The sequence below is a fragment of the Talpa europaea genome (assembly GCF_964194135.1).
Source record: "Talpa europaea genome assembly, chromosome: 2".
Classification (NCBI taxonomy): Eukaryota; Metazoa; Chordata; class Mammalia; order Eulipotyphla; family Talpidae; genus Talpa; species Talpa europaea.
The window spans coordinates 140,649,558-140,712,358 of NC_140068.1; the positions used below are offsets into that span (position 1 = coordinate 140,649,558).

Sequence of the window (62,801 nt, forward strand, 5' to 3'; positions counted from 1 at the left end):
CCCTGTGAAAATAACTAAACAACCGATGTGGCTATGAGCCTGTCCAGAGGCAGGTAGTGAACTCGGTTAAAACTTAAGGTGCCTTTTGTCCACAGCACTTAAGAGCTTGTTAACTTCACAAACCTTGGTAGCTCTTTAACATTTTCTTCAAATCCAAGTAAAGCTCAGAAACATTGCACACAGTCTGAAGCTCCAAAGACACAGCCTCTGGTACATTCAGCTCCACAGCCGAACTCCTGGAACCAGCAGAGGACGGAGACATCTTCAGTGAACATTCCATGAAGCTCAATGTACTCCTATCCCTTCACCCCTGTACTCATACAGCACTTACCTACCCAAGGTGTCTCTCATGTCCTACAGAGAAACAAAGGCACAAGGTGAGTGTGGAGCAGCATATTTTATGGAGCTTGACATGTGGACTAAACTCTAACCATTCCCCTCAAAGAAGAGACGACCCAGCTACAGACAATGACAGCTACCAGGTAGAGTGATGCCCTCTGTCCCCTAGGATACCAGCATGGCATCTAGTTCTTCACACACTGAGTCTAATAACTTTCTTACTGCCACCCATGCCTCTAATCACATCAGCCTGTGGGCTGCTTGGGGAAGAAGGACAGAAGCTTCCTATGTCCCTCTGGAGATTTGCTTTCAGGGACCTAAAACCCTTCCAAGCAGCCCATGTTAGAGGCTTATCACAAATGTCCTCAGCGGTGAGCAGAGGCAGAGCCGCTGAAAGACCTACTCAGGTGGTGGCAGCAGGTGTCACCTGGTGACGGAGCTGTCACGCTACATCCTCACAGTGTGACATCCAGTTCTATGGAGGGAATGAGAAGAAACAGCTCTAGGATCTATGTGAAGGGGGTGGATCCTTCATGCAGCCTGAGCAAAGCCCCATAAGAGCTCCTGGAGCAAGGACTACAAACAAATCAGGGAGAGTGTCTCATACATTGTGGCTGACCCATTTCATCACCCACAAGTCAAATGGAGGAATCTTCCAGGAAAAAGTCTGCAGTCAGGGTGCTGTGCACATGGGACAGAGATAGATGGTAGCTCACGGAATCCGAGGGTACATATTGGCCAAGGAATCTAGCTCATGTATGCAAAGTGAATATATTTTATGACTCGCATAAAGGCACCCTATAGATTACAGGAGGCCATCCTACAAATAATGATGTGTATTTAAAAGAAACACTACATTAAATCCTTACAGTAATTCCCCACCTCCCAGTGTAAGTGGAAGACCTTGCCATCTTCCCCTGCTTCTCTCCACGGTCCCCTTAACACTCGAGCACAGACACCTCTTCTGCGTCCTCCCAGGGCACAGCCTCACCTGCAGCAAATCTTGGGCTGATTGCTGACATTTCTTCTCTAGTTCCTGGATGTAGCTTTTTAGTTCCTGGCTCTGCTTTTCCAGACTCGCCTCATGGTCCTTCAGACTCCTGAGAGTCTGCTCTTTTTTTTCTTCCAGTCTCCACAGAAACCACATCTCCTCTCCATGGAGGAAGTTGTAGAGTTTATCAAATTCAAACTGGATTTTCTTTCTCTCATGCACTATCTTCTCCTAGAATCAAGAAAGGACGCCCAAAAGGTGCAAACAAACCAAAACTCATTTATGCATGAAATGAGATACAAAATGAGGTACATAAGCACAATGGGAAACTCTTCCACCTTACAAATATGTGGAAGCTGATACAATGTGGATGAGCCTTGAAGACATTATGGCAAGAAACGTAAGTCAGAATGAAAGGACAACAATTTTATGATTGTTTTTCTATAGGCACATAGTCAATTTAAAAAGAAAGTAGAGGGCCTCCCCTGTGGCGCAGCGGTTGAGCGCTGGGTTGCGAAGCTGCCTGCGGCCTCTGCGGCGCCAGTTCGATCCCCGGCTGCTCCCCGGCCACCTGAGGAGGGTCCCACAGGGCGCGTAGACCTCTCCTGCGTGGGACCTCTCCTGCCGCCCTCTGCTCCCCTCAGCAGTGTACTTCGGTCCTTCTGCCTGCTCTGCTCCCCGCTCTGGCTCTGGTGAATTCCCTCACCCTCCCACGCTTCTGACTGTACCCAGTGCATGTATAAACAAAACAAACAAACAAATAAAATAAATAAAACATGCCTCTATAAAATAAAAATAAATAAATAAATAAATAAATAAATAAATAAATAAATAAATAAAAAGAAAGTAGAAGGCCAGGGACACGGTGGGAGAGGGAAAACAGGGACATTGTTTAGGGAGATAGAGATTCAGGTTGGAAGGATGAACTTGTTCTGCAGATGGAGAGTAGAGTTGAGGACACCCCAATATCAAGATGATGCCAATAATATGAACACAGAGGATGCTGAAAATGGTAAACTTGATATGTATATTTTTAAGATCACAGACACTTGTAGAAAGTAAATTTTTGAGATGCTGTGATATATTTTTGCCTCTATATGAGTTATCTGAGGAGGAGGAACGTGCATGTTCCTGCTGCAGAGTGAGGCCCAGGGGGCAGGACTCAGATGTGGGAGAGGCTGTCACAGTTCTCTATAGTCAACTCAGTAATTTCCTTCTTCAGCCAAAGCATAAGAAAAAGAAGTACAGGCAGCTCGATTAATTATGGAAGTAAAGCCAAACACTAGTAAATCCAGTTTATGTATTTGGATGTAAGAAGGTATATCTGTCTCTGATGGAACTTTGTGAAGCAAAAGTTTGTGATGAACATCACTGAGACTAGACATTAACAGCAAGTAGGGGAGTCCACGATTGTCAACAAGGGAGGTCTGGGTGGCAGAATTTGATCAGAGTTACCAGAAATACTAATTAGCCAAGTTGTGTCCCTTTAATTGTTTTGTCTAAGATGACAGAACCAAATAATTATTCATTTGCGAGATAAAGAATTGCAATTTCTGGGCCTCCCTGGTGGCGCAGTGGTTTGAGCACAGTGTTTTGAAGCTATCCGGAGGCTCTGCAGCAGGGGTTTGATTCCCAGTCCGCCAGGAAGATTTCCACATGGCGCAGCAGACCTCTCCTGTCACACCCACTGCTCCCCTCAGCAGTGTATTTCAATTGGTCTACCTGTTCTATTCCCTGCTCTGTCTCTGGTGAATCCTCTCATCCCCCACACCTCTGGCCTGTACCCCAGATCTTGTATAAAAATAAATAAATCTTTAAAAAAAAAAAGAATTGCAATTTCCACTGGTGATTTCTCAGTTCATTCATTGTTGTATGGCTGTGACATTGTGGTCAAGGATCATTGATTAGGATAAAGTGGAACTTTTGAGTAGAAGGCGAGGACAGCCGGACTCTGGCATTGGTGTGGTTTCCCTGTATGTTTCTAACAATGGAAGTTCTCCCTACTACCTAAGATCCCAGAAACAAAGGAAGTATGACTGTATTTGAGATTTCAAGCTTAACAGTCACATACAAAGGAACAGGAGGAAGGCTGGAAGAGACTCCAGAAACTGGCAGAATGACTAAATAGTACAATTAACTGTAAAGTGATGGTTTACATCAGTAAGTCCATAAAGGCGTGGGCTCTGATCCTGCCTAATCTATAGAAGCAGACTTAGCAACCCACAGTCTGCAGTGGTCTGTGTATGTTTCTGCTGCAGCTGCATCCTTAGCACGAGCCTCATGAAATGAGTAACCTGGAGTGACCCTATTCTCAGTGCTCACAAAGAATAACTTTTGAAACTAGAAAGTGGAATGTCAGACCCTGCACTGGGATAAGCGTGCCAAGGTGATATGGTTAAACTTCAAGCCAGGAAGTGATTTAGAATTTGAATTATTTAAACTTTGAGATATTTACAACTTGAAACCTAGTCTAGGACAGTTACATGTAAGAAAGCTCAAAATACTGCTTTTACAGATTGAGGTTTTGGACATCCTAGACAATCATGGTTGTAAGGGTAAAAATAGGTAGATAAATTCTCATAGACACTAGGGCCATAAAATAAAAGATGTTTCTTCTTGGGTTTTAGCTATTTGAACTGGTCTAGTGAGAGCAAACTAGAAGGACTTTGCCCAACCATCACTTTATCAATGAACTTGGATGCAAAATAGCTTGAAATGAATGAACTCAATTTCTTACCTTCCATTGCCTTATTTGCTCTTTTGTGGCTAACTTCAGACTCTGACATTGGTTTTCTTGTTCCCTCATGTCTGTCAGAACTATCTGGAGAATTTCCTGTTAAAAATAGCATGGAAAATTATAGTTAATTTTACAAACCTTCTTTAGGAACCTCAATGGATTCCTATCCTCCAGGACTATTAATAAGGAAGACTTTAAATACTGTTGACAGTCACACTTTCAGAGAAGTGCCATGAAGGAGGTCTGTGCAGTAACATATTTGATCCCCTAATAACCTTGAGAAGTTGGGAGGTTTTTTACCAACATTTCTGTGCTGTAGAATCTGAGGCTTAGGAAGGGGTTGAGTAACATGCAGCCGGGGACATCGCCATGATGCCAAGCTCATCTGCTGACCCAGAGTCAGCTGACCCAAAACCACAACACTGCCAGGGAAATGCTGCACGTGGCACATGATAATAACATACACAAGACTACTTTCTCTAAATTTCTGTATATGGTGAGTTGTGTGTCCTTGCAGACTCTCTTCCTACTGGCTGGGACCCTAGACTGGACCCAAGTCAAAGGCACTCCAGACACTCTTATTTTGCTGATTTGCTTACCCTTTTGACTGCAGGATCCCTGAAAGGTGGTGTGCTCTGTCCCTGTTTTCAGATTCTGTCAGAGGGCCCTGCACATTGTAGTATTTCAAATTATACACACAAGTGAAGATACGAGAGGCTGGTGTGGTTGAGCACACTGCAATCTACGGCAGGGGTCATCACAGCAAGGGTGAACAAGGATGAGACTCTGACAATCCACTGAATGTAAGGAGGACATTCAGGATTTTATTCAGTGGGGACCTGTCTTATACTGAAGAAAAATGTGATGAGTGTTTTAAGACCATAAAGTAGTATTTCAGGCAAAGTAATCTCAGATCTGAGAGTTCAATAAGAGAATGGGTACTGATGTAGGCCTCTCATCCACTACTCACCCTGAAACCTGGGGCTGCCTCCTCCACAAGTTCTATGCTGTGGCCTCTGTGCTGGGGGGAGTGCTCACAGCGCCAACAGATGAGCCTCCCATCGTCCTCACAGAACAGGCGGAGCTGCTCCCCGTGTTCTTCACACAGCCTCTCACGCTCCAGCTCCTTCATGCTTTCAATGAGGTTTTCCAGTTGTTTGTTGGGCCGGAGACTCTCTCTTTGGAATGGTTTTCGACACAGGGGACAGGTAAACTTTTCCTGGTATGATTCAATAGGATTTTTTTCCCTAAACGTGTCCTCTATGCACTGGCGGCAGAAACTGTGCCCACAGTCGATGCTCACGGCCTCTGTCATTAGCTGTAGGCAGATGGAGCACATGGCTTCCTCCATCATCTTCTTGGTAACAGGGGCTGAGGCCATGGCTTTTTCTGTAGAGCTCCAATATTGTGGCCAGAGGCAGATATGAAGTAGATGGAATTTCCTACAGTGATGGAAATAAAAGAATGTGGATCTTTATGCCTCCATAGTTCTTGAAATCTTCTGTCTAGAAAGGAAATGGATTGGAGTTTGGTTGCTGTTTGTGGTCACTAAAACAGAAAATGAAATTACAATTCAGTTTCATACCCACTAGCTGTGCTTCAGTGGCTTATTACCTGCCTGTGAATGTGGCTACTTTGCACCTTAGAGATAGAAAACATCCATCTTTATAGAAGACCTTCTTGCACCTGGTGTTAAGAAGAAGAAAAGCAACACAGGCTTCTCACAGAGGTCGCAACAAGAAGTGAAGCTATCCGCAGCCTCTGCAGCATGAGTTTGATCCCCGGCTGGCCATGGAGCAATCCACGTGGTGCAACAGACCTCTCCTATCTCGCCCACTGCTCTCCTCAGCAGTGTACTTCAGTCTATCTGCCTGTTCTGTTCCCTGATCTGTCTCTGGCGAATCCTCTCACCCCCCCATACCTCTGGCCTCTACCCCAGTTCTTGTATGCATAAATAAATCTTTAAAAACGATTTAGAAAACTCTGTGAGGGAGAGTGAAACACTTTCCCAACCTGTAAACATCAAGTATACTTAGTATCTGAATTTCTTTGTACCTGACAGTTAATACTTAGGAATTGGGTGGAAATCACATTTGACACAATTTATCCCACATTCCCAATTCTCCCAACCTTGATTCCCACCCCCAAGGAACAAAACCAGATAAACAGTGTCCATGGAGACCCTAGCAGGGTGATAGTGAAAATCAGCAACAGGGGCCTCCCTGGTGGCACAAGGTGTTAAGATGCAACCTATGAATCTGCAGCCACTGCAGCACGAGTTCAATCCCTGGCCAGGGAGCTACCCACATGACACAGCAGACCTCTCCTGTCTTGCCAGACGCTCCCCTCAGCAGTGTATTTCAGTCAATCTGCCTTTGCCATTCCCCACTCTGTTTCTGGTGAATCCTCTTGCCCGCCACACCTCTGGCCTGTACCCCAGTTCTTGTATGCATAAATAAATCTTTTTTAAAAATCAGCAACAAAACAGGAAGAAATAGGTATTCCTTCTGCCATCCTCTTTGACTTGAGAGACAGAGATTTGGAAAGAACTGGGAAGAGGAGTTGGTCCTGGAGCAGAGTCTGTGGAGAACCCCCCCCCACCCCAGACCACTGTCTATTCTCCTGGCCACGACTTGTCTCCCAGGAGATTTAGGGTGACTGGATCGAGGGATTTTTGTAGAACCCAGGAAGCAGTGGGTAAGGCCTGGCCCCCTAGGTCTGGGTGTTCACTCCCTAGCATCACAGTGAGCATCTGGCACCCAGAGACAGGAGGGGAGTGACCAGGAGCAAGAGTCAGTCCTTCCCACGAGGCCGCTTCTGGAACCAAGTCCTATTCTCCCTTTCCCATTCCTGGTGGCTGTGGCCAGAGGGGATCATTGGAAAGAACTTAAAGAACTTTCCTTTGAAGTGACAATTTTCTGAATTAAGAATTGGGATTCAACTAAAATTGATGATTCGATTATTTCTCTTCAATAATTAGGACAGGAGCCTCCCTGGTGGCACAGGTGTTAAAGAGAGCCCTATCAAGCTATCACTGGCTACTGCGGCACAAGTTCAATCCCCAGCCAGGAAGCAATCCACATGGCACAGCAGACCTCTCCTGTCTCTCCCACTGCTCCCCTCAGCAGTGTATTTCAGTAAATCTGCCTGTTCAACAGTTCACCACCACCCCTTCCCGCAACTCTGGGATTACACCCCAGTACTTGTATGCATAAATAAATACATCTTTAAAAAAATAATTAGGACAGGGCCTCCCTGGTGGTGCAGCAGTTGAGCGCTGGGTTGCGAAGCTGCCCTCAGCCTCTGCAGCACCAGTTCGTTCCCCGGCCGCCAGGCGAGGGTCCCACGTGGCGCACAGACCTCTCCTGCTGCCCGCTGCTCCCCTCAGCAGTGTACTTCGGTCCTTCTGCCTGCTCTGCTCCCCGCTCTGGCTCTGGTGAATTCTCTCACTCTCCCGAGCTTCTGACTATACCCAATGCTTGTATAAATAAATAATAAATAAATCTTCAAAAAAAAATAATTAGGACAAAGCTCTCCAATCACAGAGAATTAACTGGAGACATCTTTCCCTTCACAGCTTATTTCCCTCAAAGCATATTAGATCCATCTCTCCTAAGGGCTCCATGATCCCTGGAAGAAAGGCCCCCACCTCCTTATACCCAGTGTGAGGGTCCTGGGCCTTCACTTACCTCTCATGCACGATCGTCTGAGATAGGGCAAGAAGTTTGCGAACGAGAACTAGATGGGGAGAGAACTAGAGAGCTAGAGAACAAAGTCCTGACCAAAGTTCCTTCCCCACTGCCACTCCCACCCCACACACACCCAAGCACACACTGCACACACGTGCACACACTGACACTCAGTAGCACACACGCAGGCGCATCAGCTCTTCCCTGACAAACCTTGGCCTGGTGTTGTTCAACACCTACGCTACTTGGCACAGCCACACACTCAGGGTGGGGTCTTCGCCAGCTGCCACTCCGTGCAGCCACAAGGATGTGAGCTCTGATCTCAATCAGAGATGAAACTAACATGGGGGCAGACTCCTGGAGGAGGAAACTGTGACTCTGTCCACATGTCCTGAACAGGAGGGAGACACAGGAGAGGACACCCTTCATTTACAGCAACAGCAGAAGGGGTAGATGGTTGCCCAGGATGCTTCTGTCACCCCCACAGCCTCTGCAACGAGGATGTCCATTCCTAATATAGATTTATTGCCTAGTCACCGAGGCTCAGCACAGTTGAGTACAGAGAAATGGAAGTGACGAACACATGAAATTTCTGACTTCACAGGGTTTTCATTGTATTTGATCATATCATCATGTCATTATCAGGGTATCATTCTCTATGATCCCAAGAAAGAGGCAATTCCTGTTTACTCATCTGGTGGAGGCAGGAATAGAGGAGAACACGGATAAACCTGGAAAAAGGGTCGGAGAGTTTCAGAGAAGGAGGCCTTCGGGAAGGTGAAGATGTGGGAGCCAGTCGGCATGTTGTAAAAGGACACAAGTCCAGCCTCACAGTCCAGGAAAACCCCCACAACCAGGGGCCGCTCACTCAGAGAAAGGGAAGTTGGATTTGAGGTCAGGGCTGCATACTGGTTCCCTTTGCAGAGCCTGATGGCCCAGACTTCAGACTGAAACTTGAGATTCCTCGCAGATGCCCGGCACACATTTTCCAGACAAACTCCTACGTCCCACTGAGTTCCTTCTCCCACATCCACCTCAAAGTAATGCCTTCCAGAGGTGAAGCCCTCACAGCCCAGGACACAGGGTAATGCACAAAATCTCCTGGAACTGCTAAGCTTCATCTGGGCATCTCCACAAGCCACTTGTCTTCCATCCTTAGACACAGTTAGGCCAGCATGAGCTGTATCTGCATCCAGAGTCACGCTGACTAAAAAATAAAACAAACAAACAATCAAAACCCAAACAAGACATTTATTTTTAAATAAACCTAGGCTATGTTTGATTGCAAATTTTTTCTTACTACTAGCTGTGTGAGTCATTCTATAAATCTTGCTGAAGGTAAAGCAGAAATCATCATATTGTCACAAAGAATTGTGGGAAATATATTGGAATGAGCTAGTATAAGATTTGTGTTTGGTGAAATTCCTGGTAGAAACTAAGTGATAAATATGTGACAGTAAAAGTAAATGTTATCATTATTTTCATCATCCTCATCATCCCCATCTTAGTCACTCAGAGAAACCAAGGACCAGAACTCCCCAGGGTAGACATGGTTACAGTACTTCCCAAAGCCCTTCCTCTCCCAGGTGGGAATCATGGAGATAAGAGTAGACAAGTCCTTTCCTTTACTGATAACCACCCACTCCAAAGATCAGAAAAGAAAATGATAGTCATGTCATAGCTTGTAACTGAAGTCTCAGGATTCCCCAGGTGTCAGGACACACGCCAGCACCATGGCTTGTAAGTGAAGCTCTTCTGTCTTCCTTGAGAAAACGTTCCATAGGGATTAGTATAAGGAAAAAAACTCAACACTGATAGCACAAAAAGCATATAACTGGAATCAAGTTGAATAGAAAAATAGGTGATAAACTAAAGTTGATATTGGCCGATAGAGCATATTAAAATGAAGAGAGCCAAGGGGCTTCCCAGAGGGTGTAAGGGGTTAAGCATAGCACTATGAGGCTGTCCGCAGCCTCTACAGCACCAGTTCGATCCCCGGCCAGCCAGGAGCTACCCACATGGTGCAGCAGACCTCTCCTGTCTCGCCCACTGCTCCCCACAGCAGTGTATTTCAGTCAGTCTGCCTGTTCTACTCCACACTCTGTCTCTGGTGAATCCTTTCACCCCCCACACCTCTGGCCTGTACCCCAGTTCTTGTAAAATAAATAAATCTTTAAAAGAAACAAAAATGAAAAGCGCTAAGGAGGTTCCCGCATCAGTTACCATCCGCTGTAGCTGGGTGACACACCACAGCTGGTCACAATAAGAGAAACCAAGTGTGCAAAACACTTCCTGTATCGACCGCTCTCTTCCCTCTCCTCTGTATCACTCCCAGCTTCCTCCTCTCTGCTGCCACCAGGAAAGCTGGGCCCGTGGATACACCAACCAGGCTCCCTTTGTGCTGACTTCTCTTTCCTTCAGTCAATGGGAAGCACAAGAGGAGAAGATGTGGCAAAAGAGTTTGCCTCATGGGTCAGGAGCACAGTATATAAATAGGTTAAAAATTAACAATAAAGGTTCAAATATACACACACACACACACACGTGTACAGATACCTATTATTAAATAATAGGAATAGATATTATTCCATAAATATGACTATGTGTATAATGGAGCAATAATAAAATGCTACATATGAAAAATGACATATAATGAAACTTTCCAAAACATACATCCCTACACAGCACTTTCCACACAAGATACATCACTGTGAAAGCCATTCAAGGAAACAAGGAATTATGAACCAGAAATGTTCACAGAAGTATTTTGCGCAACAACAATTAAAAAAACAAGAAAATAACAAAAGAGAATTTAAAACTTCAATCAAAAAACATCATATTTATTACCACACTGCAGAGTGTTAAAGAGTTCTAGAGATATAGTCTGAGTTCCAAATCCTCCAGGGTGGGAACTTATAGCCCTCACTTCACCTCTTATATCTCAGTTTCCTCATATATAAACTGAAAAAGCTTCCTACAGAGAGGATGTGGGATAAAACAGGAGAACACAGTGAAACCCTTCTTGTTGGTCACAGAGTATGCTAAGTTAGGTGAGGGGAACCTTGCAGGTGGCAGTACCTGTTGCTCCACAGGAACAAGCTACCTGGTAACAGGCATCAAGATAACACCTTCCAGCAACCCCAGCCTTAGGAACATGCCTGATATAAGGGATATAGGGCTGTGTGGACTAGAAAGTCACTGCAGCATCGCTGTCACCCCTCAGTGCTAGAGAGCCTGAGGCCCGATCAGCAGGGTTATGGTTACATGTAGCTGTGAAACTCTCATGCAGAGGTAGCTTTACATGTAATTAATGAAATAGAAAAGATTGTCTATCCATTCACTGTCTGTACAGATAGAGAGAAAGTCCTAAGTATTGTCACCTGGAGAGAAGTAGGACTGGTGAGGGGTGGGAGAAACCTGGAACTTTTTCATGCCTATTGTGTTTGATTACAATTTATTTGCAATAATGAATGTAGCAAAAAAAACTTTAATAAAGAGGATTTTTAAAAGAAGGAGAATTATTTAGTGAAGATATAAGCTCATTTCAGATATGGGCTGGTGTGATTAACAATAAACAATAAACATTATATAAGAAACTGTTGTAAATATTTTATGTGTTGACGCTCTTTACTTTCATGATGAAACCAAAGAACTGAAAACTGTTAATATTCTCAGTGTTTAGGAAAAATAAGGAGAGAGCCGGGGTGACGCAGCTGTTGAATGGGAGAGGGGGAGTGTGAAGGGCCTGAACAGATCCCCAGCAGGCTGTGTCCCTGTAAGCACTGGAGCCTCCTGACACGAGGGAGGGGACAGCTCCACAAAAACTAAACAATCTCTCTGGCTGTGAGTCTCTCCAGGGGCAGGTGGTGAGCGGGGTTACCACGATGGTATCTTTCAAGTATAACATCTAAAGAGTTCTTGGCTTTCCATACCTTGGTAGCTCTTTAGCATTTTCTTCACATCCAAGTAAAGCTCAGGAACATTACACACAGTGTGAAGCTCCAGAGAGACGGCCTCTGGCACTTCCAGCTCCACAGCTGCACTTCTAGGATCAGCAGAGGACAGAGACATCTTCAGTGTGATGGATCATTCGGCCCTAAGGACCCTCACCCTGCCCCCCGGTGCTCCTACAGCACTTACCCACTCAAGGTGTCTTTCACATCCTACAGAGAAACAAGGACACAAGGGTAAGTGGGGGTACATCAGTATTTCATGGGGTGTGGCATGTGGGGCTAATCTCTACAAACATTCCTCCAAGAACAGAGTGACCCAGCTATAGACATGGCTAGAAATCAGGTAGACTGATACACTCCATGCCCTGGAATAGCAGCATGTATGTATACAGTGCATTACCCTCTGAGTCGGTAACTTCCTGTGACCTGTGCCTCTAGAATCACACCAGACTGGTGGCTACTTAGGGGAAAGGCCAGGAGCTTCCATACTCCCTTACAAGATTTGCATTAGTGACCTAAAATCCTTCAGAGGAGCTCATGTGAACATCACTCTTCACAGAGGGCCTTAGTGGTGACCACATGCAGAGCCCCAGAGATGGGGCACGTAGGTGGCAGCAGCAGGTGTCACATAATGTTGGAACTGCCATGCTACATCCTCACCCTCAGAGTGTGACCCCCAGTTCGACAGTGGAACACAGAATAACTAGAATAACTAGTTCCAGGCATTTATCATGGAGCTGAAAGAAGGTCCGGGAAGAGTTCTTTGGGTCACATGATATAGAAATAAATCAGGGAAAATGCTGACATTCATTTTGGCTATCCCCCTTTACACTCACAAGTCACCTAGAGAATCGTCCAGGAAACAGACTGGCACTCAAGGTTAGTGCACATGGAACAGACACAAACGGCAGCAAATGATACCCTACGGTTCATGGTGGACAATATGGAGCCAATTGGCCTATAAAAGCAGAAGGAGTATCTTTTTTGACTCACATGTAGTTACCGTATAGACTACTAGAGGCCACTGCTGGTGGGAGTGCAAACTGGTCCAACCACTATGGAAAGCTGTGTGGAGATTTCTTGACCTACTAAACATAGAGCTTCCATATGATCCAGCAATTCCACTCCTAGGTATTTACCCAAAGGACACAGAAACATCAATTCCAAAGAGCACCTGCACCCCTATGTTTATAGCAGCACTCTTTACAATAGCTAAGCTTTGGAAACAACCCAAATGCCCAAAAATAGATGACTGGATCAAGAAGATGTGGTACATATACACAATGGAATATTACTCAGCAATCAAAAAAGATAAACACATGCAATTTGCAAGCAACATGGATGGCGCTGGAAGGGATCATGCTCAGCGAAATAAACCAGAAAGAAAAGGAAAAATACCGGATGGTCTCACTCATAGCAGGAATCTAGAAAACTTAAATAAGGTACCAGGAAAAAGAATAACTATAAGAAAGAAAAAATCAACAAACAACTATGAACCAGAGACACTCTATGGGGGTTTGGGGGGCAGGGAAAGGAGGGCTTGGGGTCAAAATAAGGGGGTTGTAATTATATGGGGAATATAAAAAAATAAAATTTAAATTAAAAAAAAAGAAACGCTACTTTAAATCCCCAGAGTAATTCCCCACTTCCCAGAGAAGGTGGAAGACCTTGCCATCTTCCCTGCTTCTCTCCACGGTCCCCTTAACACTCGGGCACAGAAGCCTCTTCTGCGTCCTCCCAGGGCACAGCCTCACCTGCAGCAAATCCTGGGCTGGGCACTGACATTTTTTCTCTAGTTCCCGGATGTGGCTTTTGAGTTCCTGGCTCTGCTTTTCCAGACTCGCCTCACTGTCCTGCAGAATCTTCAGAGTCTGCTCTTTTTCTTTCTCCAGTCTCCACAGACAACACTTCTCCTCAACACGGAGGAAGGTGTGCAGATTCTCAAAGTCAGCCTGGATTTTCCTTCTCTGGAGTTCTATCTTCTCCTAGAATCAAGAAGATATGCTCAAACTTCATTTGTGGATGAAATGAGGAAAAAATGAGGTATATCCTAAAATGGGAAACTCTCATCCTTAAAATTGTATGGAGCTCTGTTACAATGTATGAGACTTGAAGATACATGGTCAGTGAAGTAAGTTAGAGCAAAGGACAACAATATAAGATTGTTTTTATAAAGGTACCTTGTTAAGTTTGAAAACAGAAAAGGAAATGTGGGTAGCAGGTGGGAGGAGGAACAATGGAGTTATTGTTCAGTGGGGATCACGTGTCATGCTGGAAAGATGATCAAGTTCTGCAACTGGAGAGTAGAGTTGGGGGCACCCCAATATGAAGATGATGCCGGCAAGGTGAACACAGAGGATGCTGAAAATGGTAAATTTCATGTTTATTTTAAAGAACACAGACACTTATAAAAAGGAAAGTGTTTGGGGATACTGTGATATTTTTTGCCATGAGTCATCTGAGGTGGAGGAACGTGCATGTTCCTGCTGCAGAGTGAGGCCCAGGGGGCAGGACTCAGATGTGGGAGAGGCTGCCCCAGTTCTCTACAGTCAACTCAGTAATTTCCTTCTTCAGCAGCCAAATCACAAGATAAGGAGGCACCAGCTGCTGGATGATGACATTAGGGTAGGAGGGCCCTGGTGAAACACTAGTAAACTACGAATGTATATTTGGAATGTATGAAAATGTCTCTATCCTAGGGAAATTTGTGAAGCAAAAGTTTGTGATAATCATCACCAAGACAAGTCATTAACCCAAGTAGGTGAGTCCATGATTATCAACACAGGGAGGTCTGAGGCTGAATTTGATCACAGATACCAGAAATATTCATCCACAAAGCTTGTGTCCACTTGAGCCTCCTTATGTATAAGACTGTCAGAAACCACATGATCTCTCTTGAGGGACTCACTTTTCTCTCTCTCTCTTTCTTTTTAAAAATATATTTATTTATTTATACAAGCACTGGGTACAGTCAGAAGCGTGGAAGGGTGAGAAGATTCACCAGAGCCAGAGCGGGGAACACAACAGGCAGAATGATGAAATACACTGCTGAGGGGAGCAGTGGGCAGGGCAGGAGAGGTCTGTGCGCCATGTGGGACCCTCCCTGGTGTCCAGGGATTGAACAGGTGCTGCAGAGGCTGCGGGCAGCTTCGCAGCCCGGTGGTCAACTGCTGTGCCACCAGGGGAGGCTGGGGACTCACTTTTCATTTGGGAGACACAGAGTTGCAATTTCCACTGGGGCTTCCTTAGTTCATGGGGTGCTTCAGTGACTGTGATGTTGTGGAGAAGGGAAACAGATAAGTGTAGGAGACACATACAGGACAGCTGGACACTGGCATTGACATGGTTTCTCTACATATTGGCAGCAATGGAAGTACTCACAACCTGAGATTCCAGAAAGGCAGGAAGTATGACTCTCCTTTGAGAGCTTAAATTTAACATCCACACACAAAGGAGCAGGACAATGGCTTCGAAGACACCAGAGGGAGATGTAATAACTAACCAGTCTGCAGGCTGAGTGCCCGTGAGGGATGACATCAGTATTTTTGTATGGCATAGGCCTCTGGTGCAGGAGACTGGTCAGACATGGAAAGCCTTAGCGAAACAGTGTGTGGTAAAAAAATTTGCTCTTACAGCAGCTCTATCCTCATTATAAGGCTCATAAAGTTGAGTAGTATAATGTCAAGTGTATACTGACTCTGTATACAGAGCTAACAAAGGTTTTTGAACCTCTAAGGGTGAGTGTGGACCCTGTATTGTGGTAAATGTGTCAAAGTGATGAGGTTGAATTCTTTTCACCATGAACTTATTTAAACTATGAGGAATTTCAGGTTTCAAATTTAGTCATGATGGTTCTAGGTAAGAAATGTCTAAATTCTGCTTCTCTGGACTGAAGTATCAGGAATCCCAGGGAATTACTATAGTAAGGTTGGAAAAGAGGAAGATAAAGTATCATACAGTGTTTCTTCTTTGGGTGTCATTTATTTAGTCTGGTGCAGTAAGAAGGAACCAGCAGGTGCTGTGTGAAAACATCCCCTCTGCCTGGGCTCTGGGATTCACAATATTTTGAAATCAATAAACTCAAGTTCTTACCTCCCATTTCCTTATTTGTTTCTGTGTGATCAACCTCAGACTCTGACATTGGTCATCTTGTTCCCTCATTTTTGTCACAGCTTTCTGGAGCTTTTCCTGATAATAATAGGGGGAAACAATTATAATCAATCTGACAAAACTTCTTCAAGCACTTGAGTCTAACCCTCTGGGATGGTTAGACTGACCTTAAGTGTTGTTCAATCCTTATACTTTCAGAGAAACACCCTGAGGAAGGTCTGTGCAGTAACCCCGGGAAGCTGTCAGGCCTTTTACCATAATTTCTGTGTTGTCAAAACCTAGGCTTAGGATGCAGTTAATAACATGCACCAGGGGCCATCGCTGGAGGATGGCTGAGCGGTGATTCCAAGCTCATCTGTTGACCCAAACTCAATTGACCCAAAACATCAGTTCTGCCAGGGAAATGCTGCATGTGGCACAAGATAAAATAATACACAAGACGACTTTCTCTAAGTTTCTGCATATGGTCACCTGTGTGTCCTTGCAGACTCTCTTCCCACTGGCTGGGACTCCAGTCACCACCTGAGCAAGGGCACTCCAGACACTCTTGCTTTGCTGATTTGTTTACCCTAATGACTGCAGGACCCCTAAAATGTGGTGTGTCTGTCCCTGTTTTCAGATTCTGTCACATGGCCCTGCATGTTCTTTCTCAAATGATACACACAAGTGAAGATAAAACAGGCCAGTGTGGACTGGGCACATTGTATTCTATGCAGGGGTCATCACAGCAAGAGTAAACAAGGACAAGACTTTCATCATCTGCTAAATATCAGGACAGTTAGGAATTTCTTTCTTGGGGACTCATAGTAAACCATTTGTCAGAAAAATGACATGATGAAAGTCATATTTGAAGATCATAATCTCTGGTTTCATGCTAAAAAATTTCAGGTCAGAGAGTTCAACATGAGAGCAGGTACTTGCTCAAGCCCTCAGTCCACCCACTCACCTTGTAGCCTGGACATACATCCTCAACAAGAGCTGTGATATGTCCTCTGTGCTGGGGGGAGCGCTCACAGCGCCAGCAGATGAGCTGCCCGTCATCCTCACAGAACAGGCAGAGCCGCTCTCCATGTTCCTCACACAGCCTCTCACTGTCTATCTCCTTGACAGTCTGAATGAGGTTTTCCAGTTGCTTGTTGGATCGGAGACTGTCCCTTTGAAATGGTGCCCGGCACAGGGGACATTGGGAATCCCTCAGGGATGAAGTCCCTTGTGGGTTCTCAAGGGTGCCCTCTATGCACTGGCGGCAGAAGCTGTGCCCACAGTTGATGCTCACGGGCCCTGTCATCAGCTCCAAGCAGATGGAGCACGTGGCTTCCTCCCTCATCTTCTTGGTAGCTGTGGCTGAGGCCATGGCCCTTCCTGAAAAGCTCCAATGTCAGATTAGAGGCAGAGATGAAATAGGTAGAATTTTCCGCAGTGAAGGACACAGAAGTAAGCTGGGCTTCTGTCCCTCCACAGGTCTGGAAATCTTCTGTCTAGAAAAGCAATGGATTGGCATTTGGAACATGATACCATGTCACTGGGATAACTATCACATATGGCCACCAAATTTTATTTATTTATTTATTTATTTATTTTTATTGTGTGCAAAAATTTTCTCCCAATCAGTAGGGTGTCTCTTTGTTTTGGTTAATGTCTCTTTTGCTGTAAGAAGCTTTTTAGTTTGATGTTATCCCAGCTGTTTATCTTTTCCCTCACTTTCTTTTTTTTTTTTATTTATTTTCATTTATTTTTTATTTGTATCATTTACATCATTGTGTGTTTTTTTAATATTAAATTTTATTTTTATATTCCCCAAATTTTAAATTAATGATAATTAAAAATACTATGAGTTTCTCAGTCCCACTACCTGTGCCAATTACTTAATATCTATATATGCCTGTGGCTACCTGGTGCCCCCAGTATAGAATATTCCAGCACTGAAAGTCCTCTTGAAACAAGTATTAAGAGAGAGAGAAGCAAGACAGGTTTAACTCACAAAAGTTGCAGCAAGACAGAGAAAACTCAATGAGGGAAAGCGAAATTCTTTCCATGCCTAATGAGGATCAAGAATAATCAGTGCTGTGCCTCCCCGGTGGCACAGAGGATTGAGCACAGCACTGTGGAGCTGTCCACAGCCTCTGCAGCACAGGTTCGATTCCCTGGCCGGCCATGGAGCAACCCACATGCTCAGCAGACCTCTTCTGTCTTGTCCGCTGCTCCCCTCAACAGTGTTTTTGGTCCATCTGCCTTTTCTGCTCCCCGCTCTGTCTCTGGTGAATCCTCTCATCCTTTCGCACCTCTGGCCTGTACCCCAGTTCTTGTAGAAATAAATATGTCATAAAAAAATAAGAATAATCAGTGCCCATGTTACTCTTTGTCAGTGGTAGTAACACTGCGGAATTGGCGGATCCTTGAAGGATTCTACTGAGACAATCACATCTGACTCTATTCACCCCCACACCCCACACTTTCTCTATACCCATTCCCACACTCAAAGAACAAAATACACCAGCTAATAAAATCTCATGGCGGTTCTACCAGGATGGTAACAGAAATCCACCAGGCAACAGGAAGAATCAGTGTGTGCTGTCAGGCTCTCTGTGCTGAGGTGAAGATTTGGAAAGAACTTGGGGAAAAGGGGGTGGCCTGGAAGCAGACCCCCTAGAGATCCACCAAGGCCACTGTCTCTTCTTCAGGCCAGGACTTGTCTCCCGGGAGGCTAGTGTGGATCTGTCAGGCAGAGAGGGAGGGGGAGAGACCAGAAGCAAAGATCCCGCCTTCTGGCCATGCTGCAGCTGCTTCTGCAAACTAGCCCTGACCCCACCCCTCTAACTGCTGGTCTGTGTAGCCAGAGCCTGCATTCCGGAGAAATTCCAAAGACCTGTCCTTTGCAGTGATAGTGCTCTGAATTAAGACCAGGGATTTAACTAAAGTTACTGGTTAGGCTGTTTCCCTCCAGTAATGAGAACAACTTTCTCCAGCCATAGAGAATTACTTCTGGAGACTGTATTCCAAGAGAGGTAATTTCTCCCAAAGGATAAGGCTCCTCTCTCCCAGGTGTTCTGTGCTCTCGAAGAGAAGGGCCTCCCGCCTCTGGAACCCAGGGCACAGGACCTTCACTCACCTCATAACCTGGACCTTTTGAGATGTGGCATGGAGTCTGTGAAAGAGAAAGCACCCAGGGCGAGAGAGCTAGAAAGCAAAATCCTGACTTTTGCCAGAGTTTCAGGGGCTCACCCACTGCCACCCCATCACACACACACACACACACACACACACAGGCAAAGGGTGGCCTGGCTTCATTCACCACATCCCCCCCTCAGCACAGTCTCATACTCAGTGTCGGTGCCTCTGAACTTGCCTCTTCTGCAGCCACAACCAGGAAGTGAACTCTGCGAAATTCAAAAATGAAACTAACACAGGGTAGATTCTTGGACACAGGAAGGAGACTCATGACGTGGCCCATGTTTCCGCTCAGCTTGTCGGAGAAGGTAGGGGGACAGTAGGAATAATGCCCTTGATTTAAGGCAGTAGAAAGAAGGGAGAGAGTGATAGCCTGAGACTCTGTCTTGAAAGAACAAAAAGAATGAATGAAGAGAAACAAAGCTTCAGAGACACGTGGGGCACCATCATATATACACGTTATGTATAATGGGACTCTCAGAAGACCAGAAGAAAGTGCAACTTAAACAGCATACTCCCAAATAATCAATAGATTGTATCAGAAATTAGAAAACAGTTTGAGATGAATGAAAATGAAAGCCAACCCACCAAAATTTATCTGATGCAACAGCAGTGCTTAGGAGACTGATAGATGTAAATGTTACATTAATGATGTAAAAAGATCCCAATTTAGTAACTTAACCTTCTTTTTTTTTTAGATTTATTTTATTTTTTTTTAAAGATTTATTTTATTTATTTATACAAGCACTGGGTACAGTCAGAAGCACGGGAGGGTGAGAGAATTCACCAAAGCCAGAGCGGGGAACAGAACAGGCAGACCAACGAAATACACTGCTGAGGGGAGCAGCATGTGGTAGGAGAGGTCTGTCGCGCCATGTGGGACCCTCGCCGGTGGCCGGGGATCAAACCGGCACTGCAGAGGCTGCAGGCAGCTTCGCAGCCCAGTGCTCAAACGCTGCGCCACCAGGAGAGGCCCTATTTTATTTATTTATGCATGTAAGAATGGGGGTCTAGGCCAGTGGTGCAGGCAGTGAGAGCATTCACCAGAGACAGAGTGGGGAGCAGAACAGGCAAATCTACTGAAATTGACTGCTGAGGGGAGCAGTGGGAGCAACAGGAGAGGTCTGCTGTGCCATGTGGGTCAGCCCCTGGCTTGAGATCAAACTCTAGCTGCAGTGGCTGGAGACAGCTTCATAGTGCTGAGACTTTAACCCCTGTGCCACCAGGGAGCCCTTAAGCTTCTATCTTATGAAACTAGGAAAAGAGCTAATTAAAACCAAAGTAAGTAGAAGGAAGTAACGTTATTAACAAAATAAAGAAGATAAAATCTTGTTCATTGACTAGACAAACCAAAATGAAAAAGCTTTCAGCTACACTAACCAAGCAAATAAGAGAAGACACAAATACTCAAATAAGGAATGAGAGTGGAGACAAATCTACCAAACTTAAGAAATAAAAGGAAAACAAAGGAGTATTATGAGTAATTGTATGCTAGCAAATTAGATAACCCAGATGAAACAGATAATCTAAATGACACCAACTACCAATATTTTCTAAGAAGAAATAGAAAATATGTCAAACTATGACAACTAAAAAGCATGAATTAGCAGTCTAATCCTTTCCACAAAGAAACTCCTCAGGGACAGAGGTTTTCACTGGTGAATTCTATCAAATGTTTATATTTTTTATTTTATATATTTTTACATCATTTTTCATTTTTGCACAATGTATGTATTTTCATCTTGGTTATAGTCTCCATAAAATTCCCACCACCCTTGTTTAGATCTTACTCCCTTCCCCACCCCACCCACCAGTGTATCTCTGGTTTGTAGTTGCCTGTTGATTTTGTCTATCAAATGTTTAAAAGAGAATTAACACTACTCTTTCACAAGCTTTTTGTAGAGTAGAAGAGGGATTACTTTCCAACTCATTCTACAAAGTCAGTATTACTCTGATAATTAAATATATCACAGAAAACTAGACAGTAATATCCTTGTTTAATACTGGCACTAAAATACCCAACAGAATATTAAAACTGAATGCATCAACACTATAAAATGGCTTCTAGACCATGAACAAGTGGAATTTATCTCAGGAATGCAAGAGAGGCTCAATATATGTAAATTCATCAATGAAATAAACTGTGTCAATAAAACCAAAACCAAATGATCATCGTAAGAGACAAAGAAAAAGCATTTCTCAAACCCAACATCTTTTCATCAGAAGACACAGGCAAAGTAGGAATATAAGGTCACTTTCTTCCACCTGATAAGAACATATACGCAAAGCTCATAAGTAACTTCAAACTTCATAGTAAAAGTTTAGTCAACACTGTATTGAAGAGTCTACATTCAGGGAGATTAAGGAAGGGAAAAGAAAATGAAAGACTTACAGATTTGAAAGAAATAGTAAAAACTGGTTTACAGATAACACAATTTTGCATATGAATCTTTTTATAAAAATTTTAAAATTTGATCCCAAAAAACTGATCTCAACATAGAGAAAAATTCTGTTTTGTCATAAGTGTAATAGATCTTGGTGTATATTCTGGACCTGAGATGCTTATAATAATCAAATCTGTGTACTTTGGAACATAAAATGCATTCCTGATATTCAGGGTGATTATCTAAAGCAGAAAAGGAAAATAGTAGGATTTTCTTTCTGTATTTAGCAGGAGTTCATGAAACCATCATCTCTCAGCAAATTAAAGTCTCGTATACCTCTTACTTTAAATATTAAGTTTGCAAAACTCATTTGTTACCATTAAGAATCAATATGATTTAATTTTTTCTTACTTTGAAGTCTTAAATATGATAACTAATGGAGAGAAAGCATCCATGCCAAACTGTTACTCTGCATTGTTTTTATTGTAACAACAACTATAAACATGCACAGCTAGCTTTAAAACTAATAGCTACAGCATTTCATTTAAAATGTTTTAGTGTGGGGCCTCCCCGTTGGTGCAGCGTTTGAGCGCTAGGTTGCGAAGGTGCCCGCAGCCTCTGCAGCGCAGGATCGATCCCTGATCCCCAGTCGCCAGGCAAGGGTCCCACATGGCGCGCAGACCTCCCCTGCTGCCCACTGCTCCCCTCAGCAGTGTACCTAGGTCGTTCTGCTCTGGGCTCGGGCTCGGGCTCGGGCCCTGGCTCTGGTGAATTCTCTCACCCTCCCACGCTTCTGACTGTATCCAGTGCTTGTATAAATAAATAAATAAATCTTTTTTTAAAAAAAATAAAAATAATAAAATGTTTTAGTGTAAAAAAATTAATGTTTTAGTGCAGAAATAGCAATAAAAAAGAGAAAATCAAATTATTCAAGGTAAAGGTAATTCAAAACATTTTTCTTAAATTTACACATACTTCACCGAAATACTGACAGTTCTAGAGGTTGTTTTTAATGGGAATACTATCAAATAAAGAAAAGACAACTTAATTTTTACCTGAACTTAGCAACATACACATTTTGTGTGTGGTAGTGTTAATAGGACAATAATATAGTCAGTGAAATACTCAGTGGAAATGACAGCCTTTGTATATGGGTACAAACGATCAGCTACAATTGTTATATTGCACAAAGGAAACCTGGACACCAGGGCTAACAAGAAGCAGGTTTAATGCATTGGTGCTGACTCAGCAGATTCCTATCCCAAGGCTGAGGCTCCTTTGTAAGAAGTTAGGGGCTTATATACACTTTAGTTTCTACAAGGTTCGGGGAGGTTTGCATTGGCAGCTGTACATGTTCAGATAGAACGTGGCTACATATCAAGAGGTGAGTTGTATAGTTGCATACCAAGGGGCAGTAAAGGGTCAGTAGTCATGGGACCCCTGAGGTCCTTTCTGGCTCATGGCGGTATATGGTCTAACATAAAGCAAGATTCATATCAGGGACTAAGCTGCACACCAGCAACTGAGGGAAAGGTTGTTACTAAGGACCCCAGGCTGCTTATCTCAGTTCACCATGCTTCATGATCAACGGCCCCTCACTTCCATATCTTTACTCAATATTGCTGTAGTTTTCGTATATTGGAAATCTTCAGAAATCCACATACCAAAAAACCTTAGCACTACTAAAGGAGTTCAACATGATTGCAGATTAGACCCATAAGCAAAATTCAATGAACACTGAGTAAAATTCACTGAACAAGCTGAAATAAAAAGAAGGAAATTATCATTTATAATAGCCTCAAAAATTATAAAAACTAGAGAATTAAACTAACGAAAGTAGTATAAGACTTGTATGTTGATCACTTACAATCAGGGAAATGCAAATCAAAACTACCATGAGATACCATCTCACACCAGTGAGAATGGCACATATTAAAAAAACTAGCAACAACAAATGTTGGCGAGGGTGTGGAGAAAAAGGAACTCTCCTGCACTGCTGGTGGGAGTGCAAACTGGTCCAACCACTATGGAGAGCTGTGTGGAGATTCCTCAACCTACTAAAGATAGAGCTTCCATATGATTCAGCAATTCCACGCCTATATGTTTACCCAAAGGACACAGAAACATTAATTCCAAAGAGCACCTGCACCCCTATGTTTATAGCAGCACTGTTTACAATAGCTAAGCTTTGGAAACAAGCCAAATGCCCAAAAATAGATGACTGGATCAAGAAGATGTAGTACATATACACAATGGAATATTACTCAGCATTCAAAAAAGATAAACTCATGCAATTTGCAGCAACATGGATGGAGCTGGAAGAGATCATGCTCAGCGAAATAAATCAGAAAGAAAAAGAAAAATACCAGATGGTCTCACCCATAGCAGGAATCTAGAAAACCTAAATAAGGGACCAGGAAAAAGAACAATTATAAGAAAGAAAAAATCAAAATCAACAAACAACTATGAACCAGAGACACACTATGGGAGGGGGGCAGGGAAAGGAGGGACTGGGGTCAAAATAAGGGGGTTGCAATTGTATGGGGAATATAAAAATAAAATTTAAAAAAGAAAGACTTGTGTGTTGAAATCTGCAGAACATCTCTGAAATAAATTAAGTTCATTTAAATATATGGAAAAGACATTCTATGTTCATATACTGTTAGATTTAATTTGCTAGCTGGCAATATTCCCCAAATTGTACAAATTCATCTGTTTTTGTTTTTGGTGTTTTCTTTTTCAAACATTGGTAACTCTATCCTAACATTCATCTGGAAATATAAGAGCTTGAGGGAAATGCAAGGGATCCACAATACCCAAAAACATCTTGAAAACAAAAGAAGATCAAAGTTGCTAGGATCACAATTTCCAATTTTAACATATACTATGTCACTATGATAATCAACAGTAGGAAGTACTAGCATAAGGATAGACATATACCAATGAAATTTCATAAAGTCCAAAAATAACCCCAGGAAGTTATGATTAATTAATTTGGCTAGAATGCCAAAACTTCAATGTGCATAGAAATATCATCTTGCCAGAAGATAGTAGGACAACTACATATTCATAAGCAAAAGAATGAATGTGGCTTCTTGCCTCATAGCATATACAGAACTTACAATGAATCAAAGATGTAAATTAAAGAATTGAAACAAAAATTCTTGGTGGATAGCAACAAAACTGAAGATTACTGAGCTTCATAAGACTCCATTAAGAATGTGAAGAGATGATCCAGGCAATTACAGAAAATTTTTGAAAATTGTATATCTGATAAGTGACTTATCTAGAATTGTAACTTACATAGAAAGAGTTCCTACATTCCAACAACAAAGACAAAGAACCCAACTTAAAATGGGGGAAGGATCTGAATAGACATGATTCCAAAAAAAAGACAAAACAGACATGAAAAAATGTGCAACACCATCATCAGTTTTGGAAAATGCAAAACAAAACCACAACGAGACACCATGTCGCATCCACCAAGGAAGCTGTAATTTAAAAATACTGACAATTAACAAGTGGTGAAAGTGGAGCCTCTAACATTGCTTATGTGGATATAAAATAGTACAACTTTTTGGAAAACAGTTGAACAGTTCTTAAAAAGTTGAACAAGGGCCTCCCCTGGTAACGCAGCAGTTGCGCGCTGGGCTGCGATGCTGCCCGCAGCCTCTGCTACGCCGGTTCGATCCCCGGCCGGGCGAGGGTCCCACATGGTGTGCAGATCTCTCCTGCCACGCCCGCTGCTCCCCTCAGCAGTGTATTTCATCAGTCTGCCTGTTCCATTCCCCGCTCTGGCTCTGGTGAATTCTCTCACCCTCCCGCGCTTCTGACTGTACCCAGTGCTTGTATAAATAAATAAATAAATATTTTAAAAAAAAAAAAGTTAAAGGCAAGAGTTACTACTCGTATGTATATACCCAAGAAAATGGAAAACACAATATTCAGATAAAAACTTGTACATAACAACTCACAGTGGTCCTATTCAAACTAGCCCCCAAGTGGAGACAACCCAAATGCACATCCACTGATGAAAGGACAAATACATATAAAAGCCATACAATGGCATATTATTCAAATATATATGAACAAAATACCATTCATGCACCCATATTAATGAACCTTAAAAATATCTACTAATTGAAAGAAGCCGGACACACAGTCACTTCGTGTATGATACTTTTTTGTTAAATGTCTAAAATAGGTGAATACATAGAGAGGTAGATTAGTGTCCTTGCCAAAGACTGACAGTTGGGGGGAATGATTGAGGACTTACTGATTAAGGATATGAGACTTGTTTTGAAGAAATGAAAATGTTCTAAAATTTAAACATCTCTACAAATTTTTGAACACACTATGACCACTCTAACACTTACAAAAGGTGGATTTTACGACATATGAAATGTACCTTAATAAAAGCATGCAATAGTTAGAAAAAATCCACTTATGCAAAGAAACAATTGACTCATGATAAATGAATGAATCAATCAATCAAAATCTACACAGGAAAGACGTTAGAACTAGAGGAAAAGGATATTAAGGCAGTTATTATTACTGCATTCATATGATGAGATGTTACACAGATACCTAAATCAAACTGAATTTCTAAAAATGGGGACCAGCACATATTAAAGGTATAATAGGATTAATGATTGATGCAACCCTGCAAAAGAAACAATTAGGAACTAGAAGGTCCAGCCATAGAAACTATATAAAATGAAACCAAGACAAAAGAAAAAAAAAAATGAACAGGGTATCAGCGGCCGCACAGGGTATCAGCAGCCGCGCGAGAGCTTCATGTCTCCTAATACACATGCATGTTCTGCTCCTGGAAGTGTGTAAAGGAGAGGAAAGATCAGGGAAGGGGCAGAAAGTATATATGAATTGCTGGATGAATTTTTTTTTCTGAACAGCAGAAACTATAACCCTTCTAATCCATGCATTTCAATGAACCCATTTCAGAAAGATGGCTGCACTAAGCAGTAAGGGAGATGATAAAGAATTTGAAACAAAGGTAATCAAATACTAACTTTTATAAATCTGGGGGGTTGAACATGCAGGTTTCCATTATATTACTGTTAGTGATTTTCCTTAGAAATCTTTCCCAGGAGAGCCTCCCTGGTGGCCCACGGGGTTAAGCACAGCACTATGAAGAAATCCACAGCCTCTGAAGCAAGAGTTCGATTCCCAGCCGTACGGGGAGCTACCCCCATGGCGCAGCAGACCTCTCCCGACTCGCCTGCTGCTCCCCTCAGCAGTGTGTTTCAGTCAGTCTGCCTGTTCTGTTCCCCACACTGTCTCTGGTGGATCCTCTCACTCCCCCCACAACCCCCCCACCCCCCGCTTCTCTGGCCTGTATGCCTGCTCTTGGATGCATAAATAAATAAATCTTTAAAAAAAAAAAAAAAAGAAAAGAAATCCTTCCCAGGGAAACACGCCTGCAGACACACCTCAGGCGGGAGGGGTACGTCCTCTGGAGCCGCATCATACTGGCCCCCGAAACCCAGGCTTCCCACCCACCCCACCCCACTATTCCCACCCGCTCCCCTCCCGGCCCACCCTGGGGTTCTCCTGCGTTAACCTCACCTCCTTTCCCCCCGCCGGCTCTGACCTGTAGCCGTCATCTTCACACCTGAAGCTTCCACTAGAATCTTCTCCTCAGTTACCGCTTTTAGTAGAAAGAGGGGCAGCACTGGGGGAGGGGAGACCGACTTGGGGGCGGGGCTCCTGGGGCGGGGCGGGGCCCGGACAGCCAGAGGTGCCCAGAGCAGTGCTTCCTGGAGCTCCTGCTTCTCACGTGGGCTGGGAGTCAGCCTGACCGTGTCTGCCTCCTCCGTAGCCCTGTTCTGTCTGCGTGCATCACATAACCCATCACATAACCCATCATCTGATATGAGAATCACCAGAGAGGAGATACGGATTATTCATAGGGACCAAGACAAAAATTAAAGTCATCTTTCTCAGAAATAAACCTGTGACCTTACCTTTCAGATGTTCACCTCTTTCCAGAAATAGGTCCCTGACAATGACGGAGAGAGACTGTAATTTCAATTCCTCTGCATCCTCACGGAAAACAGTCCCTGCCAGCACATCTGCAGACCCTGGACTTTATCCTCTGACCAAGGGTCCCAGGATATAGACAGGAGGCTGAGGTCAAGGGCAGCCACACAGTCTTGCAGCCCAGCCTGCTCCAGCCTGAGGACACACGTGGTACAGGCACCTCCCACCACCGGGGGTCCAGGAGAGAGACCCCAGCATGGGTGGCACCTTCAGTACCTGCAGGACCCACCACAGGAATGAAGGGGGTGCTCAGACAGAGAGATGTGTGTGCTCTTTGGGGGCATGGGGGTCTGGGTGGACCTGGGTAAGGACAAAGAAATGATCCCTGATCACCTCTGGTGGGAAAACATGCCCCTTAGAGTCACTGCAGAACCACCACCAGGTGTCAGTCCTCTGCCTGGGTGTCCTCCTTACCTGTCCCCCGCCCCCCTATATCCCTTTTAAAATGTCTGGAACAGGGTCTCCCCGGTGGCGCAGCGGTTGAGCGCTGGGTTGCGAAGCTGCCCGCGGCCTCTGCAGCGCCGGTTCGATCCCCGGCTGCTCCCCGGCCACCGAAGGACGGTCCCACATGGCGCGCAGACCTCTCCTGCCGCCCGCTGCTCCCCTCAGCAGTGTACTTTGGTCCTTCTGCCTGTTCTGCTCCCCGCTCTGGCTCTGGTGAATTCTCTCACCCTCCCGCACTTCTGACTGTACCCAGTGCATGTATAAACAAACAAACAAACAAATAAATAAAGCATGCCTCTATAAAAAAAAAAAAATGTCTGGAACAATTTAAGCATTAACATGATATTTAAAACATTTCCAGGTGATCAGAATGAGTTGCAAGGGCTGTCATTTCTAAAATAGGTTTCATATATTTCTGGAGAAATGGAGGCCCTAAGAAGGGAATAAATTACCCCGGATCCCACAAAGATTAAATAATCACGGGCCAAGATTCCTCTTTAGCAGGTCATATCTCTGAAAGTATGTTGCAATCTTGGTATAAATTAACCAAAAACAAAAGCCCATGTCCTGTTTCATATGCATTGGGCTTTGTGCCTGAGGACGTATCACAGCAATCTGGGAGCAGAATCCCACTATTACACTTGAAGAAACTGAGGCCTAGACAGATGCTGTCACTTGTCCCTTTTTAAAGAAAATCAGAAGTCAGACATAAATCAGACTCTGCATTGGATTGTAGCAAAACTTATTTTTATCTCCAACTAGTATATTCATCAAACCCAACATGTCCATCTCACTAAAATAGGTGCTCAGGAATGGCAGCAACATGTAAAAACAACCAACCCCACACATTCCCACCATCATCAGAGAGTTCAGGTCTGAGAGGACAGAGACAAAGGGAAAGGACAAGTCAGCAGGAGGGAGAAGTCAGTGGGAAGGAGCATTGCATGCAGATGGCTGAATCCCTTCCAGCATGTGCACCCCTTAATAGTTTGGGAATCCTGGGTACTACCCAGTACATGCTAAGAAAACCAATAAGGAGTGGTAGGTTGGTAAATTCATCCATATACCAGGAGGATGATGCACTCCATTCCATGGGGACAGAACCTCTATGTCAGGGAACACTGTGGAACCCATTATATCAGGCTGTTCATTCCTCGCCTTTATCACATCATTTATTCTAGAATAATCAGGAACCAAAGTGTTTCCCTGAGTTCTCTGAGCTCTTCTAGCAAATGATCAGTCCCAAAGAGGGGGTCTGGGAACCTCAGGTTTATGGTCCAGTAATTAATGGCATTCACCAGAGACAGAGTGGGGAACAGAAATACACTGCTGAGGGGAGCAGCAGGCGAGATAGGAGAGTCTGCTGCACCATGTGTGTAGCTCCCTGGCCGGGGATCCGCTCACGCTGCAGTGGCTGTGGATAGCTTCATAGGTTGCATCTTAACTCCTTGCACCACCAGGGAGGACCCTATGCCCACAATCTTGCAATAGGGAGAGAGCAGAGAGCTTTTCTTTATCTCAGTTTTCTCATTCGCCTTCAGTTCAATGTGATTCATATGCCAAAGTCACATATTTGGGGTGGTCTATTCCCCAACACTTTATTTTCGGTCACAACCCAGCCTCTATCGGCGTGACTAGGAGACCTTGTGAGGCTGAGGTGAGTGGTGGGTGATGGATAATCTGACCTCTCCCTGTCTCCCTCTGTGTGGATGCATCCAACATCCCAAAGCCAGAATTAGACGTCATTGTCTTCCTTGTGAGAGGATGTCAGAACATTTCAAAGTCAACACACATGGATTTTTATATCAACTATATATCATGACATTTAGCAATTTTGTGACTTTTTTTAAAGATTTATTTATTTATTTTATACAAGAACCGGGGTACAGGCCAGATGCATGAGAGGGTGAGAGGATTCACCAGAGACAGAGACGGAACAGGCAGACTGACAAAATACACTGCTGAGGGCAGCAGCGGTCGTGACAGGAGAGGTCTGCCATGCCATGTGGGACCCTCGCCAGCCAGCCAGGATTGAACCCGTGCTGCAGAGGCTGCGGACAGCTTCACAGTGCAGTGCTCAACCGCCTGCACCACTAGGGGAGGCTCAATTTAGTGACTTTTTTGGGACATCACTAACGCAGTTTGAAATGTGGCTGACTACACCATGGTGCTGGCCTTAGCTTACTTACATCGGATAATTTAAGTATGATAAGGATATATCTGTGTATGGCTAAGGCCTATTAGAGCATATCTGATAAAAAAAAGACTATCAAAATCCTACCAGTGAGAAATACTCTTTGAGATTTAAAAATATTTCAAGATAGCACCTCCCTTGTGGCCTAGGGGTAAAGTCTCAGTGCTATCACCACTACAACCAATCCAGGGTTAACCCACATATGGCACAGCACACCTCTCCTGTCTTGCCCACTGCTCCCCTCAGCAGTGTATTTCAGTAATTCCTCTGGTTCTGCTCCCAACTCCGTCTCACCCCACACACTTCTGGCCTACTCCCCAGTTCTTCTACACACACAAAAACAAATTAAATTAATAAAATATTAAAAGATAGGTGGCACTAGCATAATCTGGAATAAATCTATTTCATTTCTAGACTGAAACCCTGTCAAAGTTTATTTTTATACTTAATCTCCTCTCTGTCTGAACCCTCTCACTGTAAACCACTGTAGCTTTTCTCTTACACGTCACCTGCTCATCACCTAAGTAGACTCACTAGGTCTGGAATGTGAGCCTCTTGTGGGCTCTGAGACCAGGGATGCTGATCACAAAGGGCCCAACAGATGGGGTACTGCTGTCAACTACAAGCAGTAATTCTTTATTTTTCTAGCATGGTTATATAGGAATTGTGAACAAGGACATCTGTGTTTTATCATAAGTCAGAGAAAACAAAACAACCTTGCCTTGCATGACATGTACATGAGCCCAAGCACGCCATGTACCTTTGGGCTTATCCAGACATGCCTGTCCTTGTGGATAGATGCTGCACTAAGTTACGACCGAGGAGACTTCCAAGGACGGCACAAGTATGGGCGTCCCTCCCAGGCGGTTTGCCATCCTGGCACACGCGAGTCTGCTCAGCAATTCTGTCAGCCCCTTTTCCTTGCTGTCCTCAGGTCACCTCTCGATAATCCTTATGCAACACTGCAAGGTATCTGTACTTACGATGACATCCAGGACAACAGCTCAGTGGGTAGAAGGGTCACCATTATTTTGATGTTCCTGCTCTTCTCTGCAGCTGACAGCGACAACTACAGTTTCCCCTCCTCCCCACACATGACTTCTGATGCTATCAAACAAACTGGGAGCACTCACCCCTCTGACCTCTGGCTACCCTGGTAGTCAGACCAAGAACTGGGAAATCAGAGATCTGCCCTCTGAAGATGGGTGGAAAGGACAATGTATACCCGTGGCTGTTATCTTACATGCTCCACTCATTAAGATGAACAGCTACAGTATTTTTAGTCTTTGTATCTAATCACCAGATTTACTTAGTATCCGCTAAATAAATTTAGTGCAGATTTATTTACTGTCCATCCAGAATTGGGTACTGTTCCAGGTAAAGAAAAATGTAAGTGAAGGAAAGACTAAGTTTCTTCCCTGATGGAACTTTTATTATATTCTCTAGGATGGTTACACCAAGAAGGAGGCTACAGAAACCTATTCCTTTCTTTACTGTTATTGTGAATTTAGGAATAAAGTGCAACCTTGAGAAACACCAAAAAAGGGCCGGAGAGTATCAGAGAAAGAGGCCCTTGGGAAGGTGAAGATGTGGGAGACAGTACTTGTCATGTTGTAAAAAGACACACATCCAGCCTCACAGTCCACAAAAACCCCCAACACCCAGATTTGCTCCTTCAGAGGAAGGCAAGTTGGGGGATAGGTAAGGGCTACATACTCTTTCCCTTTCCACAATCTGATGACCCAGAATCCACACTTAGGTTGCAGACTCATGGGAGAACCTTTGGGTACATTTTCCAGACAGACTCCTAAATCCCACCCAGAATCTCCTCTCACATCCACTTCAAAGTAATGTCTTCCTGAGGTGAAGCGCTCACAGCCCAGGACCCAGGGTAGGTCAAGAAATCTTAGAGAAAATCCAAGGTTCAACTGCGGGCCTCCACAGGTGACTTGTCTTCGATCCTCAGAGACAATTAAGTGAGTATGAGCTGTATCTGGATCCAGGGTCACAGGGACTGCAAAATAAAACAAACAGAAAACAAACAAAACAAAAAAACCATGTTTTTAATGTGTTTGGTTTTCATAAACTAGCCTATGTTCAAATGTAAGCTCTATTTCTTGCTGGGTGCATGAGTCATCCTCTATCTGTTAAATATAAAGCAGAAATCCTATGTCACAGAGAATGGTGTCGAAGATGTTAAAATGAGCTAACATAAGCATAAGGGTTGGTGAAATTCCTGGTATATGGGAAATGATCATTAATGGATAGTAAAAATAAATATCATCATCACCATCTCACCACTCAGAGAAGCCGAGGACCAGAACTACCCAGATTGATAATGTTACTGTCCCCCCAAAGTCCTTCATCTCCTATCTAGGACAACTAGGAATCACAGAAGATTTGAGTAGAGCGAGCCCTTCCCATTTTAATAATAACCACCCACACCAAGAATAAGAAAGGAAAATAACAAAGCTAAGGACAGAGCTTATTACTGAAGGCCCAGAATTTTTCCCAGACCTCAGGAAACCTGCCCCATGCTTTTTAAAGTATAAGCTTTTCTGTCTTGTTTCAGCTAATGGATTAGCTGTAATGGAAACCAATACACATAAAAAACATGTAACTATTGATATGTCAAGTAAAATAGAAAAATATATGATAAACTTAAGTGTGACACTGAGCAGGTGAGCAGTATTAAAATGAACAGAAGTTGTAGCAACAGAGTTAAGTATACACTGTGTTGGGGTGAAACACTGATTACTGGACTCCAGCAGTAAGGGAAATCAAGTTGCAGAAACTCTTCCTGTCCTGGGGGCTCACTTTTCCCCCTCATGATCACTCCACACCTCTCTCCACTCTGCTGTTCCCAGTAAAGCTGACCCCTGCGTACACATCTCCCAGGCTCCATTTTCTCTGACTTCTACTTTCTTCAGCCAACGGAAGCAGAGAGGAGATGATAAGGCAAAGACAGACTGCCCCAGTGGGCTGGGGGTGCAATGCAAATAGCTTAGAAATCAATAGTAAAGGGCCAAATATAGATAAATATGAATAGAAAAACATCTACATCATAATATAATATATATACAATTGAACAATTAAAAATGCTTCATATAAAAAAGTCAACAGTGAAACAGTGAGTGACAACCGTTTTAAGCCTATCAGAAGATATGGGACATGACAGGCTTCCACAGATCAATAAAGTCAAGAACTTAACAGAAACATTCTCAAAACAGAGTAAACCCTGGGTAATCACAGAAGCCCACAGGGTCGATGGACTTGCAAGCAAAAAGAAACTGAACCTCTTTAGTGAAAAGAGAGAAATAAAATTAAATCCATAATCAGATACCAGATTAAATCTATCAGGTTGTCAAAAGTGTTCAATAGTGAGACAAGTCACACATGGAAGGTTCCTACTGTGGGTTGGAAACATTCATACAATTTTAAGATCTGCAGAGCTTATAAAAGTAAAACGTGCGTCCCTGTATAGTACCGATTCTATTCAAGGTACATCTGAGCAAACCATTCAAGAAAAGAAGGAAGCATGGGTCAGAAATGTTCACAGAAGTATTTTGTGCATAACAATTTAAAAAAAAAAAAGGAAATAACAAGTGACTTCAAGCCTTCCATTAAAAAAACATTCGGGCCTCCTCTGGTGGTGCAGCGGTTGAGCGCTGGGCTGCGAGGCTGCCCACAGCCTCTGCAGCGCCGGTTCATTCCCCAGGCGCCGGTGAGAGTCCCACAAAAAAAAAAAAATTAAATTAAATTTAAAAAAAAATCACATTCATTGATTACCACACTGCAAAGTGACAAAGAGTTCTAGAGCTATCGGCTGAGTTCCCAGACCTCCACTGTGGGGACTTACAGCACTCATTTCACCTGCTGTGTCTCAGATTCCTCATCTGTATCAAAGCCCCGACAGGGAGGACTGTGAATAAAACAGGAGAGCACATGCAGAGTCTTCTCATCAGAAAACAAAATTCCTAAACAAGCGAATCAGCCACAGAAAGAGAGCGCTTACTTAGGCAAGTGGAACCTTGCAGGTGGCAGTGCCTGTTGCTTCACTGGAACAAGCTACCTGGCAACAGGCATCAGGAAAACACCTTCCAGCAATCCCGGCCTTAGGAACATGCCGCACAGAAATGAAAGCTCCAGGATACAAGGCTTTTCGACTAGAACATCACTGCAGCATTGCTGTCACCCCCAGTGCTGGAGAGCCTGAGGCCCCATCAGCAGGGATAAGGTTACATATAATTAGGATAGTCTCATGGAGTGGTAGTTTTAAATGTCATAGGTGACATAGGAAGAGACTTCAATAAATTGTATTAAATGCTTGTACAAACATAGAAAGACCTAGATTTTGCTGCCTTGAGAAGTAGAACTGGAAATTGGGAGGGAAATGCGAGATTTTTCTTCATGCCTATTCTATTCTATTTAATTGATTACAATTTATTTGTAAAAATGATTTATAGAAAAAAACAGTAAATTTAGTTTTAGTATTACTAATAGTGTAATTATGTATATTATTAATAATATACATAATATGTGTAGTAATATATTATATAGTATTAAAATTATTAACATTTTTGCATTATAGTAAAATTAATATAATATATAGTACAGTGTATTATATATTACTATAGTTATCAATGTTATTATATTATAGTAAAAAATAGCAAAAGGCTTTAATAATGAGGGTTTTAAAAAGGTGATATATTTAATTAAGAGATAAGCCCATTTCAGAAACAGACTGCCTTAAACCTCCTTGAAATGCCATGTATGAAATATAAAAGAAGGCAAATCAGCTTACTGAACTCTGGACATGACTTTCATAAAGTTCTGATTTTTCTTTCCTTGCATCTTTATGAGTTCAAATTCTGAGATACTGTTTTTGGTGGCTACCGCTGACATTAATGTGACATTAACTGACATTTACATAAAAATCTATAATCCCTTGTTTACAAAAACTGGGTATAGGGGCAAATATTAAAATTCAGAATATTTTTGATGTTTTAAATACATAACAATAATACACACTACATGGTGTACCCACCCCCAGCAGGGGCTATGTCAGCCGCGTCCTCATAACCTTGCAGTAAGTGGGATAAGTAAAGGTCTCCAGTAGTCTCATATCAGTGTGACATAGGATTAGCCACTGAGGGAGGACAGACCCAAGGTGGTGTGCATGACCCCTGCCTCTTCATTTTACAGTCTTATAACACTTCTTCCATTTAACTGTGGGCATAACCTAAGATGCCTCTGATCGATTACCTCTAACCACTGGCAAAAATAATGGGATGTGACCCCTTGATTATATTTCACTATGTGATTCCATTTTAATAGCTGACTTACTCTGGAGATTATCTCTCCTGAGCTCGCTTGCAAGAAATAATTGGCCATGTTGGGCAGCCTATGTGCAAATTGATGAGTGGTGACTTTCAGAAGCTGGGGGTGCTTCCAGAGAACAGATGGTAAGAAGTCAGGACCTAAATGCTATAACCATAAAGAAATTAATTCTGCCAACAACTGGAAGAAGACTGGAAGAGGATTAACCCCCCATTGATCCACCAGATGAGCCTATAACTGCTCCGTGTGACCCCATCTTATCTGTCCCCAGATGTCTGACACATGATACTGAGAGATAAAATGTGTTGTTTTTTTAAACACTAAATATTTGCAGCTGTACATAACTAAAGCAGTCACCAAATCTTTCCAGTTAGGTCTCATTTTGTGGTAAATGAGTGATAGAAAATACTTAGTTGTCAAACCATTTGAATTTTGTAATTGTAGCTAAGAGGTGATGGAAATATAGCTGGCACTGATTAAGAGAATCAAGGGACAGGATTACAATTGGTAAAATGTGGTTTTTCGTGATTATTCTAACATTTACCATGTTGTCTGGGTCAAGGCCTTAAAACCATTAACTTTAAAGTCCATTATCCTCACCTACTTTCTCAGACATGACTGAGACATTAACAATAAACTTTACATACAAGACACTGTTCTAAATACTTCATACAGATTGATGCATTTCACCTTAATGACAAAACAGTGAAATGGGAATTGTTAGTATTTTTACTTTCCAGGTGGGAAAATCAAGGAGGTCATATGCTTGGAATGACACAGTTAATAAATGGAAGAAAAGGAGTTTGAAAAGCTTGCCCAGATCACCTGCATCCTGTGCCCCTGTCCAATCAATGAGGCATCCTAACAAGAGAGAGAGTGCGGCAGCCCTGTGAAAATAACTAAACAACCGATGTGGCTATGAGCCTGTCCAGGGGCAGGTAGTGAACTCGATTATAACTTAAGGTGCCTTTTGTCCACAGCACTTAAGAGCTTGTTAACTTCACAAACCTTGGTAGCTCTTTAACATTTTCTTCAAATCCAAGTAAAGCTCCGAAATATTACACACAGTCTGAAGCTCCAAAGACACAGCCTCTGGTACATTCAGCTTCACAGTCAAACTCCTGAAATCAGCAGAGGACAGAGACATCTTCAGTGAACATTCCATGAAGCTCAATGTACCCCTACCCCATCACCCCTGTACTCATACAGCACTTACCGGCCCAAGGTGTCTCTCATGTCTTAAAGAGAAACAAAGGCACAAGGTGATCGTGGAGCAGCATATCTTATGGAGCTTGACATGCAGGACTAACCTCTAATCATTTCTCCCAAAGAAGCGAAGAGACAAGCCAGCCACAGACAATGACAGCTACCAGGTAGAGTGATGCTCTCTGTCCCCTAGGGTACCAGCATGGCATCTAGTTCTTCACCCACTGAGTCTAGAAACTTCCTTACTGTGACCTGTGCCTCTAATCACATCAGCCTGTGGGCTGCTCGGGGAAGAAGGACAGAAGCTTCCTATGTCCCTCTGGAAATTTGCTTTCAGGGACCTAAAATCCTTCAAAGCAGCCCATGTTAGAGGCTTATCACAAATGTCCTCAGTGATGAGCAGAGGCAGAGCCCCTGAGAGGCCATCTCAGGTGGTGGCAGCAGGTATCACCTGGTGACGGAGCTGTCACACTACATGCTCACAGCATGACATCCAGTTCTATGTAGGGAATGAGAAGAAACAGCTCTAGGATGTATGTGAAGGGGGTGAATCCTTCATGCAGCCTGAGCAAAGCCCCATAAGAGCTCTTGGAGCAAGAACTACAAACAAAGCAGGGAGAGTGTCTCATACATTGTGGCTGACCCACTTTATCACCCACAAGTCAACTGGAGGAATCTTCTAGGAAAATGTCTGCAGTCAGGGTTCTGTACAGAGACAGATAGAAGCTCACAGACTCCTATGGTATGTATTGGCCAAGGATCTAGCCTATGTATGCAATGTGAATATATTTTATGATCCACATAAAGGCACCCTATAGATTACTGGGGGCCATATTCAAAAGAAACACTACTTCAAATTCCCTACAATGATTCCCCACCTCCCAGTGTAAGTGGAAGACCTTGCCATCTTCCCCTGCTTCTTTCCACGGTCCCCTTAACATTTGGGAACAGACATCTTTTCTGCGTCCTCCCAGGGCACAGCATCACCTGCAGCAAATCCTGGGCTGGGCCCTGACATTTCTTCTCTAGTTCCTGGATGTGGCTCTTGAGTTCCTGGATCTGCTTTTCCAGACTCGCCTCATTGTCCTGCAAACTCTTCAGAGTCTGCTCTTTTTCCCTCTCCAGTCTCCACAGATAACACTTCTCCTCAACACGGAGGAAGTTGTAGAGATTCTCAAAGTCAAAACGGATTTTACTTCTCGCATGCACTATATTCTCCTAGAATCAATAAAGGATGCTCAAAAGGTGCAAACAAACCAAAACTCATTTGGAGATGAAATGAGATACAAAATGAGGTGCATAAGCACAATGGGATATTGGTCTGCCTTAGAAATATGTGGAAGCTGATACATCGTGGATGAGCCTTAAAGAGATTATGGCAAGTAACATAAGTCAGAACAAAACGACAACAGTTTCATGATTGTTTTTCTATAGGTACATAGTCAAATTTAAAAAGAATGTAGACGGCCGGAGACAAGATAAGGGGATTAGAGATTCAGGTTGGAAGGATGAACAAGTTCTGCAGATGGAGAGTAGAGTTGGGGACACCCCAATATCAACATGATGGCCAATAATGTGAACACAGAGGATGCTGAAAATGGTAAATTTCATATGTTTATTTTAAAGATCACAGACATTTATAAAAAGAAAAGTTTTTGAGATACTGTGATACTTTTTGCCATGAGTCATCTGAGGTGGAGGAACGTGCATGTCCCTGCTACAGAATGAGGCGCAGGACGCAGAACTCAGATATGGGAGAGGCTGTCACAGTTCCCTATAGTCAACTGAGTTATTTCCTTCTTCTTCAGCTGATGAATTATGGAAGTAGGGCCAAGGTCAAACACTAGTAATCCCAGTTTATGTATTTGGATGTAAGAAGGTATATCTGTCTCTGATGGAACTTTGTGAAGCAACAGTTTGTGATGAACGTCACCAAGACTAGACATTAACACCAAGTAGGGGAGTCTATGATTATCAGGAAAGGGGCAGAATTTGATCAGAGTTACCAGAAATATTAATCAACTAAGCCTGTGTCCCGTACTATTTTTTCTAAGATGACAGAACCAAATAAACTTTCTTATGGGACTCACTTTTCATTTGGAAGATACAGAATTGCAATTTCCACTGCTGATTTCTCAGTTCATACAACATCATATGACTGTGACATTGTAGTCATGGATCATTAATTAGGATAAAGCAGAACTTTTGAGTAGGAGGCAAGGACAGCTGGACTCAGGCATTGATGTGGTTTCCCTATATGTTTGTAACAATGGAAATTCTCCCTTCACTACCCAAGATCCCGGAAATACATACAAAGGATCAGGACAAAGGCTGGAAGAGACTCCAAAAACAGGCAGAATGACTAAATAGTACAATTAACTGTAAAGCGATGGATTCCATCAGTGTGTTTATAGGGGTGTGGGCTCTGATCCTGTGTAAACTATAGAAACAGTTTAGAGACCCACAGTCTGCAGTGGTCTGTGTATGTACTTGCTGCAGCTCCATCCTCACCACCAGCCTCATGAGCTGAGTAACATAATCTCACCCAGAGTGACCCTGTTCTCAGTGCTCACAAAGGATGACTTCTGAACCTAGAAAGCGGAACGTTATACCCTGCACTGTGATAAGTGTGCCAAGGTGATATGGTTAAACCTTCAAAACAGGAAGTGATTTAGAATTTGAATTATTTAAATGCTGAGATCTTTACAACTTGAAACCTGGTCTAGGATGGTTACATGTAAGAAAGTTCAAAACTCTGCTTTTACAGATTGAGATTTTGAACATTCTAGACAATCATGGTTGTGAGGGTAAAAAGAGGTAGATAACTTCTCACAGATACTAGGGCCATAAAATAAAGGATGTTTGTTCTTAGATTTTATCTATTTTGTCTGGCCTAGTGAGAATAAAACATGAAGTATGTTGCCCAACCATCACTTTCTTAATGACATTGTATGCAAAATAGCTTGAAATTAATGAACTCAATTTCTTACCCTCCATTGCTTTATTTGCTCTTTTGTGGTCAACTTCAGGCTCTGACTTTGGTTTTCCTCTTCCCTCAGTTCAGTCAGAGCTTTCTGGAAAATTTCCTGATAAAAATAAGGTGGGACATTATAGTTAATTTGTCAAGCTTTCTCAAGGAAACTCAATGGATCCCCATCCTCCAGGGCTATTAATAATAAGGAGGACTTTAAATGTTACTGACTCTCACGATTTCAGAGAAGCGCCCTGAGGAAAGTCTGCGCAGTAACATATTTGATCCCCTTATAACCCTGAGAAGTTGGGAGGATTTTTACCATCATTACTGTGCTGTAGAATCTGAAGCTTAGGAAGGGGTTGAATGACATGCACCAGGGGCCATCACTGGTGGGCCGCTGAACTGTGATCCAAGCTCATCTGCTGACCAGAGACAGCTGACCCAAAACCACAATACTGCCAGGGAAGTGCTGCATGTGCACAAGATAATAACATACCCAAGACAACTTTCTCTAAATTTCTGTATATGATGAGATGTGCGTCCTTGCAGACTCTCTTCTAGAAGCTCCCCCATAAATCACACCCCATGGGCTGGGGAATACTAACCTCCGAAGTCAAGGGACTCCAGCATTCTTGTTTTGCTGATTTCCTTACCCTGTTGACTGCAGGATACCTAGAAGGTGGTGTGTCTCTGTCCCTGTTATCAGATTCACATGGCCTTGCACATTGTGGTTTTTCAAATTATACACACAAGTGAAGATAAAACAGGCCAGTGTGGATTGAGCACACTGAAGGCTACAGCAGGGATCATCACAGCAAGAGAGAATAAGGATGGGATGAGACACTGACCACCTGCTGAACATCAGGAGCACAGAAATTTATTCAGTGGAGACCCATCACATACCAAAAAAAAAACAAAAACAAAAACAAACAAACAAAAAAAATCCAAAAAAACCATGATGTGTGTTTTAAGATCATAAAATAGGATTTCAGGCAAAAATAATCTTAACTCTGAGAGTTCAACAAGAGAACAGGTACTGCTGCAGGCCTCTCATCCACTACTCACCCTGTAGCCTAGGGCTGCCTCCTCCACAAGTTCTGTGGTGTGTCCTCTGTGCTGGGGGGAGCGCTCACAGCGCCAGCAGATGAGCTGCCCGTCGTCCTCACAGAACAGGTGGAGCTGCTCCCCGTGTTCCTCACACAGCCTCTCACGCTCCAGCTCCTTGAGGCGCTCAATGAGGTTTTCCAGTTGCTTTATGGGCCGGAGATTGTCCTTCTTAAATGGTGCCCGACACAGGGGACAGTGGGACCTCTTTGGGGATGATGTCCCTTGTCGTTGATTAACAAGTAAATCTGTTATGCACCCGTGGCAGAAGCTGTGCCCACAGTCGATGCTCATGGGCTCCGTCATCAGCAGGAGGCAGGTGGAGCACATGGCTTCCTCCCTCATCTTCTTGGTAATGAGGGCTGAGGCCATGGCTTTCTGAAAAAATCCAATATTGTGGTTAGAGGAAGACAGAACTTTCCATAGTGATGGAAATACACATAACCTGGATTTTTGTGCCTCTACTAATCTTGAAATCCTGTGTCTAGAAAGGAAATGGATTGGAGTTTGGTTCCTGTTTATGGTCACTAAAACATACAATGAAATTTAAAAATTCAGTTTCCTATCCACTAACTGTGTTTCAGCGGCTTACTATCTACCTGCAAACGTGGCTACCTGACACCCCAGAGACAGAGAACATCCCATCTTTATAGAAGACCTTCTTGGACCTGCTGCTAAGAGGCTTAGCAACATAGGCTTAGCCAAAGTTGCAATAAGATATAGAAAACTCTGTGAGGGAGAGTGAAACACTTTCCCAACCAGTAAACATTAAGAATTCTTCGTACCTGTATAACTTCTTTGTACGTGGCTGTAATACTTGGGAATTGGGTGGACTGTGAAAAACTCCCAATCACATTTAACACTATTTACCCCATGCCCCCAATTCTCCCTAACCCAACTTCACCCCCAAGCAACAAAACCAGTAAACAGGCTCTGTGAAGACCCTTCCAGGGTCACAGTCAAAATCAGCAACAAAACAGGAAGAAGCAGGTATTGGGAAAGAGCTGGAAGAGAAGGAGTGGGTCCTGGAGCAGGGTCTCTGGAGACCTCCCTTGAGACCACTGTCTCCTCCTCAGGCCATGACTGTCTCTCAGCAGATTTAGGGTGACTGGATCGAGGGAGTGTGTAGAATAGAACCCAGAAAGCAGTGGGTAAGGCCTGGCCCCCTGGGCCTGGGTGTTCACCCCCTAGCATCACAGTGAGGATCTGACACCCAGAGACAGGAGGGGAGTGACCAGGAGCAAGAGTCAGTCCTTCCCACGAGATTGCTTCTGGAACCTAGTCCTTTTCTCCCTTTCCCATTCCTGGTGGCTTTTGCCAGAGAGTGTCATTGGGAAGAACTCAGAGAACTTTCCTTTGAAGTGACAATTCTCTGAATTAAGAATTGGGACTCAACTAAAGTTGATGATTAGATTATTTCCCCCCAAAAATAAGGATAAAGCTCTCCAGTCATAGGGAATTGGAGAATTCTTTTACTTCACAACTTATTTCCCTTAAAATATATTAGATTCTTTTCTCGTAAGGGCTCTGTGCTCCTGGAAAGACAGGCCTCCCCACTCCTTACACCCAGGGTACAGGTCCTGGGCCTTCACTTACCTCTCATGCATGATCTTCTGAGATGGGGCATGAAAGAGAAAGAGAAACATAAAGAGAAAGAAAATGGGAGAGAGGGCTAGAGAGCGAAGTCCTAACCAAAGTGCTTTTCCCAAGCTACCCCCACCACACACACACATGCACACACAGACACATTAGCTCTTCCCTGACAAACCTTGGACTGGCGTCATTTACCACCTGTGCCACTCAGCACAGCCGCACACTCAGGGTGGGGTCCCTCCAGCTGCCACTGCCTGCAGCTGCAAAAAAAGAAGTGAGCTCTGCTCTAAATCAGAAACGAAACTAACATGGGAGGGAGGCAGACTCCTGGACATGGGGAGGATTGTGACTCTTCCACATGTCCTGAACAGGAGGGGGACACAGGAGAGGACCCCTTCATTTACAGCAACAGCAGAAGGGATAAATGGTGGCCTAGGACTCTTCTGTCACCCCCACAGTCTCCGCAAATCAGCAACTTGCAGAGGTCACTTCACAGACTCTGACCTGAGCGCTCTCTACTTTTGCCGCCAGCCTTCTTGGGAATCCAAGACTCTCCTCAACCATATTATCCTTGCAATTTCCAGTGCCTATTGTTGCAAACTGCTCTGGAGGGTGTGGTGGGAAAAGGGGGTGACAGCAGCAGGGCTCATGGACACTGCAACACTTCCCCACATCATCCTCCCACTCTTGTCTTCTCTTGCTGCGTCTTGCTTTTCTCTTCAGTTTTGCTCGGCAGGACTCTGATGCGTAAGAACAGCCAAAGTCACCACCCAGGAGAGCACAGGAGGCCCCTGCAGTGAGTGGTCTGCACCACCTGGGAGCCGCATCACCAGTGGCCTGTGCTTGTAGAGGAGAGACTGGGAGTCAGGGGTCAAGTATTTAGTGCCTCAGCGCCAGCACCTCTAGTTCAATAAAGAACACTATATTGAGTTACAATTAATGGAAAAAAACAGGTTATCTTCACAAAACAAGGCTCTGCCATATTTATATCCTCAGGTGTAAAAGGCATTTATGATAAAAACATAATATTTTTGCTTAAGAACTAACTTCTGCAGTCTGAGGGGCTGGTTGGGAGAAGGGGGAGGCAGTCAGGAGAAGCGAACTGGAATTCTAGAGCTGGCTGGCTGCTCCCTGGGCCCCAGTGCTTGGCTTGGGGCTGAGAGCCATGTGGGGTCTGTTGGGCAGCTGACCTGCAGAGGAGCCGGGGTGCAGCCCAGTCATAGGCCTGCCGTCTAGCAGCTCAGGCCCGAGGCCCAGTTGTGACCCAGGTTCCTCTCTTCCCACCCAAGAGGAGTTTCTTCCAGTTCTGCACCCCCATTCTTGTGCCCAGAGCCTCTGCCCATTTCCACTCATGGACTCATCATGTCCTGGCACAGTCTTGGGAGGAGACACCACACAGGGACAGGAAACCCCTCTGAGGCATCCAGCTCATAGACAGAAGGGGTTCCTGATCTGATGGTGACTTCTCTTGTACCTCCTTGCACTGTCACTGTCCTGGATGAGACTCTGCACCAGGCACAGCTTATCCTGAGTTGTCTTATCAATGGACCAAGAAAGGAGATGAGGGACCCCACAGAGGATCAACCACCCCACACAGCAGCAGCAGACAAGAGCACAAGCTCATGACAGGGACTGTCCTGTGACCACTGCCCCCCTGGCACCTGCTGTGTGAATGAGTGGATCATGCAGCACTCAGGGCTGAGAGGGGTGGGGACACAGAAGAAGCCTCCAGAGACACGTCCCCAAAGTGGGGAGAGCCCAGTGCTTCATGCGATGTGTGTGATATGCTGAGACAGCCCCCCAGTGGGAGGCCCCCTGGGGATGCATCTCCTCCAGACAGTGGGGTGGTTTCTCCCTACGAGGCTGGGTGCAGGAAGTCAGGTGCCCAGTCTGGGGAGTGTTTCCCTGGAGTCCCTAAAATGGTTATGACCTGAGTGTTCCCTCTGTGAGAAACTGTCATGCACAGAAATCCTTAAGGAACTTTCCTCAAGTCCTTCAGCTGTCTCCCCTCAACCAGGATTACCGTGGCCTCCTGTGGGAAGGTGCACTTCTCCCTCAGTTGAAACTTGCTTAGGGTCTTTATTTTGTTCAGGGACTGTTTTGCTTCAGGCATTATTCACTGAACATTTACTTACCTGCTTATTTCCTGCTTCCTTCATGGGAATTCAGCTCCAAAGGGTAGAGATTTGTGTCAGTATCATCAACTGACGAATCCCAAGTGTCCAGAAGTTACAGCACAGTGTGATCTGTGAAACCAGAAAATGATATTCTGACATGCTCTCGACGCAGCCCCAAGGAAGTATGGGCACACACTGGCCAATGGAGCAGACATGCAAGGGGTGTAGTGGTCATGGGTTGAGTGGGGGACACAGGTGGTGGCGGGGGGCCATGTGACCGGTGTGGTGGTCATAGTAAGTGTTGCATGTGACACAGGCTTATGTGTATGTGTCAGATACTTCACGTGGTATGTACAGTGTGCAGTAAATATCTGTGTGTGTGTGTTATGTATATTCGGGGGGATGGGGTATTGCCATGTGCTGATACCTGGGGTTTAGTTTGTATGATGAATTGTCTGTGGTGTGTGTAGTGGCTGTGTTTATGTATATGCATTTAGTGGGTGGTAAGCACGGTAAACTCTGAGCAGTACTAGAAATTACCAGAATCCCTGAAAGCCACTGGTTTCTAAGACAGCTGTTTCCATTAATGGAAGAGAGATTTGGGACTCTGGAAGGAGCTTAAAAGAGATTCCATTTGCATGCAGTCATCTGGGGTTACATATCTAACTGTGCCATGGAGTTTGAGTGGGGGAGCTACTGGAAACTGAGGGTAACTTCATGAACCTATATGCACAGAAGACAGGTTCCTTTCTCTCTTGCTTCTCTATCTCCAACTTTCACCAAGGACTGGATGAGAAATGTGTAGAGGCCAGGGAGAGGTACTTGCAAAATATATGTGGGTGAGAGACACATGGAGAGGTTGTTCCTTATCCTTGGCAGACAGAGAGGCAGTCATAAAAGAAGGTGCAATATTTTGCATGTTCTCTCTCCTTCTGTCCTAGTTCTTTGGGAACTGCATCACCCTTCTCTTGTGCTTCCTTGCCAGAAGCTGTCAATACACCAGGCCCCACGACAGGCCAACCCTATTTGACTGGGCATTTGTATGGTGGCACCCTTTTTAGAATATGCACTCCTATTAGTTTAGGGCCCCAAAGGTGACCCTGTGTACAGAAAACTCCAGACTTAATACCTACATTAACTGTAGTTTCAAGCCTTCCCTCTGGGTGGACGCATCCAATATCAAAAAAAACACTTTTTTGCTCTTCTTTGTGAGAGGATGTCAGAACATTTCAAAGTCAACACACATTGATTTTTATATCAACTATACATCATTATAATATCTAGCAATAGGGTGGCTTTTGGGGGGTATCATTAATGCTGTTTGAGAGCAGGCTGACTACACCATGGTGCTGGTTTGGCCAACTCAGGTCAGATCATTTCAGTTTCTTATGGAAAGTACCTGTGTATCACTAAGATACACAGGTAGTTGATCAATCTACTTGATCAATCTGAATCATAATAAAAACTTTCAAAATCCTACCATTGTTAACTGATTTTTGACATTTTAAAATATTTCAAGATGGGTGACACTAGCAGTCTGGAATAAGTCAACTTCATTTCTAGATTTAGGTCCCATCAAAGTTCATTTTTATATAGATGCTCCTCCCAGTTTCAAGCCTGTCAATGTAAACTACTGTAACTCTTCACACCCTGTACTTGGTTATGACCCCACGTGAGTGGACTCACTAGGCTAGCAGATATCTGTATTTACTACACCATCCAGTACTACGCTCCTATCAGCCACGAAATGTCAGTGATTAGAAGAATCACTGCCATTTTGAGTTTTCTGCTCTTTTATGCAGCTGATAGAGATGCCTGAAGTTTCCTGTACATGCACACATGTTTTCACATGGCACCAAACACATGGAGAGCACTCAGCCCTCCAGACTCCCGGTCACCCTGTTGCTCAGACCAGGACTCCTGGAAATCAGGTCTCTGAACTCAGTGAAGAGGGATGTAGAGGACGATGGACTATCACTGCTATTTTCTTCTTTTTTCCCCAGTGAAGGTTGATCATCTACAACATTTTAGCCTTTATGTCCATTCATAATACAGATTTATTGCAGAGTCACTGAGAGCTCAGCAAGTTCTGAGTACAAGGAAAGGGAAGGAAGAACATAGGAAATTTCTGCCTTTACAGGGTTTTCATTGTATTTGATCATATCATCATGTTGTTATAATGGTATCATTCTCTATGATCCCAAAAAAGAGGCAATTCTGGTTTACTCATCTGGTAGAGGCAGAAACAGAGGAGAACATGGATAAACCTGGAAAAAGGGTCAGAGAGTTTCAGAGAAGGAGGCCTTCGGGAAGGTGAAGATGTGGGAGCCAGTCGGCATGTTGTAAAAGCACACAAGTCCAGCCTCACAGTCCAGGAAAACCCCCACAACCAGGGGCCGCTCACTCAGAGAAAGGGAAGTTGGATTTGAGGTCAGGGCTGCATACTGGTTCCCTTTGCAGAGCCTGATGGCCCAGACTTCAGACTGAAACTTGAGATTCCTCGCAGAGGCCTGGCACACATTTTCCAGACAAACTCCTATGTTCCACTGAGTTTTTTCTCCCACACCCACCTCAAAGTAATGCCTTCCCGAGGTGAAGCCTTCACAGCCCAGGACACAGGGTAATGCACAAAATCTCCCGGCAGTGCGAGGCTTCATCTGGGCATCTTCACAAGCCACCTGTCTTCCATCCTTAGGCACAGTTAGGCCAACATGAGCTGTATCTGCATCCAGAGTCACACTGACTAAAAAATAAACAAACAATCAAAACCAAAACAAGACATGGTTTTTTTTTTGTCTTATTTTTAAACAAACCTATGTTCAATTGCAAACTTTTTCTACTACTACCTGTGTGAGTCATTCTGTAAAACTTGCTAAATGTAAAGCAGAAATCATCATGTTGTCACAAAGAATCGTGGGAAAGATATTGGAATGAGCTAATACAAGATTTGTGTTTGGTGAAATTCCTGGTAGAAACTAAGTGATAAATATGTGATAGTAAAAGTAAATGTCATCATTATCTTCATCATCCTCATCATTACCATCTTAGTCACTCAGAGAAACCAAAGACCAGAACTCCCCAGAGTGGACATGGTTACTGTCCCACCAAAGCCCTTCCTCTTGCAGGTGGGAATCATGAAGATAACAGTAGTCAAGTCCTTCCCTTTACTAATAACCACCCACTCCAAAGATCAGAAAACACAATGGCAGAGCTCATGTCATAGCTTGTGACTGAAGTCCCAGGATTTCCCCAGGTATCAGGACACACCAGCCCCATGGCTTGTAAGTGAAGCTCTTTAGTATTGCTTGAGAAAATGTTCCATAGGGATTAGTATACGGAAATAAACTCAACACTGATAGCACAAAAAGCATATAACTAGAATCAGGTTGAACAGAAAAATAGGTGATAAAGCAAAGTTGATATTGGCCAGTAAAGCAGTATTAAAGTGAAAAGAGCTAAAATGAAAAGAGCTAAGGAGTTTCCCATATCAGTTACCACCCACTGTAACTGGGTCACACACAACAGCTGGTGCCCAATAAGAAAAACCAAGTGTGCAAAACACTTCCTGATTCAACTGCTCCCTCCCTCGCCTCTTCATCACTCCCCAGCTTCCTCCATTCTGTTGCCCCCAGGAAGGCTGAGCCTGTGGACACATCAACCAGTCTCCCTTCCCTCCGACTTCTCTTTCCTTCAGTCAATGTGAAGCACAACAGGAGAAGATGTGGCAAAAAGAGTTTGCCTCATGGGTTAGAAGTACAATGTAAGTACTTAAAAAACTAACAATAGTGCTTGCTTTGGCAGCAGCAAAATTGGAATGATACAGAGAAGATCAGCATGGCCCCTGTGCAAGGAGATCATGCAAATTCGTGAAGTGTTCCATATTTTTAGAAGTAGAACCATCACAAATGCAGACAATATGAAAATATACATAGAGAACCCTAAAAACTCCATAGAAAAACTAATCAAAATAATCAACCAGTTTAGTAAAGTAGCAGGATACAAAATCAACACACAAAAATTAGTAGCCTTCCTATACATAAACAATCAATCTGAAGAAGAAGAAATCAAGAAAACCATCCCATTTATAACTGAACCAAAAAAAAAAAAAATCAAATACTTGGGAATAAGCCTAACAAAAGAGGTGAAGGAACTATACAAAGAAAGTTATAAAACACTGGTAAAAGAAATAGAAGAAGATACAAAGAATTGGAAGGACATGCACTGTCATGGATTGGAAGAATTAACATTGATAAAATGACCATCCTACCAAAAGCCATTTACAGAATCAACACTATTCCAATAAAAATCTCAATGACATTCTTCCAACAAATAGAACAAATACTGATGAAATTCATATGGAACCACAAAAAACGGCAAATAGCCAAAGCCCTACTAACAAAAACAAAAGAGAATGGAGGTATCATTCTTCCAAACTTCATACTATACTACAAAATCATAACAAAACCAGACACACAGACCAATGGACCCGAATAGAAAGCCCAGAAATAAAGACACACATATATGAACAACTAATCTTTGACAAAGGAACAAAGAATATACAATGGAACAAGGACAGTTTGTTCGATAAATAGTGCTGGGAAAACTGGACCACCACATGCAAAAGAATGAAACTAGACTACTACCTGTAGCCATACACGAAAATCAACTCAAGATAGATAAAAGATCTGGACATAAGACCTGAAACCACAAAATACATAGAAGAAAATATAGGTAAAACACTACAAGACATACATCTTAGTAACACTTTCAAGACTCATCACCCAAAGCAAAGAAAGTCAGGGAAAAGATAAACACCTGGGATTACATCAAACGGAAAAGCTTCTGTACAGCAGAAGAGACATTAACCAAAACAGAGAGACCCCCCACTGATTGGGGAAAAATCTTTGTACTCTATACAACTGATAAGGGACTGATCAAAAAGATCTACAAAGAACTCACACAACTCAACAAGAACAAAGTAAACAATCCAGTCAAGAAATGGGCAGAAGAACTTAAAAGATATTTCTCCAAAGAGGAAATGCAAGTGGCCAACAGTCACATGAAAAAATGTTCAACATCCCTTATAAGCAGGGAAATGCAAAACAAAACCACAAAGAGATGCCACCTTACACCAGGAAGAATGGCACATATCAAAAAAACTAGCAACAACAAATGTTGGTGAGAATGTGGTGAAAAAGAAATTCTCCTCCGTTGCTGGTGGGAGCGCAAACTGGTCCAACCACTGTGGAAAGCTGTCTGGAGGTTCCTCAGTCTACTAAATATGTAGCTACCATATGTCCCAGCAATTCCATTCCTAGGAATCTACAAAAACATTGATTCAAAAAAATACCTGTACCCCTATGTTTATTGCAGCACTATTTATAATAGGTAAAACCTATTATAGGTTTTACCCAAATGCCCAAAAAACAACCCAAATGCCCACAAGCAGATGATTGGCTCAAGAAGATGTGGTACTTGGGCCTGCCTGCAGCCTCTGTAGCACCGGTTTGATGGCCGCGCAAGGGTCCCACATGGTGTGCAGACCTCTCCTGCCGCCCGCTGCTCCCCTCAGCAGCGTACTTCGTCGGTCTGCCTGTTCTGCTCCCCGCTCTGGCTCTGGTGAATTCTCTCACCCTCCCGCGCTTCTGACTGTACCCAGTGCTTGGATAAATAAATAAATAAATCTTTAAAAAAAAAAAAAGATGTGGTACATATACACAAAGGAATATTATTCAGCAATCAAAAAAGATAAGCTCATGCCATTCCCAGCAACAAGGATGGAGCTAGAAGGAATTATGCTCAGTGATATAAGTCATAAGGAAAAAGAAAAATATCAGATGGTTCCACTAATAGGAGGAATATAGGGGAACCAAATAAGACATCAGGGGGAAAAATCATAACAATGCAAAACAAAACAAAAACAGACAATTATAAACCAGAGACATCCTGCAGGGGAGGAAAACGAAGAGGGATCAGAGTGAGGGCGGGAGGAGCACAGGGGACTGTGGTGATGGGGCACAGGTGCATTAGTGAAGGAAATTCTATGGGGACTACACCTGAGGGGCAGGAGGGGGAAAAATAACAAACATTGTTTAAAAATGAAAACTGATGTAGAAAATATATTTAAAAAAAACTAAAAATAAAGGCTCAAATATATATGGATACATATGTCTCTATACACATGTGTATAGATATCTATTATTAAAAAATGGGAATAGAAATGATTGTATAAATGTGTACAATGGAACAATAATAAATTGCTACATATGAAAAATGAGATATAATGAAACTTTCCAGAATTTTCAGGAAAGCTATAGCCTTTATAGACCTGTTTTACTTAGAGAACAAAGATGAGAAACGCTACATTACATACCAAACATCAATATATTTATATTCACAGTACAAAAGACTAGGGTGGTTTCATTATCAACCAGAGAAACAGTTCAGAAGTCAAGTTAAGGAGCCAACACACAGTCGTCAGAGAGCTGCGCAGGCGGGTTATAGGAATGGAAAGGAGGGGCCTGCAGGAGACACTGAAAACACATGTCACACACTGTATTTAAGAGCTCTGATGCCTAAGTAGCCTCTCTGAAACTCTCCTGCCTGTCTTTTTCTGAGAATGCATCTATGGTTCAACATTAGAAAGCAAATTTTCACAATCACCACATTATCTGATAAGGGGAGAGAAACCTCATGATGTCACCAATTAATGCAAGTAGCTCATTGATAAATTCTGTACCCAGGGATGACTTAGCTCTTTGGACCTTGAGGAAAATGTGTCAACATGAACACTGAAACTTCACCTATCCAAAATGCAAGACCAAAGGGCTAACAGACTTACAAAAAGAGACTGAACACCATTAGTGAGAACAGAGAAATAAAATTAAGTCCATAATTAGGTACCTGGTTAAATTCAATGGGTTGTCAAAAGTGATAAGTTGTTCACCTGGGGGTCACATGGGGGTGTGCTACTTTGGGGAGTCCCCTACTGCAGGTTGGTACCATTCATGCAATTTTAAGATCTGCATATCTAGTAAAATCAAAACATGCAGCCCTACACAGCACCTTCCACACAAGGTATATCACTGAGAAAACCATTCAAGGAAACAAGGAATTATGAACCAGATATGTTCACAGTAGTATTTTGTGCAAAAACAAATTTAAAAAAAAAAACCAAGAAAATAACAACAGAGAATTTAATACTTCAATTAAAAAACATCATATGCATTTATTACCACACTGCAGAGTGACAAACTGTTCTCAAGATATGGTCTCAGTTCCCAATTCTCCACTGTGGGAACTTACAGCCCTCACTTCACCTCCTGTGTCTCAATTTCCTCTCCTATAAACTAAAAAGCTTCCTACAGGGGGCCCCCTGGTGGCGCAAGTGGGTAAGACACATCCTACGAAGCTGTCCGCAGTCTCTGCAACACAAGTTCAATCCCCAGCTGATCAGGGAGCAACCCACATGGCATAGCAGACCTCTCTTGACTGGTCCGCTGCTCCCCTCAGCAGTGTACTTTGGTCACTCCGCCTGTTCTGTTCCCCACTCTGTCTCTGGTGAATCCTCTCAGCCACACACACACACACACACCACTGGCCTGTATCCCTGCTCTTGTATGCATAAATAAATAAATCTTAAAAAAAAAAAAAAAGCTTCCTACAGTGAGGTCTGTGGGATAAAAGAGGAGAACACATGTGAAACCCTTCTTGTCGGCCACAGAAAGCACTCAGGTAGGCTAGTGGAACCTTACAGGTGGTAGTGCTTGTTGTTCCACTGGAACAAGCTACCTGGTTACAGGCATCAAGATAACGCCTTCCAGCAACCTGGGCCTTAAGAACATGCCTGACAGATTGAAAGCTCCGGGATATAAGGCTGTATGGACTAGAATGTCACTGCAGCATCGCTGTCACCCCCCAGTGCTGGAGAGCCTGAGGCCCCATCAGCAGGGATATGGTTACATGTAGTTGTAAAGCTCTCATGGAGAGGTAGCTTTACATGTAATCAATGAAATGGAAAAGAGAGTCTATGCATTCACTGTCTGTACCAATACAGTGAAAATCTTAAGTATTGTTACCTGGAAAAGTAGGACTGGCGAGGAGTGGGAGAAAACTTGAACTTCTTCATGCCTATTATTCTGTTTAACTGATTACAATTTATTGCAGTAATGAATGTAGCAAAAAAAACCAACTTTAATAAATGAGGATTTTTAAAAGAAGGAGAATTATTTAGTGAAGATAGAAGCTCATCTCAGATACAGGTTGATTTGAACCATGTTGTAAAGTTTGTTTAAAAGATAAGAGTAGACAAATCAATTCAGTGACATTTGGTCCTGGCTTGTATACGGTTGCTTTTCCCTTCTTTGCATCTTTTTTGGATCACATTAGTAGATATTTATTTTGGTATTTGGCACTGACATTAAGTTGGGGGAATCACATACAGGTCCATAATCCCTTATCTAAAACCCTGAGGCCAAATATTAAAATTCAGACTATTTTTCATTATACAAAGACAGACAATAAATACACTTGACATGATGTGTCCACTACCAGCAGGGTCTCGGCAGCCTTGTATCAAATGCATCAATATTCCTGCAGCAGGTGGGATAAGCCAGATTGCAAATAGACTCAACAATAAAAAGCCTTAATAATGGGGGTTTTAAAAAGAAGGTGATGTATTCAATTAAGAGACAAGCCCATGTCAGAAACAGGTTGACTTGAACCTCCTTTAAACCATGTGTGAAAAATAAAAGAAGGCAAATAAACGCACTGAAATCTAGACATGACTTTCAGATTTCAGAGATACTGTTTTTGGTGGTTGCTGCTGACATTAAACGGGAGGAGGGGACCACATACAAATCCATAATCCCTTGCCTGTAACCCCTGGGCATAGGATCAAATATTAAAATTCAGAATATTTTTCTTGTTATAAAGACACAACAATACGCATACATGGTGTACCCACCCCCAGCAGGGGATATGCCAGCCTCTTTCTCAAATGTATTAATAACCCTGTAGAAAGTGGGATAAGTAAAGATCTCAAATAGTCTCATATTGTAACAGGGTGGTCCCCAGGAAAGGGGGAGATTCCCTGCCCCCTTTCCTGGGGACCACCCTGTTACAATATCAGTGTGACATAGGATTGGCCACTTGGGAAGGGCAGACCCAAGGTGGCGTGCATGAACCCTGCCTCCTCATTTTACAGTCTTGTAACACTTTTTCCATTTAACTGTGGGCATAATCTAAGATGCCTCTCATCAATTACCTCTGACCACTGACAAAAATAATGGGATGTGACCCCTTGATTATATTTCATTACATCCTTCCAATTTAATAGCTGACTTACTCTAAAGAATCTCCTGAGCTCACTTGGAAGAAATAATTGGCCTTATTGGGAGACCCATGTGCAAATTGATGAGTGGTAGATTCCAGAAGCTGAGGGCACTTCCAGGCAACCGCTGCTAAGAAGTCAGGGTCTAAATCCTATAACCACAAAGAAATGAATTCTGCCAACAACTGGAAGATTAATCCCCAACTGATCCACCAGGTGAGCCCATAACTGCACTGTGTGACCCCACCTGAGCTGTGCCCAGATTTCTCACACATGATACTGATAGATAAAATGTGGTTTTTCCACTATGGAGAGCTGTGTGGAGATTTCTTGACCTACTAAACATAGAGCTTCCACATGATCCAGCAATTCCACTCCTAGGTATCTACCCAAATGACACAGAAACAGTAATTCCAAAGGGCTCCTGCATGCCTATGTTTATAGCAGCACTATTTACAATAGCTAAGATAGGGAAACAACCCAAATGCCCAAAAATAGATGACTGGATCCAGGTACATATATGGTACATATACACGATGGAATATTACTCAGCAACCAAAAAAGATAAACACATGCAGTTTGCAGCAACATGGATGGAGCTAGAAGGGATCATGCTCAGCGAAATAAGCCAGAAAGAAAAAGAAAAATACCAGAAGGTCTCACTCATAGCAGGGAATTTAGAAAACCTAAATAAGAGACCAGGAGAAAGACTAATCGATGCAAAGTAATAATCAAAATCAACAAGAAACCATAAACCAGAGACACACTGCAGGGGGTGGGGGGAAAGTGGGAGGGGGGGGAGAGGAAGAACTAGAGTCAAAATAAGGGGGGGTGTAATTGTATGGGGAATATAACCAAAATGAAAATGCATACATTGTACAAAGTTGAAAAATGATGTAAGAATTATATAAAATAAAATATTTTTTAAAAAATGTGGTTTTTGCTTTAAGCCACTAAATATATTTGCAGCAGTAGGTGACTAAAATAGTCACTAAATCGTTTTTTATTAGGTTTGATTTTGTACACAAGTAAGTTATAGAAAATATTTAGTTCTCAAAGCATTTGAATTTTATAACTGTAGATAACAGATGATGGAAATATAGCAAGCACTGATTAAGAGAATCCAGGGAGGAAATATCAGATTTGCAATTGATAAAAAATGGTTTTCCTTATGATTCTAACATTCACCATGTTGCCCGGATCAAGGCCATAAAAATATTTGCATCTTAGTCAAGTATCCTCACCTACATTTCTTGCATTGTTCTCAGATAGATTGAAAAATTAACAATAAACATTATATACTAGACACTGTTGTAAATACTTTATATGTGTTGATGCTCTTCACTTTCATGATGAAACCAAGAACTCAAAACTGTTAATATTCTCAGTGTTTAGGAAAAAATGAGCAGAGTGCCTGGGCTGACGCAGCCAATGAATGTGAGGGGGAGTGTGAAGGGCCTGCACAGATCCCCAGCAGGCTGTGTCCCATGTAAGCACTGGAGCCTCCTGACATGGGGGAGGGGACAGCTCCACAAACAACTCAACAATCTCTCTTCGGCTATGAGTCTCTCCAGGGGCAGGTGGTGAGCGGGATTACCACGACGGTATCTTTGAAGTATAACATCTAAAGAATTCTTGGCTTTTCATACCTTGGTAGCTCTTTAGCATTTTCTTCACATCCAAGTAAAGCTCAGGAACATTACACACAGTGTGGCGCTCCAGAGAGACGGCCTCTGGCACTTCCAGCTCCACAGCCGACTCCTAGGATCAGCAGAAGACAGAGACATCTTCAGTGCAATGGACCATTCAGCCCTAAGGACCCTCACCCTGCCCCCCGGTGGTCCTATGGCACTTACCCACTCAAGGTGTCTCTTACATCCTACAGGGAAACAAGGACACAAGGCTAAATGTGGGTCAATCAGTATTTTACAGGGTGAGGCACAGGGGGCTAATCTATAGAAATACTCCTCCAAGAACAAACTGAGTGACCCAGCCATAGACACTGCTAGAAATCAGGTAGACTGATACCCCTCTGTGTTCTAAGATAGCAGCATGTACATATACAGTGTATGACCCTCTGAGTTAGTAACTTCCTGTGACCTGTGCCTCTAATCACAGCAGCCTGTGGGCTTCTTAGAGAAAAAGGCCAGGAGCTTCCCATACTCCCTTACAAGATTTGCATCAGTGACCTAAAATCCTTCAGAGGAGCTCCTCTAGACATCACTCTTTCAGAGGGCCTTAGTAGTGAACACAGGCAGAGCCCCTGAGATGGGCCAGGTAGGTGGCGGCAGCAGGTGTCACATAATGTTGGAGCTGTCAAAATATATTTCTCACCCTCAGAATGTGACCCTTACTTCTATAGAACCTAGAAGAACTAGTTTCTGGCATTTGTTATGAAGTTGAGAGAAGGTCCAGGAAGAGTTCTTTGGGTCTTGTCATATACAAATAAATCAGGGAAAATGTTGTCATTCATGTTGGCTGTCCCCCTTTACATTCACAAGTCACCCAGAGAATCATCCAGGAAACAGACTGGCACTCAGGGTTAGCGCATATGGAACAGACATAAACGGCAGCAAATGATACCCTACAATTCATATTGGACAATATGGAACCAATTGGCCTATAAAAGCAGAAAGAGTATATTTTTTCATTCACATACAGTTACCTTATGGACTACTGGAGGCCACTCTTCAAATATTGATAAAGAAACGCCACTTTAAATCCCCACAGGAATTCCCCACTTCCCAGAGAAGCTGGAAGACCTTGCCGTCTTCCCCTGCTTCTCTCCACTGTCCCCATAACACTGGGGCACAGATGCCTCTTCTGTGTCCCCAAAGGGCACAGCCTCACCTGCAGCAAATCCTGGGCTGGGCCCTGACATCTCTTCTCTAGTTCCAGGATGTGACTCTTGAGTTCCTGGCTCTGCTTTTCCAGACTCGCCTCACTGTCCTGCAGAATCTTCAGAGACTGCTCTTTTTCTTTCTCCAGTCTCCACAGACAACACTTCTCCTCAACACAGGGGAAGGTATGCAGATTCTCAGTCAGACTGGATTTTCTTTCTCTGGAGCTCTATCTTCTCCTAGAATCAAGAAGATATGCTCAAACTTCATTTGTGGATGAAATGAGGAAAAAATGAGGTATATCCTAAAATGGGAAACTCTCATCCTTAAAATTGTATGGAGCTCTGTTACAATGTATGAGACTTGAAGATACATGGTCAGGGAAGTAAGTTAGAGCAAAGGACAACTATATAAGATTGCTTTTATAAAGGTACCTCATTAAGTTTGAAAACAGAAAAGGAAATGTGGGTACCAGGTGAGTGGAGGGACAATGGAATTATTGTTCAGTGGGGATCAAGTGTCATGTTGGAAGAATGAACGAGTTCTGCAACTGGAGAGTAGAGTTGGGGGCACCCCAATATGAAGATGATGCCGGCAAAGTGAACACAGAGGATGCTGAAAATGGTAAATTCATGTTTATTCTAAAGAACACAGACACTTATAAAAAGAAGTGTTTGGGACATTATTAAAATAGCCATCCTACCAAAAGCAATATATAGATTCAATGCTATTCCAATCAAAATTTCAATGTCATTCTTCAAAGAAATAGAACAATTATTGATGAAATTCATATGGAATCACAAAAAACCCTGAATAGCCAAAGCTCTACTGAAAAAAAAAGAAGGAAATGGAGGCATCACACTCCCAGACTTCAAACTATACTACAAAGCCATAATCATCAAAACTGCATGGTATTGGAACAAGAACAGACATACAGACCAATGGAATCGAATAGAAAATCCAGAAATAAACCCACAAATTTATGGTCAACTAATCTTTGCAAAGGAGCAAAGACTATGCATTGGAGCAAAGAAAGTTTGTTCAATAAATGGTGCTGGGAAAACTGGGTTGCTACATGCAAAAGAATGAAGCTTGACCACTACCTCACACCATACACAAAAATCAACTCAAAATGGATTAAAGAACTAGACATAAGACCTGAAACCATAAAATACATAGAAGGAAATATAGGCAAAACACTACGTGATTTGCATATCAAAGACATCTTTACAGACACATCACCCAAAGCAGTGATAGTGAAGGCAAAGATAAACAGCTGGGACTACATCGAATTAAAGAGCTTCTGCACAGCAAAAGAGACAATAACAAAAACAAAGAGAAACCCCACCAACTGGGAGAACATTTTTGCACACAACACTAATGATAAAGGACTGATCACAAAAATCTGCAAAGAGCTGATGAGACTCAGCAACAACAAAGAAAATAATCCTGTCAAAAAATGGGCAGAAGAGCTAAAAAGAAACTTCTCTGAAGAGGAAATGCAAATGGCCAACAGACATATGAAAAATGTTCAACATCACTTGCAATCAGGGAAATGCAAATCAAAACTACCATGAGATACCATCTCACACCAGTGAGAATGGCACATATTAAAAAAACTAGCAACAGCAAATGTTGGCGAGGTTGTAGAGAAAAAGGAACTCTTCTACACTGTTGATGGGAGTGCAAACTGGTCCAACCACTATGGAGAGCTGTGTGGAGATTTCTGGACCTACTAAACATAGAGCTTCCATATGATCCAGCAATTCCACTCCTAGGTATTTACCCAAAGGACACAGAAACATCAATTCCAAAGAACACCTGCACCCCTATGTTTATAGCAGCACTGTTTACAATAGCTAAGCTTTAGAAACAGCCCAAATGCCCAAAAATAGATGACTGGATCAAGAAGATATGGTACATATATACCATGGAATATTACTCAGCCTTCAAAAAAGATAAACACATGCAATTTGCAGCAACATGGATGGCGCTGGAAGAATCATGCTCAGCGAAATAAGCCAAAAAGAAAAAGAAAAATACCAGATGGTCTCACTCATAGCAGGAATCTAGAAAACTTAAATAAGGGACCAGGAAAATGAATAACTATAAGAAAGTGATAATCAAAATCAACAAAAAACTATGAACCAGAGATACTTTTTGGGGGGTGGGGGCTGGGAGGGGAGGGATTGGGGTCAGAATGGGGGGTTTGCAATTGTATGGGGGAATATAAAAATGAAATTTATTATTTAAAAAAAAAAAACAAAACTTAGAGGTATGATTCTCCTCAGAAATGACATTTGTACTTCAAACCTTATGAACATTCATAGATTCGCTTCCCATCATGATGGTCATATATTGTAATTTATCAAAATCCATTGAATTTAATAAATTTTTTTTTGCAAAAGAAAAAAAAAAGTAGTGTTTGGGGATACTGTGATATTTTTTGCCATGAGTCATCTGAGGTGGAGGAACATGCAAGTCCTTGCTGCAGAGTGAGGCCCAGGGGGCAGACTCAGATGTGGGAGAGGCTGCCCCAGTTCTCTACAGTCAACTCAGTAATTTCCTTCTTCAGCAGCCAAATCACAAGATAAGGAGGCACCGGCTGCTTGATGATGTCATTAGGGAAGGAGGGCCCTGGTGAAACGCTAGTAAACCAGGAATGTATATTTGGAATGTATGAAAATGTCCCTATCCTGGGGAATTTTGTGAAGCAAAAGTTTGTGATAATCATCACCAAGACTAGACATTAACCCAAGTCGGCGAATCCATGATTATCAACACAGGGAGGTCTGAGGCTGAATTTGATCATAGATTCCACAAATATTCTACCGCAAATATTCTTGTGTCCACTTGAGCCTCCTTATGTATAAGACTGTCAGAAACCACATGATCTCTCTTGTGGGACTCACTTTTCATTTGGGAGACACAGAGTTGTAATTTCCACTGGGGCTTCCTCAGTTCATGGTGCTTCAGTGACTGTGATGTTGTGGAGAAGGGAGACTGATTGTGTAGGAGACACATACAGGACAACTGGATTCTGGCACTGACATGGTCTCTACATATTTGCAGCAACGGAAGTTTTCATAACCTGAGATTCCAGAAAGGCAGGAAGTATGACTCTCCTTTGAGAGCTTAAATTTAACATCCACACACAAAGGGGCAGGACAATGGCTTCGAAGACACCATAGGGAGATGTAATAACTAACCAGTCTGCAGGCTGAGTGCCCGTGAGGGATCACGTCAGTATTTCTGTAAGGCATAGGTCTCTGGTATAGGAGACTGGTCAGACATGGAAAGTCTTAGCGAAATACAGTGTGAAGTAAAAAAATATTTGCTCTTACAGCAGCTCTATCCTTATCATCAGTCTCATAAAGTTGAGTAGTATAATGTCATCTGCATACTGACCCTGTATACAGAGCTCACAAAGGTTTTTGAACCTCTAAGGGTGAGTGTGAACTTATTTAAACCGTGAGGAATTTCCAATTTCCAATTTAGTCAAGGATGATGGCTCTAGGTAAGAAATGTCTAAACTCTGCTTCTCTGGACTGAAGTATCAGGAATCCCACAGAATTACTATAGAAAGGTTGAAAAAGAAAGGAGATAAAGTATCATAGAATGTTTCTTCTTTGGGTGTCATTTATTCAGTCTGGTGCAGTAAGAAGGTATCAGCATGTGCTGTGTGAAAACATCTCCTCTGCCTCGGCTCTAGGATTCACAATAGTTTGAAATCAGTAAACTCAAATTCTTACCTCCCATTTCCTTGTTTGTTTCTGTGTGATCAACTTCAGACTCTGACATTGGTCGTCTTGTTCCCTGGGAAGCTGTCAGGACTTTTACCATCATTTCATGTTATCACAACCGAGGCATAGAGTGGGGTTAATAACATGCACCAGGGGCCGTTGCTGGTGGGTGGCTGAGCGGTGATTTCAAGCTCATCTGCTGACCCAAAGTCAGCTGACCTAAAGTCAGCTGACCCAAAACCACAGTTCTGCCAGGGAATTGCTAACCAAGAAAATAAGAGAAGCCACAAATACTCAAATAAGGAATGAGAGGGGGGAACATATCTATCAATCTTAAGAAATAAAAGGAAAGCAAAGGAGTATTATGAGTATTATGCTAGCAAATTAGATAACCCTGATGAAATAGATAATATGACAACAACTATCAACATTTTCTAAGAAGAAATAGAAAATATGTCACACTGTGACAACTAAAAACTATGAATTACCAGTCTAATCCTTTCCACAAAGAAACTCCCCAGGGACAGATGTCTTCACTGGTGAATTCTATCAAATGTTTAAAAAAGAATTTACACTAATCTTTCACAAGCTTTTTTTTTTTTTTAAAGATATATTTATTTACTTATACAAGCACTGGGTACAGTCAGAAGCGCGGGAGGGCGAGAGAATTCACCAGAGTCAGAGCGGAGCAGAGCAGGCAGAAGGACCGAAGTACACTGCTGAGGGGAGCAGCGGGCAGCAGGAGAGGTCTGCGCGCCATGTGGGACCCTCCTCTGGTGGCCGGGCAGCAGCCGGGGATCAAACCGGCGCTGCAGAGGCTGCAGGCAGCTTTGCAACCCAGCGCTCAACCGCTGTGCCACCAGGGAGGCCCTCACAAGCTTTTTGTAGAGTAGAAGAGTGATTACTTTCCAACTCATTCTACAAAGTCAATATTACTCTGACAAATATATCACAGAAAATTAGACACCAATATCCCTGTTTAATAGTGGCACTAAATTACTCAACAAAATATTAAAACTGAATCCAGCAACCTTATAAAATGGCTTCTATACCGTGAACAAGTGGAATTTATCTTAGGAATGCCAGAGAGGCTCATTATATGTAAATCAATCAATGAAATAAACTGTGTCAATAAAACCAAAACCAAAACCAAATGATCATCTCAACAGACAAAGAAAAAGCATTCCTCAAAATCCAACATCTTTTCATCAGAATACACGGTAAAAGTAGGAATGCAAGGTCACTTTCTTCCACCTGATAAGAACATATATGAAGGGCCTCCCTGGTGGCGCAGCGGTTGGGCGCTGGGTTGCGAAGCTGCCCGCAGCCTCTGCAGCGCCGGTTTGATCCCCGGCTGCTCCCCGGCCACAGGAGGAGGGTCCCACATGGCGCGCAGACCTCTCCTGCCGCCCGCTGCTCCCCTCAGCAGTGTACTTCGGTCCTTCTGCCTGCTCTGCTCCCCGCTCTGGCTCTGGTGAATTCTCTCACCCTCCCGCGCTTCTGACTGTACCCAGTGCTTGTATAAATGAATGAATGAATGAATGAATGAATAAATAAATCTTAAAAAAAAACATATATGAAAAGTTCATAGGTAACTTGAAACATCATGGTAAAAGTTTAGTCAACACCGTACTGAAGATTCCACAGTCAGGGATAATTAGTAAGAGAAAGGGAAATGAAGGACTCACAGAGTTCAAAGAAATAGTAAAAACTGGTTTACAGATAACACAGTTTTGCATATGAATATCTTTTTAAAAAAAAATAAAATTTGATCCAAAAAAACTGATCTCAACATAAAGAAAAATTCTGTTTTGTCATAAGAGTAACAGGTCTTTGTGTATATTCCAGACCTGAGATGCTTATAATAATCGAATCTGCGCACTTTGGAACATAAAATGCATTCCTGATATTCAGGGTGATTATCTAAACCAGTAAAGGAAAATAATAGGATTTTCTTTCTGTATTTAGTAGGAGTTCATGAAACCATCATCTCTCAGCAAATCAAAAAAAGTCTCATATACCTCTCACTTTCAGTATTAACAGTTTGTAAAACTCATTTGTTACCATTAAGAATCAATTTGAGGGCCTCCCAGGTGGCGCAGCAGTTGAGCGCTGGGTTTCGAAGCTGCCCGCGGCTGCGGCCCTGCCGCCCGCTGCTCCCCTCAGCAGTGTACTTCGGTCCTTCTGCCTGCTCTGCTCCCCGCTCTGGCTCTGGTGAATTCTCTCACCCTCCCGCGCTTCTGACTGTACCCAGTGCATGTATAAACAAAACAAACAAACAAATAAACTAAATAAATAAAAAACATGCCTCTATTTAAAAAAAAAAGAATCAATTTTATTTAATTTTTTCTTACTTACCTTGAAGTCTTAAATATGATAACTAATGGAGAGAAAGCATCTACGCCAAAGCGTTAATTACTCTGCATTGTTTTTATTGTAACAACGACTAAAATATGCACAGCTGGCTTTAAAACTAATAGCTAA

The 62,801-nt window shown here is 43.0% G+C and overlaps 3 protein-coding genes across 3 annotated transcripts; all 3 read right to left on the minus strand.

The window, feature by feature from the left end:
- Positions 1–8,442: 8,442 nt before the first annotated feature.
- Positions 8,443–17,873, minus strand: LOC311188386 (E3 ubiquitin-protein ligase TRIM38-like; the record flags this gene model as incomplete). The annotated part of the gene is made up of 6 exons (XM_084259486.1): positions 16,766–17,873; positions 15,802–15,897; positions 13,464–13,694; positions 11,897–11,919; positions 11,689–11,801; positions 8,443–8,963 (listed from the first exon to the last, which is right to left on the minus strand). The coding sequence occupies exons 1-6, from the start codon at positions 17,171–17,173 to the stop codon at positions 8,443–8,445; spliced, it is 1,392 nt and encodes a 463-aa protein (XP_084115612.1). The 5' UTR covers positions 17,174–17,873.
- Positions 17,874–31,544: 13,671 nt separating this feature from the next.
- On the minus strand, positions 31,545–41,065 carry LOC311188387 (E3 ubiquitin-protein ligase TRIM38-like; the record flags this gene model as incomplete). Its single annotated transcript, XM_084259487.1, has 5 exons — positions 31,545–32,083; positions 36,418–36,530; positions 36,626–36,647; positions 37,632–37,833; positions 40,655–41,065. 5 exons carry the CDS (start codon positions 41,063–41,065, stop codon positions 31,566–31,568), a joined length of 1,266 nt encoding a protein of 421 aa, XP_084115613.1. The 3' UTR covers positions 31,545–31,565.
- Positions 41,066–46,682: 5,617 nt separating this feature from the next.
- Positions 46,683–56,615, minus strand: LOC311188389 (E3 ubiquitin-protein ligase TRIM38-like; the record flags this gene model as incomplete). Its single annotated transcript, XM_084259489.1, has 3 exons — positions 46,683–47,146; positions 55,384–55,495; positions 56,502–56,615. The coding sequence occupies 3 exons, from the start codon at positions 56,613–56,615 to the stop codon at positions 46,683–46,685; spliced, it is 690 nt and encodes a 229-aa protein (XP_084115615.1).
- Between the last annotated feature and the right edge of the window lie 6,186 nt (positions 56,616–62,801).